Here is a 72089-nt window from a genome sequence, read left to right on the forward strand (position 1 = left end):
CAGGCTGATCAGCTGCAAGGACTGACTACGACCACTGACCACTGACCACCATGGAGGATCAGCTGTGCAGGAGCCCACCCAAGAGATCAGGACTTACTTCTGAAGCAGGGTTCTGGTGCTTGCTGAGTCTGCGTATTGAATGTGTTGCTTGTGGAGGTGGTTGGGTGATGATTCAACATGGTCTGAAGCTGTCCACTGGGTGCACTGGCTCTAGGGTCTCCTAGAAGGTGCAGACCAAGGTGAATCGCCACCTGTGTTCTTGCTGGGGCCACCCAGCATGAGCTATGAAGTGATCTGTAAATGGCAGCTACTTGTGCTGGGCTTGGAGGTGCCTAGGAGAGTCCAAGATTTGAACAGAGGCAGATGGTTGCTTGTGCAGGGCCTGGGGCCACTTAGCAAGAGGTGCAGAGCACTCTGAGGCCAGGTACTGCTTATTTGAGAGATTTTAGGAAAGTGTGAAGCATAAGCCAAGATGGATCATTCATATGGAAAAGCCACTGGAAACAGTTGGGCGGGCCTACAAGTTAGGTGGGGTAGGGTCTTGGAATCACCAGCATGGTGCAAACAGTACAAACCAGGTTCATGGAAACACAGATATGGTGCCTACCTGCCAGTTCTGTGAGGGAAGGGCTCATCAAAGGAACAATGGCCTCTGCTAGCACTTTTGTCTCTTCAGCTCTTGTCCTGATGGCAGACACTTCAGTTCCTCTCCATATGTCACTGGTGCCTTTCGAACTGCTGCGAACTCAGAGGGAGTGAGTCTGATTAAGTCTGCTTGTGGCCCCTTTAGGAGGAACTGCCTGGGACCCCAGCAGCCACAGTGCCCACTTCTGGGGAGTTCTCTACCTGGCACTGGAACCCTGGGCTGGGGAGCCTGGAGTAGGACTGAGGCCCCTCACTCCTCAGCTGAGATATCCTTCCTGATTTATATCCACCAAGCTTGAGTGTGGGACCAGCCCGTTCTGTGTCTCCATCCCTCCTACCAGTCTCAATGTGGCATCTTTTTTATTTTCTATTTATTTTTTACCCTCACATGAGGACATTTTTCCATTCATGTTCAGATAGAGCAAGAGGGAGAGAGGGAAGAAGAGAGAGAGAGAAACATCAATGTGAGACAGAGACACATTGACTGGCTGCCAGACGACCCCAACCAGGACCAGGGACAAACTGCAACCAAGGTACCGAGGTATGTGCCCGTAGTGGGAATCGAACCTGGTTCTCTCTGGACCGTGGGCCAACGATCTAACTGCTGAGCCAAACCAGCCAGAGCAATATGGCTTCTTTTTTAAATCCTTTGTTGTGGACTTCCATTCGGTTAGATTTCAGGCAGTTCTGCTGTAGTATAGTTACGATTTTGATGTGGTTGTGGGAGGATTTGATTACTGTATTTACCTATGCCACCATCTTGACAGGAATCTCATATTCAAGCTTTTAAGCGTCCTGACTCATACTTTCTGCTTACATTACCTGCTTCGTCCCATTACACTTTCAGAGTTTACAACTCTGGCTTCATCCAGTACCACAGCTTCTATCCGACAGTAAGGAAGAAAAAGAAATGATCAAAGAAGATAAATTTTAAGGAGAAAGAATAATAAAAATACTTACTGAGCTTTTGCCATGTGTATGGACTATGCTATTTTACATATCCTCTCTTTGTGCTGTATGGATCAGGAACTGGTCTTATGATCGTCTTATAGTTGAGGAAACTGTGGATGCTGGGTAATTTGTCCAAGACTGCAGTTCAAAGTATTTATAATCCAGATATTCTGCCTCCAAAGCCTATTATTGGAACGATTCCACTGCTTTTGTACTCTTTCTTAACATATAAATGATGAAATCAGCACTATAATGTACTTTTTTCATCTCTTAGAAAAAAGCAAATAAATATTGATTAACTGTACTCAAGCAATTTTAAATTAGGCAGTCAGTTTTGAAGTGCTCCAAATCTTGCTTATTTGTGTTCATGCAGTGGTGGGCTGGCATTAATAATATGCCTGGGTAAATTCCCTCAGCACTTGATAGTTTGAAACATCCAACATACAGGTGGGAAGATGTGTATAGCAAAGAAGTAACAGAAAATCTCTTTCTTTTCTTTTCAATTGAACTTATTGTGACATGCAGGGAATTTATTCTGAAAGATGATGGGTTTCTTAAATAGTGACTAATTCTGAGGCATCTGCAAACACTTGACTTGTTGGGTAGCTGAGCTCCTTCTGTACTTGTATGTGCAGAAGGAAACATTACCACTGGAGTAGAAGAATTAGAGGCATCCCAGACTCATTGTATCATATACTCCAGTCCACTTGCAGCACAGGAAATCTTCTTTGCACTCTCTTTCCAGTTAATAGCTCCTATGTCTCAATCAAATACATTTTCCTGGTTCAATTTTTCCCAAGTTAACTTCATTTTTTTTCTTTTTAATTGTGCCCTGTGCAATTTTTTTTTTTTTTTTGAGAAATTCTTATCGAAGCTAAATCTCCACCTCTACTCCCACTATTATTATGCAGCATTATAATAACAGATTTTATTGGCTATTTCACGTTGTGCTGAAGGCACACGGGCCTTGTCTAATTGTTCATATCAAGGGCTGAGGATGGAAAAAACCTAGCCTTGTGTGGTGAACCTACAGTGGGGTGGAAAGTTGCATCATTCAAGGGATAAGCATGGCTATCAGAAGGGTTGCTGCTTCGTTTTTATCTGAATGCTTTGCAAGAACATGTGCCCAAGGCTAAACCAAAATAACATTGGTTAAACCTATATATTACACAGTTCATTATCATAAACCTTCTAGGGAATCATAGCCTAGGCAGCAGGTTGGCAAATTGGGAACAATTTCTTAGATTGTTTTTTGTGTGGTTTGAGTCGGGGAAAGGGGTGAATATCTCAGAAGATATAATAAAGAATATGCCATTTGTATAAGTTCAGGATGCCTTTTTAATAGAAAGAGTTTTATAAAAAGTTACAAAGATGTATTTATGAGAAGTAAACTATAGCTTCCTTGGAGATAGATAGATCCTCCTTCCCAGAAGCCAAAGGAGGAGCCTTTCCCAAGTCAAAGGAGGAGTCCGCAAATCTGAAAAGGGCATTCTAGGTCTCTGTGGAGTCAACATCAGTTATGAGTGATGAGATTTCAAAGTGTCCATGTATGTTGGCAGGCTCAGTCTCAGTATCCCTGGGAAAAGGGCCCGAAAGAGATTCTGGCTGCAGTGAAGACTGATTCATCAGCACAACAAAGAACTAGGAACACAGGCCTCAGGACTGTTCAGCACACTGTAGACAGTGAAGTTGCTTGCTAACAACCAGCTCCTGATGCAGATGTGATATACAGCCTCTAATGTGACCAGGTTGGCCAGCATAACATGTGTGGACTCCTCCATGTCCACGTCTTCCACTTGCATGAATGTCAAGGCAACTAGAAAAGCATCCAGAGATAACTGGTGTGTTTTGAGTGACAAATACACTTTCTTAAAAAGACTCTTATAGGTGATGATCTTCAACTTCTCAAGGATAAGGAAGATAACACAGAGAATAAAAAAGTCTCGCACTTCGTCAGAGCCACGTTCAATGCAAGGAGACTGTCTTCTCGCACAGCTTTGGCTGCTTCAGCAAACTGCGTGAGATGATACTTTTTCCAAAGCTCAGTGGTTGGCATATGACAGAACAGCATTTTTACTGTCAGTAAATATATCAGAATCATCCGATTATTCTTCAGACTCAAACAGTGACAGTGATCAAGGACAAAAGACAGGTACCCCTCAACTTGCTTAAAGTCACCATCAAACATGGCCATTCATCCAACACAGTTCCTGGATGTCACCCTCTGCGCCATGCTATAAGCATCTTCCAGGTTGGAGCTGTCAACAGCTCTGATTAGGGGTTTATACAGATGGAGTCTGTTGATCTTAAAGTAAATCTTGAATAACTGATTCACCAGAAACAGCACCCCCACTTCTTAAAATCATCTATACCAGCACAAGCATTCCTGGCACAGATGCGGAAACAGCTCATCAACAATTCAGCTGCTTTTTCCAACCTGTCCCCAGTTCTGCTTTTTCCTCCTTTATCAACTACTGATCCGCATTATTGGCAAATACTCAATGGTCAAGTGTTACTGCATACAAGACAGGCAGAGCCCACGTTTCTTCTTTGAGGGCCTGCAATGCCCGTAGGAATGATTGGGCAACGACAGTCTGGCATTTGTATGCATCTGTGAAGTCATGGTTCCCCACCCCGTAAGTGTACCTTAACTGAGCTGCCGTAAAGGGATTCCAAAACTTGTTGACATCTCTGTCCCAGAGAGGCCAACTGAAGCTGTGGTTTGGCAGCATGAGGATGCTTGCAAGACACCAGCTCCACACAGGATGCCCGGTCTCATTTGACCTCCCATAGCTGACCTTGTTTGATTGTATATCTTACCTCCTTAGAAACCGTATTCTGTGGCCCCCAGAAGGAAGATTCCCTCTGTTTCTACATCTGACTCATTCACTGATTTTCAAGAGACTTGAAAAAGCAGTGACTCTTTCATGAGTAGCAATGAATAGCTTCATGGCCCTCCTTCCCCATTCGCCTGTTCTCCCTGGACACCTAAGTTTACTTTACATACATATGTTTTTAAACATACATTTAAAAAATAGTTTGCGTTCTAACCATTGCCCAAAGTTCATTTTCTGAAAATATATATGCCCTTTGATGAGACAGCTTACTTCTAGAAATCCTAAGATATTTTTGTGAATACATACAAAGATTATGCAACAAGGATGTTCACCACAGGGTGGTTTGTGTTAACAAAAATTTAAAAATAACCTAAATGTTCATAATGGTAGTGATTAAATACATAATAGTATGTTCAATCAGTGGCATGCTTTAGGTAAAATGATACTGAAAATGTTTGTGGAAACAGTTTCATGATATATTTTTAACTGAACAAAAGTGTATGAAAGAATAGAGAACCCAAAAATAGACCCAACAAATATGCCCAACTGATTTTTGACAAAGGTGCAGAAGCAATTCAATAGGGAAAGAATGGTCTTTTCAACAAATGGAACTGGGGCAATTGAGCATCCATAAATCAAAAGATAAAATAAAATAGATAAATCTAGGCATAAACCTCACACTTCATAAAAAATTATTTCATAATGAATCATAGATTTACATGGAAAACATAGGAGAAAATTGTTAGGACTGAGGAATAGGCAAAGAGTTCTTATATAGGCAACTGCACAGATGATCCACAAAAGAAAAAATTGATAGTTTGTACTTTTTTAAATTAAAGACTTTTACTCTATGGAAAACATTATTAAGAGAATTGAAAAGACAACTTACAGACTGGGAGAAAGTATTTGCAAACCACATATCTAACAAAGGACTTGAATCTATAATATATAAAGAATTCTCAAAACTCAGCAAGAAACAAAGAATAGAAAAAGCCAAAAATCAAATTAGAAAATAGACAAAAGACGTGAAGAAACATTTCATAAACAGGCGATATATCCCTGTATGGCTCGGTGGTTGAGCATCGGCCCATACACCAAGAGGTCACCAGTTCAATTCCTGGTCAGGGCACATGCCCAGGTTGTGGGCCTGATCCCCAGTGAGGGGTATGTAGGAAGCGGCCAATTGATGTTCTCGCTCATCAATGTTTCTATCTCTCTCTCCCTCTCCTTCCCTCTCTCTAAAGTCTATAAAGAAAAATTATTTTTTAAAGAGGAGATATAGATGGCAAATATGAATTTGAAAAATTGTTCAACATCATTAGCCATTAAGGAAATGCAAATTGAACCCACAATGAGATACTACTTCATACGGAGCAGAATGGATAAATAAAAATTGATAATACCACTTGAACATCACTAGCTAGAATGTAAAATGGTACCGTCATTTTGAAAACTAGTTTTGCAGTTTCTTTAAAAAAAAACTTAAACATGCACTTAATGTACAAACCAGCAATTACATGTCTGGTCATTTATCCCAGAAAAATGAAAACTTATGTCCATACAAAAACCTGTATGTTATTGTTTATTGGTAATAGTCACAAACTGGGGGAAAAAACAAGTTTGCTTCAACGAATAAATTATTAAACAAATTGTGGTATATCTATACTGGAATATTACTCAGCAATATAAAGAAATGAAATATTGATGAATGCAACAATTTGGATAAATTTCAAGGGAATTATGCTGAATGATAGAAGCTAATCTCAAGAGGTTATGCGTGCTTGATTCCATTAATATACATTTGCAAAATGACAACGTTATAAAAATGAAGAATAGATTAATGGTTGCCAGGGGTTAGAAATAGGGTGGAAGAGGAAGGGGGAGGGGTGTGACTGAAAGAGGTAACACAAGGATCCTTGTGTTGGAATAGTTTTGAATCTTGATTGTGGTGTTGATCACATGAATCTATATGTGGTATAATTACCTAGAACTATTCACAGATACAAGCACATAAATGCGAATGAGTACGTGTAAAACTGGTGAAATCTGACTAAGGGCTGAGGATGGTACCAATATCAATGTACTGGTTTTGATATTATAATATAGTTATCTAAGATCTTACCATTGGGGAAAACTGGGTGAAAAGAATATGGTATCTCTGTGTACTATTTTGTAACATTCTGTGAATCTAATTATTTTTAAATAAAAATGTTTTTATAAAGAACTATTTTGTTGCATGTGATAACATGGATGGATTTCAAGGACATTATACTGAGTGAAAAGATTCTATCTCAAACAGTTACCTACTGTATGATTACATTTCTAGGAAGCTGTGTATTGATTAGTTGATGAAAATGTTACCAGAGACTTACAGAAACTTAACTCTGAATTTCCCCTAGCAGAAATTATTCTGTATTGGCTAATTCAGTGTTTTCAGTGACTTTGTGGAATATAACTACTATGAATAATAACAAGAGTCAACTATATATATTCCCACAAGGACAGACTTACAGAGATAGAGAACAAAGTAATAGCTGCCAAGAGAAAAGGCCGAAACGGATAGTGATGAAGGGGTAGACTATAAAGGATTTCCATAGGGAGCTTTTGTGCAATGGGATAGTTTTGTATATACATTGTGGTAGTGGTTACACAAATCTATACATGGGATCAAATTGCATGAAAGCTCACACACATACGAATGTATGTATGTGTGTGTGTACAGGTAAAACCCTGTGAATTATGAACAAGGCAGAATATAGTTAGCAGTATTGCACAAATGTTAATTTCCTGCTTTAGATACTGTACTATATTTATGTAAAACTGGGGGAAGGAGGGGAAAGGAAAATGTTGGGGTGGAAGGTACTGAATAAGTACTATTTTTGCAGCTTCCTATAGTTTATAATTATTTCCAAATTTTAAAAGTCTACATGACAATATGTATAATACAACCACATATGTATTATTTTAAATTAATATCTACAACTTAAAATTTCAAGCGTTAATTGTTGAACAGTATAAGAGTTTAGGAAGAACTACCATAATCATCTGGGATGATATCATTGTGTGGGATGATAGGGGCAAAGTATCTTAATTTAGATTTAGACTTGACTAAATTTAGCCTGAATTTAGATTGAAATTTGATTAATATAGACATCATTTTTAATGTACATAAATTTAACTCATAGTGTTAGTGTTTTTCTATAAATCTGAGAATCAACTGTAAATATTTGATAGTTTACCTTCATATAATATTTAGTTAATTTGAAATATTAAAAGTTTATATATCCAGCAGATTATCTTATGTTTCTAATTAAAAATATTATAGATTATAAATGATTTAAAATTTTAATTTTGAGTTGAAAGTAAAATAATTTTATTAAGATTATAAATGTTATTGGAATGTTTAAAAAAAAGTAAGATTCATCATGTTTAAAAGTTTAATATAATAGCCCAGCCGGTGTGGCTCAGTGGATTGAGTGTCATCCTGTGGACTGAGAGGTCACTGGTTCGATTCCTAATCAGGTATGAGATTCATGACATCCTGAGTGTAAGGGGGGAAATAAGGTGGTCTTGCTATTTTTCAATTTTATTTTCCTGTGCCTTACCTTCCTCTGATAAATGTAGCTCTCACATTATATTTATGTTTGGAGCCACCTTAAATCCTTTGTGAAAAGTGTTCCTTTCCCCTCCACCATGACTAGACACCAAAGGAGAGAGCCCCTCCCTCCCTCGCTTGGCAGTGGACAGATCTTCTGAGGTTTCTGAGAGCCCATACTACCAGAAGAAGACCCATAGAATTCTGTTTAGAGGGAAATCCAGTAAAGAAGTGGCAGCTGGAATCTTCTAATGTGTTCAGCACTTGATTCAAGTGACTATTAGCTGCTCCGTGTAAAGCTCACAGTAAATTCTTAATCCTCAACCTGATTTCACCTGTCATCCGGCTGTTTTCTGCTTAGGGAATTAAACCTGATGTTTGTGACTAACTAAGCAAAATACAATTAGGAAGAAAATTTGTATTTTCAAGGAGGTGTGTGATACATTTCAAAAATAAGTGAGTGGCCTGGCTGGTGTAGCTCAGTGGTTGAGTGTTGACCCATGCACCAAGAGGTCGCCGGTTCAATTCTCAGTCAGGACACATGCCAGGCTGTGGGCCTCATCCCCAGTGGAGGGCACGCAGGAGGCGGCCAATCAATGTTCTCTCATCAATGTTTCTATCTTTCTCCCTCTTCTTTCCTCTCTCTCTCTCTCTAAAAATAATAATAAAAAAAAGGTAAGATTATACCCTGATATTTTTGGTTCAATTCTAGCAGTTAACTATAACATATTGCTAGGTTATTGTTCAGATCTTTTTTCCCATTGCAAATTGCTATCATTAAGAGATAAAACTCATATTTCCTAAACTTTAAGAACAACAAAAAAAAACATATGCAAATAAGTATAAAAATATTGTCTGTGATTTTGAGTGGGATTAGAATATGTGTGTACTGTGTATGGTTTTAAAATCCTTCTATGTGGTCAAAATGCTTTCAAAAGAAAAAGAATAACTGGTGCCTCTTGTTCAGGCTGGAAAGTATTGCGATCGCACTGAAAAGCGTGGCCACTCTTGAAGTTTAGTTTTTTACTTCCTTTATTTGAGTATAAAGCAAAAAAAGAGGTTTCACAAAGATATCCTAATAGAAGCTTTTGAATGATGTGCAGAGATAGCATTGAGGTGAATGGAGTCCATCAAGATTTGTCAGAAGTATGAAATAATTATCGAAAGAATTCCATTAGAGACGAAAGCTACCTAGACTAATAGAGACAGAAAAGGCTGACCCCTTCTGGTTCTTAACTTTCTCTAATGGATGGCCTTAAGTTGAAATCAAGACTCTACTGGATCATTGATTCTTAAAAGAAAAATATTGAGTATAGTGGTAGATAAGCAAAAGCTGATAGATTCATCTTTTAGTTAAAGCTTGGGATGAAAAGTATTTTTATTACATGCTGGGATTTTTTGAGCTTATAGGAATAGAAGCTAAATAGTTGGATATATTCTCCTAAAGTAAATATTAGTTTTAACAAAGAAAACAAAGGCCACCCTTAGCAAGTACAACATCAACTCAACGAAAAGAAATCTGCAGATTTTTGAAAGCTAGCTGCCATTGTACTTTACTTGTTAGGTAAAGCAGAGTGTTCTTTGGCTAGTAGTAACTGACAGGTGTCAAATTCTGCACTTTGCTCTAGAGGGGTCATGAAAGTGCTTCTCCCACACAAAGTCTTGGCGGTATATTTTGCAATGTACACTTCAGTAGCCAAGATATATGCACATACACACATGCACACAAACCTAGCTTGAATAAAATGGGTCAAATATCTGAAATTATCTAAAATTCCCTGTTTGCTGAAAGCAGCAACTAATGGCTTTGCCTCTAGCTGCAGAGCTCTTCGCCGCAGCTGGCTAGAGGTGCTCTGAGTATCAGATCGGTAATTAACTGGTCTGTTGTGGGGCGAGTTCTAATAATAAATAAAGGTACAGCCATTGTCTGAGCGTAGGATCGGCTGAAGTCAAAGATGTCAAGGAGAGATGTGAAACTGTGGATGAGGCATTTTGGTTGTCATTTTGGTTAATATTAGGCTACTCCTGATAAGCAAGATGGGCTGGAGTGACCAGTAATATGAAAGTGGAAATAAAGAAGTGATTTTAAAATTTCAAACATGGCACTAGGATGAATTTTAAAATGCTGTATCATATAAGCACAAATTTCAGTATACTCAATATACTGGTTAAAAACTAAACCATTAATAAATTGTATCAGTACTCAAATTAATATTCTGAGATAATATAGGGAAGCCAAGAATATAGTTAATGAATCTCCTTTCTTGAGAATCATATACAATTGATGTAATTTTACAATGAAGATAATAATTTTATAATAATGACTCAGCAGGTTCCTCTACATTTCTATTAAGATTTTCTCATTTATCTCACTGAAAACTAAAAATATTTTAAAATTATCAAATTAAGTTATTTAATCAGTCTATAAATATTGAATAAATCAGTATACATACAAACATATATAAGATGGAGTGTGATCATGTATGATCAAAGTTTTTTTACTAAAATAAAATGTTTTATGAAATGTAAAATAATTTCTTTTAAATAAAATATGGTCCTAAATGTTACTCTGAGTTCTTCAGCTTCATAGTAACTTTTGCCTCATCATGTGCCTGTATGATAATATTTGTATAATTATACTTTCAAAACAAGCATTCATAGTATACATTTTCTCAACTTCCTCCACAATTCTATGAAGAAGGTGGGGCAAATATCATTTGCTCCGTTCTACAGAAGAGAATACTGAGACATAGAAGGTTTAAGGAAGTGATTTACCCAAAGCCACACAACAACAAAGTGGCAGAATCTGGAATCGAATCTGTCCTCTGATGACTTCAACATGTGGGGCGTGGGTAAGGGTGTCGGTGCAGGTAGGGCATGTGGTTATTGTCATTACTCCTCATAGTTGAAGGTGCTCATGTGGCTTTGTGATAGAGTGATCTGCTCAGTGATGGGAGAGGGGAGAAGGAAGAAGAGAGAAAAGAAAAGAAATATATATATGTATCTATCTCCAGTTCCCACAGTTCCTGTTTGGTAAATGCTTGACTGTTTGCTGTTAAGATGTTCTTGTGTTTTGTGTCTCACTTGTATGCCTTCCAGACTACATGACACATTTATTCAAAAAGAGAAACTGTATCACAAAAAAATGGAAATTGTTATCCAAGTCAGTGGCAGCTAATGGAAACTAAGCTATTTGCAAGAGAGCATCACCACAATTATGGCCTTTGGAGCATGCCATGGGTTGAAATCAAACTAGAATGGAGGATACCAGGACTTGACAGTATTAAGAAGTTTATTTATCAAAGCTATTGGAATAATACATTATAATTTATTTTCTTAAAAATATCTTTTATATCTGACTCATGAATAGGAAATATCTTCTATACTGTGCTCTACTATCTAGGAATGTCTGCATAGACGTTTAAGTGTGGAGAGTATGAATATTTCCTGATTCCATATAGTAGAATTTTATATTTACAGATTTACTGTGTCTTAATAGGCTAGAGTACTTTGTAATTACCTCTGAGGAATGTCTTGAGAGGTAAATAAATCAATGATTATGAAGTGTCTTCTATATATTTGACCCTTGCCATGAGGGCATGAACCGAACTAAGTGCCCAGTAACTTATCTCTGTCATTGGACAGAGTTCATACGTTGAGGCTTTATCAAAGATCTTAGGATATGGATAAGAAAAATATTGAAATGCCTACTCAGTTCCCTGTTTTATAATGAAAAAATTTTTTGAAAGAATTGTTTAGTGCTCAATAGTTATAAATAAGGTCCTTTCCTCCCCCTCTCCCCTTGACCACCAAATAATTTTACAGCTATAATTTGCTTGCAAGGCAAACTCTAATCGAGTCAGAATATTTAAATATTACATGCTTCATTTGTTGACAGAACTGATCAAGTCCAAATGTTATTTCTGGTTTTGCAGACATCACTGATGAATAATTTGGTAAGAAGAACATTTGAGTATGAATGTCCTGGAAATGCTGAAATGTTTTAATATGTATCAAAATATAAATACCAGTTATTAAGCATTTAAATTACACTCTGGGGTAAAAACAAAAAAACAAAAAACAAAAAAACCCAACTTAGTTCTTCTCTAATATGTGTTTCAGGTTTCCAAGTAACTGTAATATGCTGAATGGATAGCCCAGCTGGAGTAAGTAGGTCCAAAGTGATTAAAATATGCAGAGCAATAGACCTACCAATAAGAAGCTCTTTATTTTTTAATATGAAGGGGGTTGGGATTTCCCAGAACTGTAAGGGGTGATGATACAGATTATAGATTCTGATAGTCCAAATGTCATTTCAATCAATAAATAACAATATTAATGTAGTAAATTAAACCAGCTAACCTTATGGGTTAACTTTAGGATACAGAGTTATATATATGCTACATAGTAAGAAAGAAGACAAACCATTTGGCTTTTTGATGAACTTAACACTATCAGAATATTTTTATGGCCAAGTGTTTAAAAATACTGACATGTGCCCTGCCGGTGTGGCTTCGTGGTTGAGCATTAACCCATGCACCAAGAGGTCTCCAGTTTGATTCCTGGTCAGGGCACATGCCCATGTTATGGACCCAATCCCCAGTGGAGGGCATGCAGGAGGCGGCCAATCGATGTTCTCTCTCATCAATGTTTCTATCTCTCTCTCCCTCTCCCTTTCTCTCTCTCTAAAAATCAATAATAAAAAAAATATATACTGACATGTTATTGGATTCCATTGCCATTAAATATAACCAGGCCTATTGAGAATATTTTAAAAATGTCCAATTGAAAAACTCTTAGAGAAAATTCTCCTACTTCGTCAACTCCTCTTGATATATGGTTCAAGGGGCAAGCAGAGAAAGAAAAGAAGGAAAGTTTATTTAAGTTCAGATTAATAATAAAAATTTTTGAATTGAGTTTGCATCCCTTTCAAATAGAAAAAAAAGTTCCTGTTTTTTATATTTTACATGACGAGAAAGAAAAAAATGTCTTAATATTATCAAAGATTTAGCTGGTTCAGAGGTCTAAAGAAAGAGCTCATCCTCAAGTTAATAGCTTTACTGGAAATATCTTTAACTGAAAAAGTTTTAAATGCGATTTACATGGAACAAATCAGTTTTAGGTTTCAACATACATTTCAATCTGAAGCAGTTTGCAAAATCCAGCTACACATATCAGCAAAACACTTCATTTGCTTTAGATAAGCATGTGCTTTTGCAAATGAATGTTGCTTCAGAGTGGGAAAAGAGCATCAATTTTCACTTAGAAGTTTGCTTTCTTGTCATTGCACAGTCCTTTTTTATTTATTGTTGTTTTCACCTTGATTAAATAATTAACTTTCTTTAGATTCTGTATGTTAGTGATCAGTTCCTGCCTCTCTCCAAAATCTACCTCTTGTCTGTTAAGGGTCTGCTTGGTTGAAGTTATGTAAACTCAACAGACAGTTAACTAAATATATTTTTCATTCCTCAGCTTTTCTTTTGAGCAAATAGATAAACAGTTAACATTTGTTTTTCTTTATATTTGTCTTTTGAGAGAATCAGTCAAATAATGTGTGTTTAACAGGAGATTGGAGGAAAATGCCTTATTTATAACTATTGTGGACTAAAATATTTTTGTTTTGTGTGAACAAAGATATAGGTTACATAAATATCAACATGAAAATAATTTGAAGTTTTATTTCAAAATGTAGCTATATGGAGATTGAGACTGTCATTATGCTGATAAGAAAATAAATGAAGTATTTCCCATGATAGATGAAAATCTTGAGCAAGATGTTAAATTTCTGACTTTTTTTCAATTATAAACATTAGCATTTGGTACATAGATGTTGGCCAGGCTACTCTAAAACAAAACAAAACAAAACAAAAACAATGGATACTTTCCTCCTAATTTTCCAATGAGATGTCCAATGGAGGATTATATTCTGCATCTCAGGAGGACTCAAACACCGGAAATCCATTTGGTTTGGTGCAAATTGAAGCCAATAAACTAAAAAAAAAATGTTCCCCACTTGCTTTCAAACTCGTAAGTCTCTAGTGTTTCACCATTGTTTGATACATTTAAACATTTTGTTACATATTTAAATTGCTGATGGCCCATTGAGTCATTTTCTTTATAGGACATCACCCACTGTTTGAAAATTATCCATGATCCACATGAACTTGGGACAAACAGCTATATGTGTGGGAGATTTAGAGTAAGGAAATTCTCATCTTTTGTTGCAGAAGCTACTGCTTCTGTCTTACTTCATTCACTTGATTTAATACCAAAAAACTGACCCCCCACCCCCGTGCATGGTTTTCATGCCTGTTTTGTACATCTAGCAAGTCACAGGTAATGTCTTAAATTAATATTTAATATCAGATCTGGTCATAGCTCCCCATCAAAAATAAAATCATTATATTTTAAAAGTCATTCTTGAAAAATAGCCAGAATAATAAAAACAAATTTTTAGACTGATAAACATTTTTAGGATGAACATTTGCTAAGCCAGCAGAATAACAAGACTAATTTGTTTACTTACTGACATATAGCAGTAAGGAATATTATAGAATTTCAAAATTTAATCCTAAAGATGATTTATTTTAACACCTCTATTTATACATGGAAAACAACCAAAAACTCCTAGAATTCAGTGCCTTGCCTAAAATTATAAAAGTGACCGAGAAAGTTATCTATTCACTATTCAACAAATAATGTTGGATAATCTAATATATATTGAATATGATGAAAGATCCCAGATGAAAAAGATCCAGACCATATTTGATACTCATAAGAAATTTATAGAACAGTAGAGGAGAAAGATACCTGGAAATAACTACACTAAAAAGAGAATATGATTTTTATCATAAGAGTGATAAAAGTAATAGGAATTACGGGATTTGGGAGAAAAGTAAGGTTTAGAACTCAAATGTTTGTTCGTTTTTTCCCTTGGTTTGTCTCTATTCCCACTAGAGTGTAAACTCCATGAAAGCAAGGATTTCCCATGCCTGATAAAGTGTTTGAAATACAGTAAATGCTCAGTGAATGAACAAATGAATGTTCTTTCCATACTATGATGCTGCCTCTTAAAAGTAGCACATGTGTATGTTTCTCCTAGAAAGCATTTATCTTCTTCACAATGATTAGGTCTGCTCTCTCACTGACAATCTTGTGTTTAATACTATTCTGCCAGAGTATATTTCTATTTTACTCTATTTAAGTAATAAAGTAAAAAACTCTCATATTTGTCTTTCAACTTCAAGTATGCAGTTTGCAAATCATGAATTTTAAATTACAGAATTAGAAACATGGACAAAGCGCATGTCATTGTTTTTAACGTATTCTGAGCACGTATAGCACATGTCTTGCAACTAGGAAGATGGCTTTTTTCATATAATAACACTTGAAAAAAATTTTGGCCACTTTCCATTATGAAACTTTGGCTTCTAGGATACAGATTACTATTTAAACCCTCACATACACATAATCACAATTAAAGAACTTGGGAACATTTCTAATAAAAACAAAAGGTGGACATTTTTGTATGACCATACAAAAAAAGAAAAATCCTGATGCTTTAAACTACAGTCCTTCTGGCTTAGAGTGAGGAGAAAGAGCAAAATGGAATGTTACCTCTAGGTCATGCATTTCAAGTCCTTTTAAAAAAGGACTGGAATGACTTAAAAGTGTGACAACCTGTTTGGGTCTCCATATGTAAAACAAAATGAAGAGAAAAAAAATCATGTCTATTTCAGGCACAGGTGCTTGTTCTAGCCAGAATTCTTCAGATAGTTTTCTTTGATTTTTTTTATTTACTCTTGTGTGAATATAATTTGATTTTTAAATTTGTTTAGAAATTTTTATGAAAACCATTCATTTTACATATCATATTCTTATTGAAGAATATAAAAAGTATTTCTTGCAAAAAAAAATATGTCAAATGGGGCAATACTAAGTCAGTATTTTGGATAGTTTCATATAATATGTTATTTACACTAAATAAAAATATATAGATAATACCTTCTTTTTACTTTTCTTGGATAATAGTCGATTATAAGAATATGTTAAAAGTTGGGGGCCATTAGCTAGATTTTATCTCTAAATTATAAAATGCAATAACATGTATAATATATTATAATCAAATTGGAATTCCAGACATATCTGATCATTTGATAGAAAATAATTTTTCTTGTCTTTACCCAGAAAGGGGAGAAAGCATTAATTTAAATATAGGGAAGAGTTAATTTGGATAATTATAGATCTCTTTGGTGTTCATATGTTGTAGTTTACTTGAATAACATGAGTATTTGGATTTAAATGTAAGAAATGTCATATACAAACATCTATAGAAAAACTGACTAAAAATAAAGAAATTAAATTGAGGAAATAATAGAGATGATGTTTTATTTTGAGAAATGCACATTTTAAAATTATTCAGAGAAATCTATGTTTTGAAAAGTACTCCAGCACTTTTTCACAATTTTACTGTTTAAGTAAACAGATTAAAATTTTAAAATATTAAGTATATGTGGCCATCAGAGTCGTCCTATGTCATAAAATATAAAAGTAATTTGATTCATTATGTACTTTAAAATATCCTAATCATAATTATAAGATTTTTTAAAATCATAGATTTAGTTAATTATAAATTATTATTACAACATGGAAAGAAGTGATAAAGTCTCCTAGTGCCAGCAAAACTGTTTAAAAAAACAAAAAACAAAAAACCACTACCAGTGTAATGCCAAAGTAAGTGTTCTTAGCAGTGGAGTTAAATATTTTAAATTACGCTGGTTTGTGACTCAGTATTTAGCCTATGCAGTCTAGGAATTGTGCAATAAGTAAAAATTGTATGACAAAAAACAATTTCTAACTAATATCATGGAAATAAGTGTTTAACATTTTATAATTTTGCAAAGAATAGGCCACAAAATATATCTTCTGGTTACAAAACAAAAGTCTAATAAATGTACCTCTGCCTGGCTGACTTTGAAGTCCTTATACATGAGCAACGCATTTTGCATTTTTTGGTCATTTCCCCAAGTGCCTTTCAGTTGTAACAATCTGAGTTCAGTTTCCTAAGAAGCCCCTCTTTCTCATTTGTCACATCTAAGAGGTTAGAGAGTATGTTTAAACAGATATATTTTCTTTTCGTCTAACCTTGTCTGGAAGATATAGGAAAACTAATTTGCCTTATTTACATATGGCACAATCTATCCAGTATTCAAGGGTTTGTCAGAGACAGGAACCTTGTGCATTTCCATGGTAACCGATGGCATGCTGACAGTATCTGGCTTGTTGCAGCTTCGTCTAGGCAGGCCGGCAATTAATCAGCCATCTACATGCACAAAATTCTTTGTGAGTGAACGGCAGCGCGCCTTCGTAGTGCTGTCTGTGCTTTTACAGTTTTGTATTCCTGCCGGGCAAAGTACTTTTTTGTCTCTTCTATTCATTTTCCATAGCTCCCCAAAACGTGCTAGAAAAGAGTATGAGGGGGTGGGGAAAAGAGAAATACATCTACCTGTAATTTCAAAATGACATTATTTCTTCCTAGCATCAAATATGCCAGGTTGTGTTTCTTCCTTTTATTCCATGCCTCATAGTGGGTTTGCCTTTTATTTTATTTTTTTCTGAGTTCTCTTGGATTTGTGTTACAGAGTCCCTTAGTCTGTGTCTCAAGGTCCTTTATTGTTGGTGCAAGTAGGACATACCTACTGAAGCAGGTCTGTGCATAAATCATGGCTGGACCTGTGTCGGGCGGCGTGGAGCCTACAAGTCCTGTCGCATTCTTTGTCTAGTTCCATCCTCTCAGCTACGTGGAATGGAGGTTATTCCCATTTTGCAGACTGACATGCAAGCAATTCAATGATTCGGCCTGCTTTCCATGACAAGTTTGGGAAAGAATGTGTCAGGGTTCTTGCCACTGTGCCAATGCCGACGCGAGACAGCAGAGTTCCCCTTCACGTATAGGCAGGTTTTAGGTACAGGAGTCACTATTATTTTACTTCACTATCCTGGAGTTTCCTTCCTCAATAAATAGTACCATTTAATTTATTCATTTGGAACCTTACATTGCCTAGGATCTGTATAAGAGCTTAAGGAAGGTAAAAGTTTGGGCCTCGCCTTAGGTGGTTTTTAGAAAGCTGTGTTTGGATTTTGCCTACAACCCTAACTAATGTCATGTCTGGGGAAGTTGCTTACCTTCTTTCTCTGTAAAATGAAGAGAATGGATTCAGTTCTCTTGAAGGGTCCACTCAGCACTGAAATTCTATGGTTGTTCAAATTCTCTAAAACATTATTTTAGAGAGTTGTAGGTGAAAATTAAGATCCATAATTCATTCAGTCTTTTGTCCTTCAAAGATGACAGAATGATTTGCATGGAATTGAATTGAATAGAATTATTTTTCAAAAAGGAAAAAGAAAGATTTGACAGCTGGATAGCTGACAAATCTCAGACGGTCAGAGTTCACTAGAATCAGATTTGGACATTAGCTTTTCCACAAAATCCACGCAGCAAAAATTTGGTTGCTTTGAAAAATCAGGTTTAAGCAAAATATCTAAAGAAAATGACTTGTTTATAGGGACCCAGAAGTATTAAATTTCTAAAAATGTTCATGCATTAAAAGACAAGTTTTTGTTGGGAGAGTTAGAATAAACAAACAAACCCCCTAAAACTGGCAACAAAAGTGTTTATTCAGAGACTGGAGGAAATTCAAGTAAAATACATGTAATTTTTAATATTTTCTATAAATCTAACACCATTTTATTAGTTTAGGAATAGATAATTATATAAATGCACATTATGTATGACTATCTTTTTAATAAGTTCATTACTTTTATTAAATGTATTCCTTCAAGGAAAAATTACTTATACAATTTTTCTTTAAAATTAAAAACTTTTGCCGGGCCGGCAAATGGGATTTACTTTCAAACCGAGGTCACATTTTTATTTTTAAAAGTTTTTAATTTTATTTTTAATTTTTTTAGATAATATAAAATAAGGATGCTCTTTTGTGCAAAAACTTTCCCACTGTCTCTTTCAATTCTATTTTATTTGTTTTGTGAATGACAAAATCTCCAGTATAAATGTTTTCTCTAATTTTGTCTTTCTGTGAAAAAAAAGTTGAAGTGTTCGCACAAAGCTTCTGTTTTATGTGAACTAATGATTGTCCATCCTTTGTAGGTGCTACAAACAGAAGAGTTTCATTTATTCTTCCATACTCAGTTTCTCTTGCTCTTTTTTGTGCCAACTCCAAATAGTACACTCAATAGTATACCCTCTAACAGTTTAATTCATCCTGTTTCCATCAGAGTTCAATGAATTACAGTGGTATTCATTTGTCAGAATAGAATGTTGTTGTTCTTATAATTAAGACCTATGTTTATATAGGAAGTATATCTATTTTTTAGTATAGTATAGCTCATAATCTGTGGTCTCTGTCATTTTTATGCTATTTTAGAAAAATCAGTCAAAAACCTTCTCCACGTGTATGTTATCGTAAACTTTTTCTTATTTGTTTTTGTTCATCTTTACCCAAGGTTATTTTTTCCATTGGTTTTTAGAGAGATTGGGTGGGGAGGAATGGGAGGAGAGAGAGAGAGAAACATCAATGTGAGAGAGGCACATCCATTGGTTGTCTCCCACATGTGCCCTGACTGGGGCCAGGGATAGAACCTGTAACCCAGGTACATGACCTTGACCAGAAATCAAAACCGAGATCTTGGTATACAGGCCATCACACCAGCCACTGAGTCACACTGGCAGGGCCTGTGAGCTTTTGTATGTTCTCCCTCAAAGTTCTATTTCATATTGTCTTTTATTAAGGAGAGATTCAATCACATTATTCCTTTAGTCATTTATCGTGCATTTATTTAGTTCCATTACTTGGGTTTTTGGAAATACACCAACACCACTAACACTACCCCGCCCAATAATAAAAAGTAAGGAAAATCTTCTCCATGGTGGAAATTATTTTCATCGGTAACTAATTTGGATTTAACAAATTTGAACTCATATAGAAATAGATTAGTTTTATATATAACTTTATATATAGCTTTTCTTTTTACTTCCTAGGCTAAAAATGAGGATAATATTACTTAATTCAGAATTTTGTTAGGATTAAATGAAGCATGTAAACCATTTTGCTGATTTCATACACTAAAAAATGGTGGAAATATGAGGTATCTAAAACAGTCAAATTCATAGAAACAGAAAGTAACATGGTGATTACTAGGGGCTGGGGGAATAGGGAATGCCTGCTTCATGGGTACAAAGTCTCCTTTGGGGGTGATGAAAATGGTTTTGAACTAGACAGAGGCGATGGATGTACAACATTGTGTGTGTACTGAAAACCATATTCTATACTTTAAATAAGTAAATTTATGTTACTTAAATGTCTCAATGCAGTTATTTTTTTTAAAGTTAACATTAAAACTTGGAAAATTTTGCAAAAAATTTCAGATTGACTTCTTTTGGAAAAGTCCTTTGATTTGACACCATCAACCGTGGGGTAGATTTTAAGTTTTATAAGATGAGAAAGTGCTAGAGATGTTTCACAACCTTGTGAATATACTTAACACTAGTGAACTGTACACTTAAAAATAGTTAAGATGGTAAATATCATGTTATATATATTTTAGTATAATGAAATTATATAGTAGAAGTAGTTTTTTTAATGATGGAAATATTTGATAATGTTGTTATTAGTATTTTTCTTATGATTATCACTGTCACTGTTCTTATTAGCTTGGTAGTCCTTAACTTATTGCCATATAGAAAACCTTGTCAAGTAGAAATTGACAAGTATTAGATCAAACCGTATACAATCACAATAATCAACCACTTTTGATCAACAAAAATGGCAAATGATTCAACCTATCAGCTTCTAAAAATATCCTAATACAATTAGGGTATGGCTTATTGATCTGCCATATGTATTTAAATTTGATACAAAAGTAGACTTTTATTTATTTATTTAGTTAGTTAGTTTTTTGGGCTAATACCAATTATTCTGTTGTATTTGATGCCTGGCTCTTCAAATTTCTGGCTGTGTGATCTTCAGCCTCAGTTTCCTGATCTGTGAAATGAAGAAGATAAGTAAGATTGAGGTCAGCACTGTATGAAATAAGTTATGAAAAACACTAAGCCCAGGGCCTGGCACATAGTAGGAGCTCAACAAATGTACTTCCTTTCCCCTGGATAGCCAAATATGTGGCAGTACTGCATAGTTAATGGCCATAGACAGATGTGAATTCTTGCTACTTATCTTAGGCACACTACTTCTCACTTGCCCATAGTCTCATCATCATCGGAGAAGAGCTGCCTCAAACAATGATAAGGATTAAATGTCATCTCGGACATAAAGCACTTTACCCAGTTCTCACAACATATTAGATGCTCAACAAATTACCCTAACAATAGACTTACTGTTTGCATAATCCCTTTTCCTCCTCCAAGTTATTGATCTAGAGAAGAGTGCAGTCAGAGGAGAATGTTCTTTGGAACTAAAAATATACTAATCTCCTTTTCTCCGAATGTTTTCCCCACTTTTATTCTTTTCTTTCTACCTATCTCTCTGAGGGCAGGATTCACCTCACTTTATACCCAAGGCCTTTTGTCATGCTCCCAAATCCAAGCAGAGGCTGATTAGAAGAAACACTAAAATGGGCCCCAGAGACCTGGGTACTGGTTCTAGCTCCAATAGTCACTAATTTGTAGCCTCAGTCATTTCTTGTCCCTCTGAAGAGTTCAGAAGAGATCAGAGTTTTCTAAACTCCAGTTTTGACCGGTCTAATATGAAATGAGAAAATAAGGACAATATATTATATAGCTATAACAATTTTACATGTATTTATATTTGTATCCATATCTATATTGCTAGAAAGTTACACCTGTCCTTGCTTTCGAGAGGCTGTCCTTTATAATGAGATGATGTTCTTCTTCCTTTTGTTTGTTTGTTTCCAAATACCTATTCATTTATGGAATCACAGATGACTAGATAGTAGGTTTCATGTGACATTCTGACTTGGCAAAATTAAAAGCTGGTAACCCTCTCTCTTTCCCCATAAAAACTGTAAAATCCAAAAATCTGGTCCTTTTGGATTAGTTAATTCTAAGGACTTTCTCAGTCTGACATTCAATTATTCTAATTAGAATTGATCAAAATTGTGGATCCTTAAGTAGATCCTTGGCTTCAGGATTAGAGAGGCAGCCCTCTCAGGCTCAGTGAAATCTGCAATTAATTGTCCAGGTTTTGTGCCCACTTCGGCAGCACATATACTAAAATCGGAACGATACAGAGAAGATTAGCATGGCCCCTGCGCAAGGAAGACATGCAAATTTGTGAAGCGTTCCATATTTAAAAAAAAAAAATTATTCAGGCTTTGCCCCAAACATCTTTGCTTCACCAATACAGAGCATGGACCGCTTTTGTTTTGAAGACTTTATCTTTTTAGAGCAGTTTTAGGTTTACAGCAAAATTGAGAGGAAGTATAGAGATGTCCCGTATTCCCTCTGCACCCACACATGCATAGCCTCCTCCATTCTCAATGTCACTCACCAGCAGGGGGCATTTTTTGCCAAGGGTGAATTTATATGGACACATCACAATTACCCAAAGTCCAGAGTTGGTTTACTCTTCCTCTGGGTAATGTATATTCTATGAGTTTGGACAAATGTAGAAGGACATATATACATCACTAAAATATCAAACGAGTATTTTTACTGACTAAAAATGTTTTGCGTTCTGCCTGTTCATCTCCCCACCTTCTACCTCTGGCAACCACTGATCATTGTACTGTCTCCGTAGCTTTGCCTTTTCCAGAACATTATATAGTTGGAATTATACAGTATGTAGCTTTTTCAGATTGGCTTGTTTCATTTAGTAATATGCATTTAAGTTTCCTCCCTGTCTTTTCGTGACTTGATAACTGATTTCTTTTTTATTTAATTTTTTTAAAGCCATTTTTTATTAAAAATTTTTATCTTGACATTATTGCAGGTAACCCCTTTCCCCCCAACTATTCCCCCTTCACCCACCCCTGCCTCTTCCTTCCTTGGCGTTCACCAAACTATTGTCTGTGTCCGTGGGGTATGCACGTATGTTCTTTCAATCATCCCCTATACCTCCTTTACCTAGTCACCCCCAGCTCCATAATATTCCATTGTCCACAGGTACCATAGTTTATTTATCCGTTCACCTACCGGAGGACACAATTGTTTCCAAGTTTTGGCAATTATGAATAAATCTGCTATAAATATCCATGTACAGGTTTTTTTTGTGGACATAAGTTTTCAACTTCTTAGAGTGGTCAAACTGCCTTCCACAGTGCCTGTACCATTTCACTATCCCATCATCAGTGAATGAGAGTTCTTATTGCTCCACATCCTCACCAGCATTTGGTGCTATCATGTCTGGATTTTGGCCATTCTAAGGAGTGTATACATATCTTGTTTTAATTTGCATTTTTCTGATGACATATGATGTGGAGCATCCTTTCATATGCTTATTTGCCATCTGTACATCTTATTTGGTGAGTGTCTGTCAGGGTCTTTGGCCTATTTTTAATTGGATTGTTTTTTATTGATGAGTTTTAAGAGATTGGTTTGTTATGTTTTGGGGTTTTTTTTGCATACTTTGGGTAACAGTTCTTTATCAGATGAGTCTTTTGCAAATATTTTCTTCTAGTCTGTGATTTGTCTTCTAATTCTCTGATGTTGTCTTTCACAAAGCAGCAGTTTTTAATTTTAATAAAGCCCAGATTATTATTTCTTTTATGGATTGTGCCTTTGGTGTTGTATCTAAAAGACTTTTCCATACCCAAGGTCATCTAGGTTTTCTCCTATGTTATCTTCTAGGAGTTTTAGTTTTGCATTTTACATTTAGGTCTGTGAGCAATTTTGAGTTAATTTTTGTGAATGGTATAAAGTCTGTGTCTATATGCATTTTCCTTCTTTCTTTTTTTTTTTTTTTTTGCATATGGGTATTCAGTTGTACCAGTACTGAATGTCGCTTTATAGTAAGTCCTGAAGTTGGGGAGTATCAGTCCTTCAACCTTTGCTCCTTCAGTATTGTGTTAGCTATTCTGGATTTTTGCCTCTCCATATAAACTTTAGAATTACTTTGTCAGTATCAATAAAATAACTTGGTGGGAGTTTGACTGGGATTGCATTGCATCTATAGATTAGTTTGGGAAGAACTGACATCCTGACAGTATTGAGTCTTCATGTTCATGAACATGGAATATGTATCTCTCCATTTATTTAGTTCTCTTTTGATTTCATGAATCAGAATTCTGTAGTTTTCCTATATAGAACTTGTACATATTTTGTTCAGGGCAAACTTTTGAAAAAAGGTAAATATTTTTTATGAGTTGGGTTCTTTCAACATCCTATTAAGTATGAGAAATATGATAGTTTAGAGACAGGAATTCATTACCTAGAATTGTGTAAACAGGAAAAAACGTATGCATCATTACTTATTACATTTTTATTTTTATTCACACACTGCATAATAGCAGGAAGTTTTATATAGCACTTATGATAAATGAAATTATACCTTCCAAGTGGTGGAGTTATGGGGTTACCCTGGTGGATTTTAAGTTCCATGAGAGCAAGGATGTTGTTGGTACATTCACTGTGGTGCAGATGGCATACACTGCACGCTCTGCAGCTATAAATAAAAATGATAAGTGCTATAAGAAAGGGAACAATCTCAAGTTCTATAGCAAGATCAAGGAATACATTTTAGAAGAAATAGCAGGTAAACTAACCTTAAATGATGGCCAATATTTTGGCTTACAGATATGAAAAATTATAAGGTGCTCAGTATAATTATAGAATTGAGTACATTTTAATGTATACCTTTGAAAATTGGTAATCTATATAAGGCAGATTCTAAATAATCTTTAAAAAATAGAATTAATTAGGTCTGCTTACCCTAAAGCCAGTATAGGAAAAGAGGAGTTTTCTCTACATAAAAGGTAATAGAAAGGACTTAGAAATCTTAGCTACTAAAGGATGTAAAGAGTTGAGATTTTCCCAAGGATGTTAGCTTAAGAGACCAACAAAACAACCTCATTGTGATAAAGAAAATGAGCATGAGGAGAGTTTACATAAGAGATAAGAGCTCTGTTTCCATCTACCTGCAAAGTAATTGATGAAGTATCAAACTTAGAGACAAATTATAGACATGAGGCAGAGACTCACGTGGAAAGAACTTTGCTATTAAATAGATTTGGGCTTTACCTTCAGCTCTATCATGTACTAGCTGGTAACTTGGGACATATTGGTTAAAGTAACTAAAACTTCATTTAGTAAAATGAAGATAATACTCTTCATTTCACAGATTTTAAAACATAGGAGGTATTTTGGAAACACTTTTCCCTCTGCCCTTTCTTTGTCTACTTTGTCTACTTTAGGTCTTGAGTTTTACTCCTCTGAGGAAGATACCTACTCATTGGCACCACGTAGGCTCTTTGTTTATCCCAAAATCTGGAAGCAAATATTTAAATGAGATAACAACCCAATGAGTGGAATAGTAATACCAAATTAGTTTTTTTTTGTTTTTTTTATCCTCACCCAAGGACATTTTTCCATTTTTTGTACAGATAGAGTGGGAGGGAGGGAGAGGAAGAGAGAGAGAGAGAGAGAGAAACATCGACGTGAAAGGGATACATTGAGTGGCTGCCACCCGCACGACCAACCAGGGCCGGGGACAAACTGCAACCGAGGTTCCCCCCCCTTGCGGGAACCGAACCCAGGTCTCTCTGGACCGCAGGCCAACGTTCTAACCGCTGAGCCAAACCAGCCAGGGCACCAAATTAGTTTAATCTGCAGAATCAAGCCTTGAAAATTAAAGCTTGGAAGCTTCACTTCCGTAAAATGCTTAAGACAATTTATGCATTTATTCTGCCCTCTCTATTCTGTTCTCAAATCGAAAAAGAATTAAAGGTCAAGTTTACAGCTCAGATGCAGATTCCTTTATATCAAATTCTCCATTTGAGTTGATAAATTTGGCCAGGTCCCGGAGTGATGGAACTGACTTTGCTGTGGGAGGAGGCAGCTGGAAGGGCTATAGAAGTTAAATGGAGCAGTGGCCCAACCATGTGTCACTGGTGCAGAGAAGCAGTATGTTACGCTGTTTAAACTTCTGGTTTTATAGTCAGAAGACATCCGCTTGAGCCCCTGGTCTCCTGTTTATCAGCTTGGTGAGCATGAACAGGACTTATTAACTCTCTGAGTCCCCCGAAGAAAGATTTGGCATTTCAATAGTGCTAACCCAGTGTAAGTGCTTAGTAAATTTTTACTGAAGGAATAAAAAGTACAGAAAGTGACATCAATATGTAGTTTCCGTGTTTTTGTTCTGTGATCTCATAACTTTCCTTAAGCTCACAGACTATGTAAAACCAAATTTAGTTATCCCCCACCATTTAGCCAGAAATATGTGTGTGCCTATTGTACAAGGAAAGTAGCCTGGAACGCTGACACGTCACTTGTCATCATTAATGTTCCTTCATCATACAGTCCCTCCATGGATTCATATATCACCTGTCAGGTAATCTTCTAGAGAAGCTTGACTATAAACATTTGTTCAGTGGTTTGGATGATGAATGAGATGGGTAGGTCATTTCATTCACTATATGGCACCCAAATGTTAAAGCCGAAGGAAAAGAATGTCTGACAAATTGTTTGTTGTCATTAAGGTTTATTTCTCATTTGCCTTAGATGGTTTCCCCCACCTCATTCATTGTCCAATACACAAAACCAACTATTATAAGGAAGACAATAGTTAATGGATGCTAGACAAATGATAGCTGAAGCTGTCTGGTGCATTACCCGATATGTGAGAGCCAAATTATAATGTCATTAGATGGGATGCCTCAAGTTATAAAGTTGTGCTTTCCACAGTGTTCTTCCTTTACGGTTCTTCCAGGCATCTGTTTTCACTCAGAAGCTTCTTTTTAAAAAATTTTTATAACAGTTGTCATCAAGTTTTGAATCTTCTATTATTAAATATCTAACTGATACCCAAAATATACATCATGCAAACATAAACTTTAAAAACTAGAGTCACAGGGATGTTGGATGTATAAGTCCACACTTACCCTATCTCCAGGGCCTGTTTTCTACAGGCACAAAGTCTCTTCCTGGACTGTGTTCTTGTATGCATTTCATAGCTAGTTCTTGGAACATTGGCACTCAGTTAATAACTAAAGGATGAATGAGTGAATGTATGATGAACATTCAAAGGTACAGATAGAAGCATACTAAATGCATGTTAGTTTAAAATATTTTGCTGCCCTGGCTTGGCTCAGCGGTTAGAGCGTCGGCCTGCGGTCCAGAGAGACCCGGTTCGGTTCCCACTAAGGGCATGTACCTTGGTTGCAGTTTGTCCCCGGCCCTGGTTGGGTCGTGCTGAAGGCAGCCACTCGATGTGTCCTTTTCACATCGATGTTTCTCTCTCTCTCCCCCTCCCCACTCTATCTGAACAATAAATGGAAAAATGTCCTCGCTTGAGGATAAAAAAAATATTTTTTGCTAATGAACTGACTATAGAGAAAATGAATTCTACTTCTACCACAGGGAAGTTAGGATTCCTTAGTACTTTTGTTTGCATCAAACCAATTATCTTGGTTATTTTTTTTTTAAGTCACACACTCCCCACCCCACCCCCAATTTGTTGCCTCTTGAATGTGCTCCAGCCAGGGACCAAACTCACAACCTAGGTATGTGCTCTGACTGGGAATTGAACTCTCAACCTTTTGGTGTACAGGGCGATGATCCAACCAACTGAGCCACACTGGCCAGGACCTTGGTTATTCTTTTAAAATAGCTTCATGAGTTCACTTTCCTTTCTCAGACTTAAATGATACCTGGCAAACAGAGCTGTGAATTTATTTGTGTGTATGAACTGCAGAAGAGCTAGCTTCATTCTGTTTTGGTGTTAAGTAGAAACCCCAGCTGACTTAATCATTCAATGACAACATATGCTATGTAATGTATTAATGACTGGTATACTCGTACTCCTTAAAGAGAGCTCAGAAAAGTACCATCCCAAATCTCTTGTCATTTGAGTCATCTGAATGTCATCTAAGTTTATTCAACCAAAAATTGAGAGAGAAGGAAAATAGTAAAACAAAAAAGCAAGTCTTAACCACTAGTGGTAAATAAATGTGTGCAACATTGCAGTCTATATAATATGTTAAAATAAACCTACATCTTTTCTTATTTTGGTGCTTTGAATTATACGTACAAGCAACAATTACAGGGACTTGGTCACACAGCATGTAGGCCTGGGGAAAGGCTAACTGAAACCCTCGATACCTGGGATCAAATCCTGGCTCTGCCATTTACTGACTGAGAGACAAGCTACATCAGCTGTATGCCTCAGTCTCTTTATTTGACAAATGAGAAGAAAAATAGTGACATCAAAGAGTTGTTACGAGAACTGTTTACCTATAAAGAATTTAGTATAGTGCACTTGGTCAGTTTTTTTTTTTATTATTATTATTATTTTTATCCTCACCCGAGGACATTTTTTAATTTTTTGTTCAGATAGAGTGAGAGGGAGAGAGAGGAAGAGAGAGAGAGAGAAACATCGACGTGAAAGGGACACATCAAGTGGCTGCCACCCGCATGACCAACCAGGGCCGGGGACAAACTGCAACCAAGGTACATGCCCTTAGCGGGAACTGAACCCAGGTCTCTCTGGACCGCAGGTCGACGCTATAACCACTAAGCCAAACCAACCAGGGCCCACTTAGTTTTAAACAGTTGCTAGCTATTATTGTAGGGTGGGCCCTAATCTTAGTCTTGCTATTTCTGTAAATGAGGAAGCAGAAAAAGGATTGAAGGCTGCCAATCTCACATGCACAGTGGTCTTTGACCAGCCTGAACAAGAGAAATGCAATGAAAGCCACATACGTAACTTTAAAAAGAAACAGGTGAAATTAATTTTTAAAATATACTATCTGTAACCATGTGTATTTAAAATATTATCCTTGTAATATGTGATTAATATAAAAAATTCAGTTAGTTCATGTTCTTTTTTTCTTACTAAAGCTTCAAACATCTGATGTGTATTTTCATTTACAACATTTCAATATGGGAGCTAAATTTTGATTAGAAAGACTTGATTTAGATTACATAAACTTACAGTTGGAAAAGCAAACTCACCTATATCCAACTTGTTCCAAACATATTTAGCAGTTTTCTATTAAATGTAGTGTTTAGATTTAAATTTAATTAAATTTAAAGCTCAGTTTTTCTGTCCCACTAGCCACAGAAGAAATGTCAGGAAAAAGAAATAGAATGTGGTAAGGTCTGGGGAAAAAAGTCAAAGAGAGGACTGTGCAAGGACAATTTGACGAGGCTGAACTACCAGAATCGGGGCTGAGTCAGAGTGATTAGTCTGAGAAGTAGTCGGATTACCCAGGGCCTTGTGAGCACAATGGAGAGCCAATGAAGAGCTGGAGAATGGTATGATCGAATGTATATGTAAGTAGCATCACCCTGGCTAAGATGTGAAGGATGGAGGTGAACAGGACAAGAACCAAATAGGCTTGGTAAAAGACTAGTAATCTAGGCAAGAGGTGAGGCTGTCTGGACCAGAGCTTTCGCACTGGGGATAGAGAGAAGTGGATGGGCTGGAGAGAAATTTAGGAGGTATAATTTATAGGATTTAGTAATAGATGAGGGGAGGCACAATAGAGTCAAGAATTATGCCCAAATTTCTAACTTGGTGATGTTTTTATTCACTGGGTCGGGGTAGGGTGGGGAGGAGATTGAATAGTTTAGGAATAAGAGTTCTAATTTAGGCACGTTTTGCTGAGATATCTTTGGGATGAACTAGTAGTAATTTCCAATTGGTGGGTATAGCTTCAGGTTTAAAGCTCAGGTGAAAAATCAAACCGAGATGGGATCCTTGGAATTAGCATGTACAGAGAAACTGAAACTGGTGCTATGTGAGGACCTCCAAGGGGACTTCATAGAAGAGGAAGAGATCGAAGGCCAGGATAAATTCCAACTGAATGCCAATCTCTTTATTATTTTTTAAATTTTTATGGTTTATATTACTACAGATGTTCCCATTCCCCACCCCCATTTGCACACCTCTCCCCTACCCTCGTCCCCCCTTCTCTCCAGCCATCACCGTACTGCTGTCTGTGTCATGGGTTATGTATGTATGTTCTCTGACTAATCCCTTCACTGTCTTTCATCTAATCCCCCAACACACCTCCCTCTGACAGCTGTCAATCTGTTCCTTGTATCCATGCCTCTATTTCGTTCCTCAGTTTACAAATACACTGTAGGACAAAATAAACTGGAATGTCATCTTAATGGGACAGACAGAAGAGTAAAGTATGCAAGGAAGGTGGGTAGCCAGATAGGCAGGAGGAAAATCCATAACACAGAGTGTTAGGAAAGTAGGAGGACAAAGGTATTTCAGAAACAACGGGGTGGTTAATGGTATCAGAAGTAACAAGATTGCTGATGACTTTGTTTTGACCTTATGAGGCCAATTTTATTGGTGTGGTGGGGACAGAAAGCAAAATGAAGTGGGCTGATGAGGAAGTAGGAGATGCAGACAGTTGTATTCTTTGGCTTCTTGCCTAAATTTCTCATCTTCATTTTCAACCAAAATGCAGTGTAGGAAAGAAGAATATTTTTTCTTATGCACATGGCCCGGACAACTCATAGTATCACATTTCTGACCTCAATGTCTGAACTCCAGTATTACAGTCTGGAGCAGTCATTAGCAGTCAGTCTATGAAAGGGTGCCGAGCCTTTGTTCAGTCACTCTCTTCTGAACAGACCGGAAGTGGAGAGATGCACAGATGGGTGGTAATCTAGGTTCCTGGGAACCCCAGGCCGGGAGTGCAGAGTAGACGTGCACAGTAGAAACATCCCCAGTACTTTTCCATCTCCTTGTACTTCCTCCTTCCCTCTTTGGTCTTCTTTTATTTTTCTTTTATAAAATTCTCTGTTAAAATGCAAGGTTTTTGAAAGTCCTTAGCATCTCAATTAAAGGTCAAGTTTTATTAGAGTGACTGGGAGGTAGACTACAGACTGAGTGAGGAAAGGGGCAAAGGCAGGAGCAAATGGCTACAAAACATGACTTTTGTTTAGGTCACAATTTTTACTTCAAGTCAGTTGCCAATCAGTCTCACTGTTGTACCCGTCTTAGTCATTGAGTATTACATGAGAGCCATTTCTGTTACTCAATTACCCCTATTGCTATCATCTGAAATGCTTAAAGTATCAGTCTGATGAATGGACACATTCCAGGGGTCATTTCTAAGAAACACTGTAATAATGGCAGCTCTTGATAAAACTTTGAGTGCACTGATCATTTTTTAAAACTAGAATTCACCCTGAAGTTTATGTGATGGATGGATGGATGGATGGATGGATGGATGGATGGATGGATGGTGAGAAGGAAGGAAGGAAGGAAAGCAGGAAAGGAGGAAGGGAGGGAGGGCCTCAGAAGAGTCCTGTGGTATTGTTGTTGACCTTGTTTTAACATTAGAACATATGACATACCATTCACTACATTTATGGTACCAAAAACACAGGTTTTGGAATAAGATGACTATTACCTTCTGACTTGTTTTCTTAGGGAATCCACTTTCCTTTCCTGAGCCTCATTATCTCATCCATTGAGCGGTATGATACTGTACACATTACAGGGACATTATAAGCATAATAAATCTTTTCTGTAAAAGACTGTGTATGTAAATTATGATGAACTCTATATACATTAGTTAATATTTTACATCTGAGTACAATTTGTCTTCCTGGAAGGAGGATTGATTGCCTGGATGTAACCTATTGTGAACAAGTATGAGAACTTTGAATACACTAATAGCCTTAGGCCTCAATCCTGGACAGCTTATTAGTGCTCATTAGTGCCCATGTAGTAGGTCCTCACAGGCTCCTTTGAGCAGTTTGTGCTCTATAATGCTCTTTTCATACTGTTTTCGGTTCCTTTCCCCATACACTTCCCCCCAAATGTGCCCACATTTTCTCTTGCAAGCTTTCTCCTTGCTTAGCTCTTCATTTTATAAAGTAAATACTCTTACTCCCCCCCACTGGCATACTTTTGATCGCTGCTAATACTTGAGCATAGTTTCATGCTTCTACTCACTCTCCGGAACACGACGACAAACCTACATCGAGTGCTAATTAGGACCAACTTGAACATATGTCAGCAGCCCTTTAACTGTTCTCTTTGAAACGCTTCCAGTTAGTCCTTTTTAAATGAACTTCACAAAAGAACTCAAATTAATTTACTTCTCAATGTCCTATGGTTCAGACATTGGATTTTTCCCCCCATAGTGACTTCTGGTTAGCAATCAAAGAGCTGCTTTCCTACTCTATGATTTTAACTCTGTGTCCTGGGAATGGAAAGATCCAGTCATTTCTTCAAAATTCATCATTATTTTTGTCTTTACATTTTCAATTTCCCCCCAGTGTCTCCCATTTTCATTGAGGCCACCTCCGGTTCTGTTAAGTTGTCCTTTGAGGGTCCGTTTCTTATGACGAGCCTTCCCAGGAAGTCTAAGGCAGAAACACTTCTGTGGAGGTTGAACTGCCCGTACAGTCAGGACCGACTATGTTATTTGTGCAAAAGAAAAATGCAGGAATCTTTGTTTATTAAAAATTATTAAGAATTTCAAAGTAGACACAGCAGAACATGAAACCAAAGGCAGAGCCCTTCTGCACAGAGCCCTAGGCAAGCGCACCGGTCACACACTCATGAAGTCTGTATACAGTCATTGTGTGGTGATGCAAACCGTCAGGCGTGTTCCCTTTGAATCTTAACCATGGACTTCACATTTTAAAATACATGTCTTTGATCATCTCTGTTGTAGGTTCCTATTAGATATGAAGCTCTTAATCTAGTTGGCAATTTTTGATAACTCAGTTATTTACTTTGATGTGAATATTCCGATAACCTCTATTGTAGACAATGCTTACCTTAGCTTTGTTTTGATTTTTTTTCAATAATCCTTTTTATTGGATTTATAATCCTACCCTAGCTTTATAGGGCATGAAGATTAATTGGGCCATTTAAGGGAAGTTGAATTCTCAAAAAGTCATACTTTAATGATGGCATTAAACCAGAAATGGCATTTATTGCAGTTTCATTTGTTAACACAAGTATATTTATAATGTTGAGAGCTTTGAAAGTCCAAAAACACTAGAAAGGTATAAACATGGAAAGAGTGTACAGTCTGGTAAAACCCTGGAAGTATTTCATGCATGTTTGGGGGCAACCTACGGTATCGCAATTGATTGTAAAATATATTTAATGCTAAATTTGATGGCATCATTACAGTGCCTTGTGTTCTTGCATGCATATTTTCAGACCTTCTCCTCCTCCATCTGGGCTAGCCACCACTTAGCCCTGCAGGAAGCTGAGTTTCTGCGCTTATCTGCTAGGCTAGGGGAGAGCAAGTGGTGTTGATTTTGCCGTATGTGGCCAATTATGTTGACCTTTATGATAGATCAAGCCGTGGCAGGACCAGGAAGCCGAGTCTCCCTCCCATTTACATCTCCTTCGAGGGAGCGCTGAGCATTGCCATCCTGTCAGTTTGTGGTCATATATTTCACTCCCCGGCAATGCACATCTTGAAATACTGTGATTAGCATCCCTAATTCCTAAAAATTGACTTGCCTTATTATAACTAGAGAACTGTCGCCTAAAATACTTCACCTACTGTTCGAAAGGGTATTATTTTAGTGCCCTGGGGATAGGAAAAGTTTTCAACCCACCAGTGCAGGGATTAGTTTTATTTTAAAGTATTTGAAGTGTTTTAGATAACTTAGCTAAGAACGATCCAAGTTCAGTGGCCTCCCAAGAGTTTTTAAAAATGTGCTCTGAGCCCTTATCTGACAACAATGTGTAAAAATGCCTACATTCTGTATATATTTGGACATTAAGATCTATCTTCTTTATATGTCAGAGAAATTAAAGCACCTTCTGCATTAACTAGAAAGAAGGTGCTTTCACTTGGGTAAATAGCTTTCCCTTTAAATAGGATTTCTGACTGAGTTATCGAGAATTAATCACGTCTATTGAATAGCAAGTGCTCTTTTCCTTGTTTTTCATCTCTGTCCACTAAGCAAATAAAGGCATTTCTCCTTTTATTAATGGAGGTAATTCATAATTGCTTGTATAATTTTAGAGAGATACATAATTTTGTGATTCACTTAGAGTCAGATTAAGGTTATATCTCCATGAGATTAAAAGAGCATCATCTCTTCAAATTATCTCTATTTACCAGCTTCTTGAACTGCTGACTGACTTAACCAGTCAGATTCATTTATAGGTTTAGACTCAGTCTGGGTCAAATGGCTAGTGTGAATAGATTGTATGTTTTATTTTTTAATCATTGAATTAACTATTCCATTCTTTTACCAGAGCTGACTAAAATAACCAGACCCTTCCATAGTAATTCGCAGATGGTGTGGTTTCTGTTTCGCTTCCATACCTATGCAATGAAGCGACATGTCCAGAACACATGAAGAAACATGTATTTTTACTTTTCTTCCTGGTTCTTCGCCTGGACAGGAAAGAGTGACAGACTGTCCCCTTAATAGAAACAGCATTGATGAGAGCTAGTATCAGACAGCTTCCATCCTCATTCACAATTCTGACTCCCCATCCTAAGTCTTATTTTTCAGGGGAGAAACTGAGTCATAGAGAAAGCAAACCTATATTAAGAAGTTAAACAGCTTAGTCAAGTAGCTGTTTTGCTTCTGTGAGTTTCTGAGGTATTCTCTGATGCACCTATTAACGGTTGCTCACAGAGCAGCTTCGTGGGTACTCGACCTAATCCCACAGTCATTCTGCCAGTTATTGCCTGAATGCCAAGCTCCTGTGTTCCTGTTTATACCTGCAGCTCTTCGCCGTTTCGTGTGAAGTAGAGCTCTTAGATGATGTACTTAAAGGAGTCCGGTGTCACAATTTTAGCACATTCAACTCATAAGTTATTAGTCAATTTTTTAAGAACAGATTATTGATCTTTAGAGAGAGAGGAAGGGAGAGGGAGAGAAACACTGATGCAAGAGCACAATATTGGTTGGCTGCCTACTGAAAGCCCCTGACCAGGGATGGAGCCCGAAACCCAGGCAACTACCCTGATTGCAAATTAAATTGGCAACCTCCTGGGGCATGGGATGATGCTCAGCCAACTGAGCCACACCTGCCAGGGCAGGTTACTAGTCTTTACAGACATGTGATTGGTGCATGTTGGTTAGAGAAGAGTGATAAACTAGACAAAGCTGTGTACATTGAGAATCAGTTTTTGTGGCTGCATCACGTGGGGTTTGATTGAAGGAGAAGGCTCTTAGTAAGACCCTGAGTTATCAACAAAGAACAGAGTGAGGTCAAAGGTTCTAGTAGCTCACTGCATAAAAGTAAGCAATCATTATTTTTGTAAAAAGTATGGAGCAGGTTTCTCAGCCTCAGGACTATTGACTTTTTAGACTGAATGATTCTTTGTTGTGAGGAACTGGTCTGTATATTATGAGTTTGCAGCATCCTGGTCTCTCTCCAATAGAAGCCAGTAGTCTACCCTCTCTAGTTATGACAACTAAAAATTTTTCCAGACATTGCCAAATGCCTTCTGAGAGGCAAAACTGTCTTCATTTGATAACCACTAGTGTAGAACTTTCTAATATTAAAAACATTTGTATCTCCTCAACAATTCTGTTAGGGATTTTTAAATACTTTTTGTGCAAAAAGAAAACTGAGACTCAGGAAAGTAGAATGAGAATGGTCTCACAAGTAGTATATGATGGAGATGGAATTCAAACTCAGATGGGTCTTTTAAAGTCATATAAGGTGTTCCTTTGATTATAGCAGTAAAGAAAGATATTGTGCCATTCTGAATCTGACTACCTTCACTTGACATTTCTCTTCTTTTTTTAAAAAAATTATTTTTTCTGTATTGATTTTTATAGAGAGAGTGGGAGGGAGGGAGAGATAGAAACATCGATGAGAGAGAACATCGATTGACCACCTACTGCATGCCCCCCCACTGGGGATCATGCCCACAACCTGGGCATGTGTCCTGACCAGGAATCGAACCAGCGACCTCTTGGTGCATGGATTGACGCTCAACCACTGAGCCACACCAGCCAGGCTCTTCTTCTGTTATTTGTGTTTCCTGGGCTTTACATTAATAAAATTGAATGAAAATAATTCTCAGTGTCCCAAGAGCCACTTAGTATTGTCTTTTTAGTAAGACATTCATTTCTCATTTGGTCTTTAGTCCCAACAGCTCCAACATTTGATATGTTTACAAGTTTAAATCAGGTCACTGTTGGGAGCTGAATAATTTTTCTAGGAAACCATCTTAGATTCCAGTAAGATGAAAAAATATTTTTATTTCAGTAAGGTTATAGATCAAAATTTCTCTTCCACTTAAAATTTCTTGATGCTTCAAGTCCACATTGGTAATTTACACTCAAAGTTGAGTTGTTAAAAAATAGATTCAGTTTTTTAAAAAAATTTCTGGGCAGTCAAGAAGAGAACATTTTATCCTGGCTGGTTTGGCTCAGTTGGTTGAGAGTTGACCCATGCACCAAGAGGTTGCTGGTTTGATTCCCAGACAGGGCACATGCCTCGGTTGCAGGCTTGATCCTCAGTAGGAGGTATGCAGGAGGAAGCTGCTCCATGTTTCTCTCTCTCTCATTGAAGTTTCTCTGTCTCTCTCCCTCTTCCTTCCTCTCACTATAAAATCAATAAAGACATATTTTTAAAAAAAAAGAAGAGAAAGATTTAAAAAGTATCTTCCAATGCAAATAAAGAAATGTCTTTAAGAACTAACCTCAAATTAGTCTTTATTGGCACATTAACACATGTTCAGTGACCACTGAGTACCAAGGCTAGCATTTAAATATTTATGCCTCACCAAAATGAAACCTTTGTTACAGTACCAGAAGTAAAATGGAGCATTTCTTTGTCATGAGACAAAATTTGGTCAAATAAATGAGTAGTAGGCTCTAAGGCTTGTTTTCGTCCCAAGGCTCATTCATGAGAGAACCTATATTAGGTCTACAAGTAGCAGCAAGTCACTCTGTTAACAACTCTGTAAAACTGATTTACTCAGCAAATGTTTCAGTAAAGAGACTGAGATTGTTCTGATTTACACTTAAGATGTTTCTGTTTTACAAAGAAAGATGGACAATATGACACCACCAGTCATGCTACGGAAGTGTGTAGCTTCTACTTTTAGATGATGGTGGCATTTACAAGGCTCAAAGAGTAACAGCAGTTGAATGGTTGCTCAGAAAATTGCATATGACCCAGCTATTCCACTCCTAGGTGTATAGCCAAAAGAATTGAAAACAAGGACTCAAACAGATACCTGTATGCAAAAGTTCTTGGCAGCATTAGTCACAATAGACATAGGTGGGGGAAAATATACAAGTATCCACCAACAGATGAATGAATAAACAAAATGTGGCATATATAAACAGTGGAATACTATTTAGCCATAAAAAAGAATGATGTTCTGAAACATACTACAACATGGGTGAATCTTGAAAACATGCTGAGACAATCCATAAACAAAAAGGCAAATATATGATTCAACATATATAAAATATCTAGAATAGGCAAATTTATAAAAACAGAAAGTAGATTAAAGACTATCAGAGACTGAGGAAAAGAGAATAAGGCCTTATATTTTCATAGATAAAGAGTTTCTGTTTGGGATGATGGAAACATTTTGGAAATAGTGGTGATGGTTGTACGATGTTGTGAATGAATTAGTACCAATGAATTACACATTTTAAAATGATAAATATGACAAATTTTGTCATATTTATTTACCATAAAAAAAACTAGGAAGGAAAAAAATTTAACATGTAATGGATAAAAAGCTAAAATCCCTATTGCACAAACCAATTTCAAAACCATAAGGAAAACATCAATATCTGAACAACAAAAAAAAATTGACAAAGAAACAAATAGGCAATTTATAGAAGAAATGTTAATGATCAATACATATATAAAATTATAATAATATGATCATCTTTTCTTGTAAAAAAATAAACATGAAGACAAATAACAGGTACCCTGCAAAAGGGCAGACCAAGGGTTTGCTCTTTGTAAAACAGTGCAAATGTTAATAATATCCTCCAAAATTTTATTAATATTTCTTCCCTTCAGCCCAGCAATATGACTACTAGCAATTAACCTGAGGGTCATTAGCTCATGTAGAAGAAACATATGTGCCAGATGTTCTTTGTATAGCTTCTTCTAGATGTTCAACAATAAGCAGGAAGTTGTGTCAGCCATGGGGCATCTATGAGATAGAATGAGTACTGTGCCATCATTATCATTTTTATCAAGGAGAATATGTAATAGCAAAATGCTTAATGGGCAAAGGTTCATAATATGCTATTAAGTGACAAAAGGAAAATACTAAATAGTTAATGATTCTTTCAGAGTATTGAGATAATGAATGATTTTCTTGTCTTTTATATCTTGCATATATCCTAATTTCCTGCAGTGAAAATATATGATCCACAAAAATGCTATATCAAAATAAATATTAATAAAACAAACACTAATGTGTTAAGAGGCATCTGAGGCTGTATTTAGTCAGAAAGAGTGTTGAGCATGAATTAGAGAAAGCAAGACTCAGAGAAGTCCCTCTACCCCCTGGGACTTAGTGGTCTGAGGGCTGGGAGGAAAGCCGGCAGATTACAAGGAGTCTGGGAAGCCCAGAACATACCACCAAGGATCACATCAGCCTTAGATGGACATCTGGACTCCAATGAAAAGAAAATATCTCTGCTGATTCTACTGGTCACCCTTATAAAGGTCCTTTACCTGTAATTGCCCATTAGCCAGATGAGATGAAAGTGTTTGTCCTGAGAAACTTATATACCTTCCTGAGCTGTGCTTAAATCATATACAAGTTAACTACATAGGTTTCTGTATAGTTGTAATCATTATATTTTGAATGAAAAGTATATAATAAAGGATCTTCTTCAAAAACATGAGAACTTATTAAAGTGGAAAGCCCTATAGCCCTGGCCGGTTTGGCTCAGTGGTTAGAGCGTCCGCCTGCGGACCGCAGAGACCAGGGTTCGGTTCCCGCTAAGGGCATGTACCTCGGTTGCAGTTTGTCCCCAGCCCTGGTTGGTCGTGTGGGTGGCAGCCACTCGATGTGTCCCTTTCACATCGATGTTTCCCTTTCTCTCTCTTCCTCCCACTCTGTCTGTACAAAAAATGGAAAAATGTCCTCGGATGAGGATAAAAAAAAAAGTGGAAAGCCCTATAAATATGCAAAGATTAAATCACATTTAGGTCTACATTTAATGAATACCTTTAAATAAAATTTATGGCTTTCATCAAAATCCTACCAGGTTTATGATCATCAAAAATATATATATATAGCCCTGGCCGGTTTGGCTCAGCGGTTGGAGCGTCGGCCTGCGGTACAGAGAGACCCGGGTTCGGTTCCTGCTAAGGGCACGTACCTCGGTTGCAGTTTGTCCCCGGCCCTGGTTGGTCGTGCGGGTGGCAGCCACTCGATGTGTCCCTTCACATCGATGTTTCTCTCTCTCTCTCTTCCTCTCTCTCCCTCCCGCTCTATCTGAACAAAAAATGCAATAATGTCCTCGGGTGAGGATAAAAAAAAAAAAAAATATATATATATATATATATATATATATATATATATATATATATAGTACTATTATATGCTATGGAATTGTAAACTCCTTGAGATCAGGGTATATTTCTTTCCTTTATAAATCTTATTCTTATAATTATAAAGAGTAGTATCTCTTTAAGCACTTTAGGAAATATAGTTAAAAATAAGTTAAAAATAAAAATTATTAACATTTCCTCCACCTAGATATACTACTGTAAATGTTGTAGGATATGTTCTTTCAGACTTTTTTTATACACAGTTATTCTACACTTCAAAAAAAGTGTCATGTTATAGCTAATTGTTTGTAACCTGCATTTTTTTTTTTTTTAATCCTCACCTGAGGACATTTTTCCATCTTTTGTTCAGATAGAGTGGGAGGGAGAGAGAGGAAGAGAGAGAGAGAGAGAGAGAGAGAGAGAGAGAGAGAAACATCGATTTGAAGGGACACATCGGGTGGCTGCCTCCCGCACAACCAGGGCCGGGGACAAACTGCAACCAAGGTACGTGCCCTTAGCGGGAACCGAACCCGGGTCTCTTGGGACCACAGGCCAACGCTCTAACCTCTGAGCCAAACTGGCCAGGGCATAATCTGCATTTTTAAAACTTAAAAACACTTTTAGAAAATATTTCTATGTCATTAAATATTTTTTACAACAAGATTTTTAAGAGAATAGGGCTCTCTTCATTTGGGTATTTTATACTCTATTCGTCCAGTCCCCTTATTTTCAGACATTGAGGTTGTTTCCAGTCTATCATGGTGAACAAGGTTGTCATAAACATTTCTGTATTTCTACACATCCATGGTTATTTCCTTAGGGTAACTTTCTGGGAGTAGAATTACTATGTCAAATGTATAAGTGGTAATGCTTTTAATTCATATTGTAGAATTGCTCTCAGGAAAGGTAGTATCAATTTGCACTCGCACCAAAAGTATAGAGAACGGATTTCCCAGCACCCTCACCATCACTACTATCTTTAAAAGAAAGAAAAAAAAAAGCCAGATTGATAGAAGAAAACTAATATTTCATCATTGTTTGATATACATTTCATTGACTACTGAAGAACTTTTATTTAGGTGAACTTTTTTATATAATAATTGAGCACTCACTTATAATTATTCTTTTAGAAATTTTCTCTTCTAGCCCTTTGTTCATTTTTTTCTCACGTTAAGCTGTTTCTCATTTATGTATAAGAGCTCTTTTTATATTAAGAATATTACACAAAGGCTCATTTCTTGTACTTTGTGTCTTCTGCAATATCTAATAAAGAAATAGGCAAATGGTGATATTTCTTTACAGGAGAATTTGACACCATGTTTGTGATTAAATCGATCATATGTATTCTTTTGGTTAAAATGATGTGGAAATAGCATTATTTCAGATACTTTCACATCAAGCACTGAATGTGATAATTTCAATGTTTCAGAGAATAAAAATAGCCCAAGACTCATAGAAGAAATTTAAAGGAATGAGAGCTACTTAACAACAGCAAAGAAGTGAGGTTGGGAGTTAGTGACAATGCACTTTCAAAATTCTATGAGATGAAATCACTAATCTTCGATGAGGTCAGGTTGAGGAGAAAACTTAAGTTGTAACCCTCAAAAGGTATGGTTTAGAATAGAACACTTTTGAAGAGGAGTGATTTAAGCATTGAGTTGGGTTCTTCTAGGTAATTTGGATGCACCCTTTCTTAGATGTTTTTAACAAGAGCAGCGAGAGGAAGGTGGAGACAGGGTATTTTATTTTTGTGCCCCCGGTGTCTGGATACCCTTGAGTCCACTAGGGATGAGGGAGGACATTGGACACCCCGCTCAGGCCTTGTGCTCACCAAAGGCCTCCAGTGAACTAACGCGTTCAGTCACAGAGATATTCTGATAGGTCAGAGAGAAGGGAACTATAGTGTCCTGGAACCAGGTCATGCCATCTGTAGTGCACTGCAGATGACAGCTTTATAAATATGTTTTTATATAGACAATCATATAGCATTGTATATCATGTGTGTGTTTATTAGCACTAATATGTTTGGCATTAGTGCTATAAATATAGCATTTTCAATTCTATATTTTAAACATAAAACAATTTTGATAAGTCTTCTTTAAAGCATTTTAACAAATCAGGGGCATCAAAATATGAAAGGGCCTGGGCTTTGTGCAGCCTCTGACAGGCGTTTATTGTGGATTAACAAATTGGAAATGCTGAAAATCCCCTGTTAGGTTTTTTCAATTTTCAGATTATTTACCTGGATATGTAATTGAGCAATACTGTGACTGGCCTGCTAGTTGTGATTGTGGGGGCTTCCCAGGGGATCATATTAATACCAAAATTACTCAGCTTTTATTAATCAATTATGGACTGCTTTATTTAGGGGATGTAGAAAGTTTGCAGCAATGGAAAATTCACTGGGGCTTCAACATTTCTTATTCCATCTTCTGAAAGTTTTTCCCCAAATGTGATTAATAACACAGTTCTATGACATGATAAGAAAGCAAAGAATACCATTTGTAATTCCAAAAGAAAATTACAGATAACTTAACTCCAAAAGCAGTAATAATTAGACTAGCAAGAGGTACCAAGATAAAACTAATTAAATACTTTTGGCATCTTGTGGTTATTTTGGAGAAATCATTACCTGCTTTAATCATTTGGATTATGTGTGCTGGGATTGCACTGCTGATTAGGGGTTTGATAGATGTATAATTTGACTCTGGATGTCAACAGGATCACAACTCCAGATAGTAAATATTGCCAGTTACTGATGATGCCTGCATAACTAGGTGGAAACATCTTACAAGTTGTGACTTGGACCTCATCGATATATTTATGCTAATTAACTCCTTTTATGGGTGAGAACATCATTGATTTCTCTTTGGGAGTTTATTTAATTATCTCTTTATTATTTTTTTAATGTTAATTCTTCCCAGCGCAAATGGACTGAGATATAGAATATTCAAACTCATATTTTTGTTTGCCTGCTTGTTTGCTTTGAACAGACTAATCTTTCCTGTTGGTTAATCACAATGTAATAGGAAAACAGTGTATTGGGATAGTGGTTAACACAATCTTATTAAGTTAACAGTATAAATGCATACTGATTAGGCCACCCAAGATACATACAATATAAAACCTAGTACTGAAGCCCTGGCAGGGTGGCTCAGTTGGTTGGAGCATTGTCCCTTGTACCAAAAAAAGGGTTGTGGGTTCAATTCCCAGTCAGGACACATACCCAGGTTTCGGGTTCAATCCCCAGTCAGGGCATATATGGCAGGCAACCCACTGATGTTTCTCTCTCACACCAATGTTTGTTTGCTTTTCTCTCTCTCCCTTCTCTCTCTAAAAATAATAATAATAATAATAATGAGAACATGTGAGGATAAATAAACAAACAAACAAATAAAGCCTAGTACTGAAGAGAAAGGCAGAAGGACTCACTTACATAATAGATATGCTTTGAATCTAATATGTTCCAGACATGGTACCAGATGCCCTGGGTGTGTACTCTTACCTGTTATATGCCAAACACCAAAAGTTGCTGAACTCAAGTTTAGGAATGCCTTTGTTGGATTTGAAGTTAACTAAGATTAAGTGGATGACCAAGACATTTTTTCTCACAAGAATCTCCCAAACCTTAAACCCTATCAGAAAACAATGTTAACCTAGTGGAGAATGAAACTACCTTAAAATAAATTAGTATTTTAAAAGCTTTGCTATTCATAATACAGATATTATAGTTTTATAGTAGAAAAGTGACTTGCTCTTTGCCTCCTAGAACAATGACCAAACTAGAAAACTGTGATGATACATCTTTTAATGGAAATCATTTGAACTTCAGATTTATCAGAAATTTGGAGAAATGAAGATGAGGAATGGAGTGACTGGACTCAGTTATCTATTCCAGTGGTGAGAAAACTAGATACAAATGCAGCAACAATATAAAAATAAAATAAAATAGAAGAAACAGACAGGATCCGACCTATCACTTGCATGACTCAGCCTCACTCACCTCACCCTAATCCAGGCCTGAACAACACATTTCCAGCCCATAACCTCTAGCAACAGTTCTGTCCCCCTCCTCTGAGAAATGTGTCGGTGGGGTCCCAGGAGCCTGCACTGGATGGGAACTTATTGTTTAGAGATACAACGTGTTCCAACCCAGGGGAATACTGAAAGCAGGGCCCTAGAGAATGGTAGGTCAGAATCAGCACAACAGTCCATGCTGGGTCATTTTTCCAAATGGAACTAAAGATGGAAAGGCAGCCAAAGCATGAAGTTAAAGAGACAGAGGCAAAGGTTGCTGCTGAGTGTGGATGTGGGGGAGATGAGCCTGCAATAATTCTTGAGTCATCTGTGGACATCTCCATGTTCTTTTCTGTCCACTTTCCATAGCTGCTGTGAGGGCTCCAGGAGCTTTGAAAGTGATGGCCAGAAGCAAACCACATCTGTCTGTTGCTTTTCTAATCATCTGACAGCACACACGGCCAAACCTGCATACTTTCTCCAATACCATCGACCTGATACTACCTTTAATTCAATCTTGAGGCAAGTTAGCTCAAGATACTGGCCATATGCTTTCCTTTCTGGAAGACCCATAATGTGAGGCACCCAGCAGGGAGGACAATGACAGTTGGGTTAAGAATGGCCTAAGTCATGTCCTGTACTGCACCAGGCAGTACCAGACCCGAGGGTCAAAAAGGTTGAATGAACTAACCAAGAAACTGGTAAAACTGTGGAAGGCTGTTAAGGGGCAGTTGGGAAACTTGAAGAATCAGTAGGATTAGCAGCCTCCTGAACTACCAGAAACTATTTCTCCTATGCACCTCCAAACCCACCTGACTCCAAAGCGGAGGCTTTTTCTATCACGCAGGAATACTCAAGTGAGAACGCAATCAGGCAATTCTGCCCGAGAGTCTCTGCATACATAATGCTACTTCCACCACCACCGTCACCACCAAGTTCATAGGGGCACGTTTCACAAGGATAGTTTGTCCAGTGAGCTAATCAATCTGAAAACAAAAGGTCCTTCTGGAAGTTTCCATTGCTGGGAAGTTTTCTATTCTTCGTGATGAAAACCAAGGATATTGATGCTCCAGAATCCAAATCCTCATTCCATTACGACATAAGAGGCTGGGTACAAGCTATAAATGAGAGAGAAAGAAAAGAAAAAGGAATATTTTTTTATGCTGGCATTTGTTTAATTTCTCAGTATTAATAGACTGACTATATTTTTAGGAGAAGTAAAGTAACTATATGACGTTTTAAGGAATATTGTATATGTTGGATCAAATGAGGGGAAAGGATAGTTTTGCCAAAGGCAACTGTTATCAAGGTTCTGAAATTAATTGGATGCTTTAATTGAGGTAGATTATTAGCTAAAGCTTGCTTGAATACAGTAATTCTCCTATTAAATTATCTTTGAATAATTACCTGAAATTTCTCAGCTGCAGGGACTGATGGCTATTTAATTGCACAGTGATGTTGCTATATAATTACTTAACAAGGTGTCCTGTAATAGTTTAATTCCCCTTTTACTGAAAAAAGTAGATGATAAAGTAACTACAAATACCTCTTTCATAAAAAATAAATCACTGTAGATTTTTTCCTTCAGATTATTTAATATTTGAAAGTAAAATTATTTCTAAATTTATTATTTATAATTTAAGTATTGATGGTTTTTATAAATAGAGTAGAGCCTCTCTGACACATAATACATTAGATAACATTCAAAGAATTGGAATTGTCAATTTTAATTTTTCCTTATCGGGAGCATTTCATGTTTCGTTATTAAATACCCAAGAAACTATACCTTTCTGCTCAGTTTTATTGCATACTTTATCTAAGGTTTTCAAATTAGGTATATAGTCATTAAATTAATAATGATATATTATTGAAATACAACCCTATATCATAATGAATTGCCTGAAATTATTTGGCAAACAATCTGCAAAGTAGGTAGTTTCCACCAAGATGTCAATTTATTAACACAAACATTATTGGAGTATTAACAACAAATATTTTCTGACTCTTATCAGGTTTATCTCATTTACCTCTATAGTAATCTAATCTGATACTAAAGTCAAAAGCAGGCCCTGGCCAGTTTGGCTCAGTGGTTGAGCATTGGCCTGCGGGCCAGAGAGGAGTCCTGGGTTTGGTTCCTGCTAGAGGCATGTACCACCAAAAAAAAAAAAGAAAAAGAAAAAGCAGAAGACACAATATGTTTTGACAATTTTGGCCAAGTAAAAAGTAGCAAAATCTTGGGAAGGAATAGCCAATTGGGATGTTGCCTGAAACAACAAATTAACATTAGTGCATTGCCAACCTTAGCACATTAAATATATGTATCTCCAAGATTTGTCCTAATGATTTATCATTGTAAATGTGACCTTAATGCCAGAACAACATGTGTATTAAGCTGAACAATACTGACAATTTGTTCGCAAAAACTAGAATTGAAAATTGTTTTGATAAATTAAGGCAATGGGTTGCATTAACCAGATGAGGTTTGACAGATTCAAGGCAATTCTATTCATATACAGAGAATAGACCAGAATGGTCTATTTCCAGTATGGCAGGAACAGTGCTGAGTCATTGTGGAAAATTAGCTAATATGAGCTTCATATTAGACTTTTTTTTTTCTAAGCAAACCTAATACTGAAATACATGGAAATCTCACCACCCTGTGTATTGGTTTGGTACCAAACTGGTGATAGATACCAAAGTCGGTTTCTAATTTTGTTTCAAAAATCATAGTTCATAGAGTATAATATATGCATTACCTGGGGTAAAAAACAATAAATCCCTCAGTATCTGCAAGTTACTTGCCCTGGCTCTAATATGAACAGTTTTATCCTACGTATGATAAAATCCTGGGTCAGGTGAAACTATGCCCCGGTATACCCCTAGTGATTACTGTGCAAAGAATATAAGAAATGCAGATGATCCATGCTTTGATGAAATTATCCTCACATGTGAAAGCTATAAGTGGATTCATTGCTTGGGAAGTACACCACACAGGCATTGAAATGAACACTTTGACTTGAGAAGATTTTTCTTTCTGCAAGGAAATCTAACCTAACAACCTTGTCCTATGGAAGTAGGTGTAATGAATTTAGCAATCTGGTGAAAAGGGTGCAACCGCTGTATCTTTGAGCTCTCTAAGATTAAAATGGAGTTATGAAATTCTGCTGAATGAGGAAACAGGGCCAAGGTGTTTGGTCATTTCAGGCTTTTTGGCCCTTTAACAACGTTTCAAAGCCAAAGCCAAACAGAAACCGGTTGCTACAGAGCCTGTCAGGAAGAGGAATGAGGTGGTGCAGGGTGGGGAGGGAGTGGTGATGGGCAGGGTGGTGGAGGTGGAAGCGAGGGAGATGCAGAACGTGAATATTCTGGGTGATCCCCAAAAGGTTGTGTACCCCAAGACACAAGCGTTCGGTCACTTATGAATATTGCAATTTAGCCACTGCTTTGTGATCCACATCTCTCTTATGTACTTCTGGTTTTGAGGAGAGGGTGCAACATCATTTTGCGTTGACCCTGTGAGTAAAAGGGAAAGTGGTCGATTTCCCTGTTCTAGGAAATTCTCTCTGTAATACAGACAGACAGTTAGCCAAGCGTGTGGTGTGCATGTGTGTGTGGCATAGCCTCTGGAAACTGTCCCACTGGTGTGCAGGGACAAGATGATCATGGTACAAGATAACCCTCCTGAGACAGTAGACACATTAGCACTGTGTACACTCTAGTAATCTGTTTTTCTCTTAAATGATAGTACTATGGCAACAATAATAAATAGTCAGCCTCAGAGGTTTCCTGCAGATACTACAATTCCTTATTTCTCCAAGCAGCAATTATGGATAAACATCTTTTTTTATTATTATTGAGAAAATATATCATGTGCTTCACCAGGAAATGCAGTACCGTTATCTTTTTTAAAAGGTCTTAATTTTGTTTATTTAAAATTGGGGCTACTGATCACATGATTTAGTCAGTGGGCGTGGTAGTCTAATACAACTGTTGTATTTGACTTCAGAATCAACTGTGTTCATTTTTATAAATAGAAGCTGTCCTTGAATAAAATGAATAGTCTGATTTATTAAGAACGGACTTCATTTTCTTGTATGGCTTTTCCTCAAATGGAAATATGTATCTCAGAAGTAATTATACAGGAAATCTTTCCTCAACTCACATATCCGCTCACCCCTAAAATAAAATGAAATTTCTTCATGTGGTTCCAAAAGGAAGGAGACATCATCTCTATTCCCTGTCTTAATAACGCATCTTCTGCCAAAAGACAAATGTCAAATTAAATAGACGAGACGGAATAGAAATGTCTTTATTGGTAGCAAGCTGCTTTGTCCTGCAGGGTGTAGATGTGTGTTTACAGTAGTGTCACTCACTGTTCAGTGACTGAGATCAATTCTTCATTGGGATTCACATTTTCACCATAAATGAGAGACCACAATTAGGTCGAACTTTGATCAATCTTCCTGCCAACAGATCTGGAATCAAATTTTAAGCCTGATCTGAGCTCACGGTCTTCCTTTATTCCAGCACAAAGGCTCGGAGCTACGGCATCACTGGAGCATCCTTGCAGTCGTTTGTGTTTCACTGGTGATGTGAGATATGGCACTTCTCTCATCCCGTAAACTAGATGGGCTCTTTTTTCGCTTGCATCTAAGGAGAATTACTTAACCTTTTATGGCCTCTTTCTCTCTCTCTCGTTGGCAGACCTCGGGTTTTAGACTATAAAGAGCAGTTCCCAAACTTTATCATGCTGAATAGTACCTGGGAACTTGATGAAAATGCATTTTCCTAGGCTCCACCACCAGAGACTCCGGTTCAGTAAGTCTGGGGCGGCTCCCCAGCATCTGCAAACTCCCCAGGAGATTCATTACATTTTGATGAGCGTGGTGTTTGGAGGATCTCTGAAGTCCCTTCCCAATTCTAACCTCAGAGTCAATTCATGAAATCCTGGAGCTTGAGGGTCTCCTAAAGATCAAATGGAATTATATGTAAACTGGTTGCACAATACAGAGGAGGTAGGATGTCAGATAACAATAATATTAAGCAGCTAACATTTGTGGAGGCCTTTCCTAAATTTAGGCTAACCCTATTTAATACTTTATAAGTATTAATTCCTTGATCCTCAAACAATATTAGGAGGAAAACAACATTATTATGTCCATTTCACAGGTAGAAGCTGAAGCTCAGATAGGTTAAGTCATTTACTCAAGATGGGACAGAACTTGGGGGATGGGCAGGCACTTGCTAGGCTGAAAAGGACATTGTAGGTGGAGAGAGCAGCAGGAGCAAAGGCCCGGATTTGTAAAAGCTCATGAATTATTCAGTCATGGTAAGTGCTCCGGTGCCTGGGGCCCAAGTGGCTTTGGGGAGTGTGTGGAGGGAGGTGGGAAGGAAGGAGAGCGGGTAGGGAGAGAATTTAGAAAAAGATGAAAAGGTAGCTCTGAATCTCGTCTATAGTGATGATTAGATGTCAGGGAATCTGTTATACTTTTTTAGTTTTTTTTTTCAGTTGGTTTTTTTTTTTTAGTTATACTTTTTTAGTTTTTCCTTTTCATTATATAGTCAAACTACGGCAAAAGAAAGGTCACTATATTTATAAGGTACATATCCTTTGTAACCCAATAATACCACTCCTCGAATTATAAATTCATAAATAGAAATGCATGTTAGAAGTTAAGTACAAGGCCATTATTCATCAGTTACTTATAATATTAAAATTTTGGTAACAGCATAAATGTTGAACAATAGGATTTTCTTGCAGTAAATCTTTGTATATACATATAATGGCAAACATTGTATCAGCCATTACAATGTTTTAGAAAAATATTTAATGACAGGAAAATGTTCATGATATGATGTTACATTTTAAGAGAAGAGTTATTGAGCACTAACTGTAATTCTAATTTTGTGAAACAAGTAAAGGCATATGGTTATATATGTGTATTAAAGAGACAAACTCACACCTGGCGGTGTGGCTCTGTGGCAAGAGGTCACCGGTTCGATTCCCGGTCAGGGCACATGCCCAGGTTGTGGGCCAGGTCCCCAGTGGGGGCATGCAGGAGGCGGCCAATTGATGTTCTCTCTCATCCATGTTTCTCTCTCCCTCTCCCTCTCCCTTCCTCTCTCTAAAATCAATAAAGGAAAAAAATAATAATGAAGACAAACTCAGGGTTCTCGCAGCAAGTTGGGATAATGCTTGGTTTTTATTTTCTTTATATTTGTCCATTTTTATCATTTTTTCTCTATGAATCAATATTACATTTTATTTTATAAAGTGTCATAAAATATATTTTTAGATAGATATTCCATGTGAACTGAAGCAAAACACTATTTTCTAATAAATAACCAAAGCATTTAATCAGCAAACCCTATTTCTGTGTATTACAATTAAGTTTAAGTTTCTATTTTCCAGATGTAAATGCTTCAATATCATCCCAATGTTTTGTGGGAATTTTTCTGGGCACTCACCTTCATGGAAATTTAGGAATATATGTAACTTAATAGTGTTTCCTCACTGCTATGCAAATTAACGATGAGGTACGAAGCCATCCTGCGACAGTGTGTGTGCTGAGGGTTTAGGATTGTCTGTGGTGAGGGTAGAGATGTGGCAAAATCAGATGGTTTCTTCCTTGTCTTTGGCCAAACAATGTAGAAGTAGCAGTGGCAGTGGCTGCAGTCCACTTCTGTTACTCACAGGCCACCTATAGCCAAGCTGAATCAACACTCACTGAGAAGGGAGGTTAAGAATTGTTTACAAAAGTATCTTCCCTTAAAGTCTAAGGAGCTCTGTTCAAGAGTGACTGGCACCTGAAGTCTAGTTAGATTTCTGAAGCGTATGACAGTTGGTTGGATGAAGGCATGATGGTCTACTTTCAACGGGACCGTCGGTGTTGGAGAACTTGATGCTTTTCACTGTGGTGGCAGCTTTCAGGGTGTGCTCTCTAGAGCTGCTCCATGGTGCTAGCCCCATGGAGGGAAATAATTATAACAGCCAACCCATACAGGGCTTTCTATGTGCTCTGCATGTTACCTGTCATATATAATGTTCACGGCCATCCCTACAATGTAGGGAACATTGTTATCCCCATTTCACCTGTGAAGAAGCTGAGACACAGAGAGGTTTAGAAACTTGCCCAAGGTTGTCAAATTCGCCATTTCGTAGGATCTTATACATGCCAGGCACTAGCCTCGAGATCATCAAGCTGGAGCTCTGTGCAGTAAGCACTTCACACATTTTACCTTCAAGCCTTACAACAATCCTGAGAGGCGTCCCTATGTCCATTTTTCAGATGAGGAAGCTGAGGTCCATTTTAAGAGAACATAAAATACTGAAAGGGAGAGTGGCCAGGTGGGAAGGAGCAGCCATGCAAGCGCCCCTGTTTTTCCTTCCCCTGATGCTTCCTCCTTGCAGGCTCCAAGATGCTACTGTTCCATTCCTTAAGGGCCAAATTCGAACACTGTCCAGGAAGACTGACAGATGTCCCCGAGAAGAGGAAGCCAGGCCTCCAGACCCGAACAGAAAAGCTGAATCCTGACTCTGCCACTTAATGGTGGTTTGACTTTGGGGAAGTTTTTTAATTTCTCAAGGCCTCATTTTCCTCATCTGTCAAGTGAAGATTATTTATGATGGTGTTTACATCATATAGTCATGCTGAGGATTAAATGAGATCATTCTCATAAAGCACTTAAAGTATACCCAGTAAATAATAATGTTAGCAATAATAATAATAGGATGTTGGTTTTTAAGGAAATTCGTCACTAGATCAGTATCAAATTACCCTTTATGAATCACTATTTCCTTGAAATGGTAATGGGACTCTATAAAAAGGAAGAGGAGGGCCCTGGCCAGTTTGGCTCAGTGGTTAGAGCATCGGCCTGCGGTCCAGAGAGACCCGGGTTCGGTTCCCACTAAGGGCATGTACTTCAGTTGCAGTTTGTCCCCGGCCCTGGTTGGTCGTGCGGGTGGCAGCCACTCGATGTGTCCCTTCACGTCGATGTTTCTCTCTCTCTCTCTCTCTCTCTCTCTCTCTCCCTTCCTCTCTCTCCCTCCCACTCTGTCTGTACAAAAAATGGAAAAATATCCTCGGGGGAGGATAAAAAAAAAAAAAAAAAAAGGAAGAGGAGGGTAAAAAAGCAAAATAGATGTAGAAAACTCTGTTTTAAATAAAATTAAACCATGTTTTTATTACAGAGCTCTTCCAACCCCTTAATAGCCAGTGTTGTTGGTGAAGCTGTAAGAGGGCAACACAGAAGACAAATTTTCCTAACCCATGTGAACATCTGTATTTTTCTGGAACCCATTAATCCTGGAGGCTCTGGGAAACCCTCTGCTAGACTAAATCCTGATTATACCTTAAATTATTCAGAAACATAGAAAATTCTTCTATTAGCAAATGGTGTACTCCCATGTAAGAGACTTGGTAATAAGGGTAGAAATGGTAACAATTGATATCACATCCCATATGGTAGAAAAACTTGCAGCTTTAGGAGAAGTGGGATATGAATCGAATAATATTTAATATTCATTAATTAGTTAGAATAGAGTCGAATATCAGCACAGAGGTCAAAGGTAGGCCTAGGAAAGGGCAGAGAGGGAGGGGGAAGAAAGCCCCACCTGGGAGCAGAGGCCTGCTGGACAAATGCATGCAGGATGGGCTCCAGGTTACAGAAGAAGCCAGTAAAGTCTCGAAATGTCCTTGCAACCCTGAGGAATCGAGGAGGGAAGATCCTGAGGATGCCAGACAGAGCATCCATTTTGCCAAACACCACCTGTTTGCCCTCAGCTGTTTCTGTGTAACCAGAGGCAGCGTGTGCAGGAATTTTTGTACTACACTCGTGCACTTATTTGCAAGTCAATAGAAACAATACTAGTGAGAGTCAACACTGCTTTGAATGATTTGTAAGTTCCTTTAGTAAACATGGTTGACTGTATCCTAAGGGTAGCTCCCAGGTGAGCCCACAGTAGAAGTAGCCCTGGAATTGTTCTTAGCCCTGGAATTGGTATACTGTGGTTAGTGATGCCTAGAGAGATTTCTTAGGGATCCCTAAGACCAACTCACTGCATGAACCCTGAGGAACATTTAATAGTGAAATCTACTGCCTATCTTCTTCTCATCGGCCTCCTCAGTTTAACTCCTCTTAACAACATCTACTTAGTTTTCCAAGTTGGAAATCTCAGAACTATGATTTCTCCCTTTCCCAAACCAGACATGCAAAGAGTCACCAAGTACAATCGATATGTCCAATGTAGAATTTTGTTTTGTTGTTAAAGTATTATATAAGTACATCCTCGTAGCAAAATTGACAGGCAGATAAAAAGACGAGAAAAAAGGGGATCTCTCTTGATGCCACTGGTAATATTTTCTAGTATTTTTCATAAAATTTTCTATCAAGTTCTGAATACAATTTTGAATCTGGATTTGGTTTTTATTTTAGTTTTTTTTTTTTTCCCAAATCTATTCTTGACTTTCTTGCTCTCCCTCCTTCACCACAACTTTATTTCAGACCTTTCCACATCTGAAATAAAGTATTTTCTGTCTCTAAGGACACAGGGATAATCAAAACAAGCATGAACCGTGTTGTCATGGAGCTTACAAGCAATATGTGTCAGCCTTTCCCTTTCTGTAACACGAGGAGTCCCATCAGTTCATGTTCTTTTGTACCTTGCTTTTTTTCCTCTTGACATTATATCTTGGAGATCATTTTATATCAGTTGCTCATTCTTTTTTACATTGTCTATTATTTCCTTGTATCTTTGCATCATAGTATGATCAGCCCCTGTCAATGGACATTTAAGGTGTGTCCAATCTTTTACTATCGAAAACAGTGCTGCAGTAGACAACCTTACACATATGCCATTTCACACAGGTGGGAGCAGGGCCATAGGAGAGATTCCTGGGAGCAGGGCTTGGTAGAAATTGCCAAATTGCCTTCCACAGACGTTTGCCAAGTGACATTCCATCAGCAACCTGCAAGAGTGCCCGTGTCCCTACCACCTTGAATCCCTCTCTTCTCTGAAAACCACTTGGTGGCCTAGGGAAATCCCATAGCTGATGGGACTGAAGAAGAAGTAAAGGTAAAAAGAATTCTTTTCCTCTCTGGACCGCAAGGGATTTTCCTTCATGGAGGTCTGGGTTTATTTTTAAGGTCCCTTTCGTCCTTAAAGAAAGAGAGAGAAAACCCTACAATGCCACTGTGTAGGTGCCACAAAGAGGAACAGATTTCTTTCCTGTGCTTTCAACTAAACCAACCACTTAAAAAGATACAGGGCACCGTTCAGGGTTGTTGGAGCGGTAGGGGAACACACAGCTGATCCGCAATCAAGCGGCCACTCGGGAGAGCAATCTGTGCGCTCTTACCCACAGAGCCGCCGGTTTCAGCTGGAATATGCAGGGCCCATTTGCCGGCCTCTGTGCGGTGGTTGCACTCGCGTCTTAGCGGCTGGGGCAGGTTAGGCCCGAGCACCCATGTTGTACAACAGTCTATCTGAGCTCCCCTTTATGCCTACCTATTTCCTTCCCTGCTTTCACCCCTTTGTGTGTATTTAATGGGGATAAGTGTGAGATGTACTGGAGTGCAATCACATTGTGGTCTTAAAAGGATCTCTGATGATAGAAAATATGTCAATTTATTATTTCCCTCGGGACAGAGAAAAAAGTACAAAGGTTCAATGGATGATGAAGATAATACTTGTGCACTCTATAGCATTTTCCAACAAAAGATTTTAAGGTGATTTTCCTTTAAAAAATATATTTTAGTCCCATTTTGTAGGTGGGGAGACAAGAAGATTTCCTAGTGACTGAATTGTCCCAGTGGTGGGACCCTGCGTCGAGTCAGCATCTCTATGATCCTCTCCCGGCTCTTTTCACTCCCTCTAGTGGAATCTGGTTCTTCACATCAGACTTTTGTGTAGCAACAGCGAGCACTGTGCTATTGTGCGTGATCTTTTGGGTACCAGAGCCACAGTTTCATCAAATCTTCAACCCGGTGGCTCTGTCTGTGATCCGAGCTATCGCAGGTACCTGCAGCTCCGGTTTCCCGAAATAACAATTAGCCCAGCAGATCCTGGGCTGCTCTCAAATGCAGGAAGCATTCTGGTGAGGCTCGGCAAGGAGGTGGCCGCTTGTTATTTGTCACGCGGGGTCATTCATAATGAATCAACAAAGCATTGACAATAGTTTTCTTGTAAACTGAACAAACCTTATAAATGGTGTGTGGTCTCCCCTCCCCCATGAATTAGTTCCTTTGTCCTGAAATGTGTGGTTAGCACAGATACTCATTCTGCTCTGCTGGGAGAGTGGCAGAGTCTAGGAAAGCACCCGGAATGTGCAAGCCAAGTCCACGTTTCCCATGTGGGTCTTCGAATCAGAGCTGGGAATCTCTTATTGGTACCTTGAAAAGCCAGAGACAAAGCATAGGTGGGAAGCACCGCAAACTTTCTAGACTATTGGAGGGATCCATTTTAGAATATGAATGCGATAGCGACTTCCTCCCTTTTTTGTGTGCAAGGATGAAGGAAATTAAGACTGTAAAAACCGTTTTTAAAGTGCTTTGTATGACTGCTTGAAATTCATTGAATGGTTGCCTGTTTTTAAAAACCGAAATAAGGAGGGCTAAAGTACTTAGAAGGAAACTAATTGCTTTAAGCTTTTTCTCCTCCATGTATGCTATTCTCTGTTGTTATATAATCTTGGATATTGAGCAACTTAATGAAAGAAACAGTGTCTCACTTAAAGTAAATGGGCCAACATCATTTGCTCCTGGCATCTTCTTTGGCTCCTGTGGGGAGGGGTGGAGGAGGATATTTCATAGTTAAATTTACTATAACTTAAAGTTCATAAATAGCAACCTTATTATCAAAACACTGAAACAAAAATTCACAGAATTGAAAAGAACAAATCTAGGTAGAGGGAAATTTTTAAAATCTTGAAATGTTCATATTGCTGCTTGTCTTTATAAAAAGGCAGATTATGATGGCATAACGCCTGCCATGTTATTGCCAGGTAGACTGTGTGTCGCAATGTATATTAGGTCAAATGGATAGATTGCCACATGGAAAGAACTGCAATGTTCACACTTGACATTACGTACAAAATTAGTTACGGAACTAGACCACATTAATACCATCTATTTTATTTCAGAAATAATTTTACTTCGTGGTACATTTTTATTGACTGTGTTTTTCACTCTTAAAAAGTATTGCCAAGATCATTGCTAACACACGAAAACAAGTCAATGATTAAGATCACATGAACCCATGTAAGATGTATATTCAATCTAGAATTGTTTTAGGGTTATTGTAGCTATAGTGTTTTCAAATAAGTTATTTGAATATAAAAGTAGATTATGTATTTCCCCTGTGGCTGGCCAAATGTCTTTTCAACAAAGGGTAAAATAAGAAAGCTATTTTTTGTGTAAAAGAGTGATCTTCTTAGTCATGCTTGGCTGCCTTTTCAGGACTGTCTCCATTTATAATGAGATATTCTTGAACTCATTTGAACCAGAAAGTTTAGTAAATTTGTGGTACATTTTTACATGAGATATCATTTGTTTAAAATGATCAGGGCTAGAGCAAAGGGAGAGTAGATTAATGATTGTTTTTATTTCTAGATGATAATTTTAAGCTGACATTTAAATTGGACAAAATCTAGAATATTGAAAATGTATCTTTATTTACTTTATTATTTCATACTTCTTGGCAGTTGTAATTTCATCTTATTGTCTGCTTAAAAGTATACTTGCTATTCAAATCTCAGTTAAATCTCTGTTGAAGCTGTCAGAAAGACTATCATAACAATAGTTTTTATAGTCGTATTTTTCAGGGTTCCTGACATTGAAAGGTGGTGATGGCCCTTCCAGAATAATGAGGAAAAGTGTTTCCTATCAATTTTATGGCTCTGATTTGAAATAAATTTGACTTATATGCACATTTGTAAATATTAACTTTTTCCTTTTCTTTACAAACGTAGTTGAAAATTCCTGAGAATGGAAACACACACACAGTGGTAAAAGGGATCTTTCTGAACACTGAAAATAAATTTTGACGTGTTCATTAACATAGGTTATTCTCTAGTGTTTTAAGATTCTCTTTATTTATTTTTTCTAACATACCTGAAGGTCAGTTTTTTTAAAACCTCATAGTTATTTATTTTTTGTAATTACAAGTAGAAAAATCAGTTAAGAGATCTTAAGCTGATATCAAAAATCAACTTATATTGTACTCACTCCCAATCTTATTTCTCTAATTGTACTTTGAAATGATGCATTACTTGTTTCACATTTGTATTTTTCTCATACCTTCTATTTTCTCTTTAACTCCTCTGTAACAAATGCCATTTTTTTCCTATTCTTTCGCCTTTCCCTGATATTTACAGTAAATGATATGTCATATTGCTCCTGAAATTGACCATTCTTTTCAGAAAAGAATTTTTTCTTTTTTTTTGGCCTGTGGTGTTACACCAAAAAAAAAAGTCACCCAGCTAAAATGAGTTACTTCATTTCCAAATAAAAACAATAGTGTTTTTATGCCTGCACTTATTATTATTCTGAGAATGTACTAATTTGTTACATCCAAGATGACGGTTCGTTGGGTCTGTGAAAAGGGCAGGGTGCCAACTATAGCAGGGAAGTAAAAGGACTTCTTTCATGGGAAGTAGGGGACAGAAAGTAGCCCGCAGTTCAGTGGGTGTCAGGAGGCACGCTGCCAGTGGAGTCATCCCAGTATCAGGGTTTCCTGTGTTGGGTTCTGAAATAAAGCAAAAACTATGATTTCACTAAATGTCAGCCTAGGCAGCCAAATTTTCAAACCCGCTATTGCTCTAAGGAGCTACTGATAAATGTTTTATCCCTGCAGGCCCTGGCTGGTGTGGCACAAGGGTTTTGAATGTGTGCAGCGCATTATTACTTTTGGCATTAAGCTTAGATAATTGTCTACTTACCCTGAGTCGGTAATAGCAAAAAAACAAGTGGAGGATATTTTTATAAAGTAAAACTGCAAAATAGATTTATTTATACAACTATGGATTTTTATTTTTTTATTTTTTTTACTGCGTGCTCTTCTCCCCTATTAAATTTGAATGATAATGAAGTTTGGTTCTATACCTTTATTCGGCTCTAAAGCAGGGTGGTCTCATAATTTTGTTTTACATGCATGACATTGCTTAAGGTCATTAGTTGTAAATCGTAGTATAAAAAAGGCTGAAAATATATTCAGCACTTTGTAGTTTCCGAATACACATTTAAGAGCTGCTATGAAAAGTCGAGACCTACATGGCAGATTTTCTGGCACTGAATGGTCAATTTAGTGATGTAGATTAGTGAAACCAAACAGTAAGTGGAGAGAGACTATAATAATGCTTTGATATGTCCCTCTGTTGAAGCACATCCTGGTTGATCCATTTTCTGTTATTGTAATAGTTCTTTTGCCCTATAGCAAAGTGCTCTCCACTCTTATTTTTTAAGAGTATAACCCAGATACAATGATTAGTTTTTAAAAATAATTTCCATCTGCTTTTGTACCACTGAACTAATGAATGAAAAACAGATTTGGATTGATGAATTGAATTTTATTTTGTTGGAGTAAAAACTTTTCTTGGAAAATGTTTGCTTGTTGTTCAACGTGTATTTTGTCAAGTTTTCTTTTAATGTAAAGTTTAAATTCATGGTCCTTTTTATTTTAAAAGAGAGTATACTTTAAATAACCTTTAAACAACAACCATTTTAGTAATGACAATGTTACTTCATTTAAATCTTGAAACAGGTCTTACTTTAAATGTGACTGACTTTATCTTGGTGTTTTGAGTCCTATTTCATTTTTGTAACTTTTCATGTTCCCAGAAAATGAAAAGAAGTTCTGTGTTTTGTAATTTTTCACAATTTACAAATTTTATTTTCCTGACCACTGACTTCGAAATTAAAGGCTGTAAGTATTATTCTTTCATTCCAAATGGACAGTGGCTCAATTTACAATGAAGACAACTTAAAAATGGATTGTTCAAAAAAAATAAAAACAAAAATACACCATCGTAACAGATTTTAAATGAAGTAGACTATCAAGTGGATGGCTAATTTTGCCTTTCCAAAATGTTGGATATTTAACCCTCAGAATAATTAAATATTTGTAATAAAGCAGTTAATTCAAGCAGTTTATTGCTGTAATTTGCAAAAGTACATTGAGCTGCTTTCTTTTCAGCTCATTGATGGAGGAACAAACATTTCTTTAATAAGACTACAGCACATTCTAATTTTGTTGCAAAAGCTTAGATAAGGATCAGGCCCCCTCTGAATCACTGCACTGACCTATGACATTGGAATTGCTGAAGCTCTTTGGCAAAAGAAGAGTTAGACAGTCATTATTATGCACAGGACTTTCCCGTTCTAAAGGGGCTCTGTGCTTTCTCTCAGATACACTTTGTTTGTTGGAAATGAGAACTGTATTTTGGCAGCAAAGGACCAGAACTGAAGCTACTCTGCAGGCAGACTCATTATGACATAATCCTTCATTAATCCTCATTCTCTATTAATAGATCATGCAGAAGTTTTGCTTTAGTTGATCGTCTTCATCAAGGAGCTATGAAAAAGCATTACTGGTGAAATGCCCACCTCTGGTTTTAAGGCTACTGGTTTATATTCATCTTTAGTAGTTGCAAACATTAATGGTGAAAATAATCTCTTGGACTTTGCTTCGTAGACAAATGACATATGAGAGCACCTAAAAAAAACCTGATGTAACTAGAACTCGGTGTTTGAGGGGTAAAACTCACTGGAGAAGAAAATATATCATTTAACAATAAAAAGAAAAGTTTATCAAGATAAAATTTCCCCTGGTAAAATAAAGAGGTTCTAGCTGTAGAAGCGTGGGAATAATGGCTGGACAATTCGAGTTCCCATAGTGCTTCAGAAAACAAGTTATCACACAATATGCATTATGTCAGTGTTGCCAAACAGATTGGATTAATCTTGAGAAGCTGAACTTTTTGAGGTGGGATGGGAAGGGTGCACCTACTTTAGAAATATGTACATGTGTACATGTGCTTGTTTTTTCCTGTTATCTGCACAGATCAATGATTGGAGCTGTGGCATTCCATTGTTTGTTAGATGTTTATCTCACACTTTTACAGCATTTTGGAACTCATGGAAAAATATGTTTAGAGAGAATAAATAAAAGTGCTTTGCTTTTTTTGTTGTTGTTTGGTTTTTTGTCACTTGTTTGTTTTTGTTTAATTTTGTAACACCCTTGGGGTCACTGTGAACCAGTTCTCAGAGCAGGTCTAGCTCATCTGCTCAGCCTGACCACTGCCTACTTTCCCTGACTCTGTCACTGTGTACCAAGTCCTTGCTTACCTTTGTTGATAGACCCCAAACCTCACTGGAAGGTTTAGTTTAGGAACATTAGGAGGTGACTCTAATGATATTTCTTTCATTATTAGTTCATAAAGATTGAATATTACAAAATAAGATACTATCAATGGGGCAACTGTTTGGTTAAGCAGTATGCATGTTTTTCTAGAAGAATAGGCTGGACACCCTTTTTCTGTGGTTGGTAAGCGTTGTTCTGGTAGGAGTTGTTCATAGCGTTGCATCATTAATGGAGATTGTACCTCTATCGGAACTGGCTGACAGCCCCAGATTGATCCCTGATAATAATGCCTGGATGCTTGTAATATCAGAAAATACGCATGCTACAAAAATCCTGTAGGGATATATTTTTATATCATTTACACTTATTTATGAATTTTTAAAAAACTCAAAGAAGTTGAAGAAGCTGTCCACAAACGCACAAATTGTAATAATTTAATTTGGCTGCTAATCTAAGTCTTCTCATCTCTTAATGTTTCTTTTATTTATATTCTACAGTAAAGAGAACTAAGATTTATTAAATTAATTATTATAAATGGGCCACCTCTCTAGGTACTTTACATAAAGTGATCTAAATTAAGTGTAGGGTTAAGTCTAAGCTAATTGAAAGAGAATCACCATAGAACTCTTAAGTCAAAAGCTGCATTTTTTTTTTAAGCTCTCAATATTCACACTGTGTTGGAATCTGGGTTTAACACCAGAGGTGGTCATAGGACAGTCCAATCAAAGCCTGAGATATGAAACTATGACTGGGGGGTGCTTGTGATCTGGTGGCTCTCCTTCTGGTCATCAGAAGTAGCTAAGACAACACAGCCTACACATAGATAATATTCAGCCCCCAAAAGACTGTCTTCATAACAGCAACTGTTCATACTTTTCAAATCTACCAACTCTGAAGTTACCATGACCAAGCCAGAACCTGCAAACCTGAAAAATTTATCAATCTCCCCACAGTGGGCAGTTTTTCAGAACTGTCTGGCCAGAATTTTATTTATTTGCTTTAATCTGAGGTTTTGCTTTCCAATCATAACATAAAGTCTAGTTAGTTTATATTTAGGGAGATTCTACACAACATAAGTATCATTGCATACAAAGAAAATAAGGATTAAGAAGCTTTTGAGAAATGTATTTAAAACTTCATAAAAATGTAGATCATGCCAATTTGGTCTTGGCGTTTCTTGCTGATTTTTCTGGTATTTGCATACTTCAGGGCCACAGAGTTTCCCACCAGACCATTTCAAATTGCCCTTGGACAGAATTCATCCTCCCCTACATTACTTTCCTATTGCTGTGGGAATGAATTGTCACAACCTTTGTGGCTTAAAACAACACACATTTACTAACTTCCAGCATGGGAGTCAGGCTGCATTCCTTTTGGAGACTCCAGGGGAGAATCTTTCCTTGACCTTTCCAGCTTCCATCTTTTGGCTTGTGGCACCTTCCTTCACTTTCAAAGCCAACAAGAAGCATAGCATGTTCACATTTCTTTCTCTCTATCCCTTTGCTTCTTGTCACACCCCTTCTGTCTGACTCTGACTCCTCCTATATTATTCTCATAAAGACCCCTGTGATTGCATCAGGCTCACCCATATAACACAAGATAAACTCTTTATTGCAATGTCTTTAACTTGATCACCACTACAAAGTCCCTTTGCCATCGAAGGTAACAGGCACAGGTTCCTAAGATTAGGATGTAGACATCTCTAAGGACCATTGTTCAGTTTACCACATCCCCAACCCTCAGGGACAAATAAGGGACTGTTTTCCATTTCCTCAGGCATGAAACAGTGCCAAGATCAGTGGTTCTCCACCTTGGCTTGAGAGCTTTGTAAAATCCCAAAGCCTAGGGTGCACCCCAGACCAAGCATATCAAATATCTGGGAATGGCGCCTCGGCATCAGGTGCTGGTAAAGCACTCCAGATCATTTCAGTGTGCAAGGAAGGTTGAGACCTCTCATTTAGATGTCTCCTTTTCTTTTTGAAGGCCTGGATATATGAAGATGCCTCAGTTTCACCAACCTGACTTCAGAGTTTATTGAGGGGCAGATGAAAATGTCTAGGAGAATGCATATTTTGATGGCTCAGTATTTGTTACTTCAGATTAGCTTTAGAGGGCTATAATCAAGAGGACAGAATGAAGACATTTAGGTGTACCTCCCAGCTCTGCCACTTATTTCTTATATGATTTTGTATAATCATCAAGTTCAAGCACTAGTGATTTGAATTACATAAATCTATACATGAATCTTATATATGCTAGTTACATAAATTAAAAAGCACTTTCTTTTTTAAATTTTTTCTATAGTAGTGAAAATTCAGTACAATGTCTCACATGCTGTTTGAACTATAAATCACTAATACTGAATGTAATTCAATATTCTGGAATTGAAATTGGCTTAAGGGTGCATTACATGGATTTGAATCTGAAATAATTCCTGCCCCTCTATGATTGTACTCTTATGTCTTCACTTAAAGTTGACCTCTCTGCATGGCTACAAGAATCTGCTGATTTAGGAGGGCTTATATTGGTTGATATTTGTATATTCAATTAATATACAGTCACTGAATCAAGACCTTTAGCCATGACATGTTGATTCTCTTCTAAATATATATACACATATATATCTCCAGATGATTACTCCTCAAAAAAGAAGAAACAAAGGGGGTTGAGAGTATGTTTTTCTTCGTTGACTGAATATTTGGATTGTTCATGAGTTTTTACTGGTTATGTCTATTTCCTAAGATTGGAGATTATTTATATGCAGGATTCCAATGAAGAAAAGAATTTAGGAATAGTTAAATACCTTAACATAAAATGGTCAGTTGGTGTTTATGTTTTGATGCTACAAAGACAACAAGGAATATATAGTGGCTGCATTTTCCGTTAAGGACATAGAGTCAAACAACTTGTGCCCTACTTTCAAACAGAAGAAGTGTGGGAAATGTTGCATACATACCAAATTTGTGGATTGTACAGGCCATTTTCATAGGTCATGGGGGCAATGAATAAAACATTTAAAATCAAACTGTTCTCCAAGTTTATTCCAAAAGTAGGCTTGGTTCTAAGTCATTTGTTAGATTTTTGTTAATAATTTTAATAGTGGAAAATATTTATTAATAAAAATAATATAATACATACATAAATAAATAATATTGTGCTATATACCAAATTGCTCAGCTGTGTTGGACAAAGGAATGTGTTCATTAGCATTGCTGACAAACACTAAACCCAAAAAAATTCCCCGCAGAGCAAGCATTATATCAATGCATGTGTAGTAAAAAATAGCTACTTAATGCACTTTAAATAAATTACCTCATCTAATTTAATCCTCACAATAACTTTTTGATATAAATACAAATAATACTCCATTTTACAGGTGAGAAAACTGAGAACTAGAGGGGTTTACTAACTCAAAATCATGCAGATAGAAAGTGGCAGAGCCAAGAGGCACACCTCGATGTGATTCTTAACAACCCTGGACCACTTTCGTTGGGACAATTTAAGGTTTTAACAAACTTTCTAGTGCTATGGATTCACAGTTGTAAGAACCAAGGCCCCAAATCTATAGAAAAGAGAAAGCACAGGCTGAAGCTTTGTAGCCAGGTTGGTTTCTTAGGATGTAATGAGAGTAGAGTGAGAAATGTTACCACAAAGGAGAGGTCTTGAAGATGTGCTTTTCATTTGGAATGCTACCCTGTGCTTGCGTAAACCATTCTCAAGATGGATGATACTGATTCCCATTTGTGTGTTCCACTTTGAAAATCCTGATCTTTCGGAGGTAAATTAATTTGTTCCATTTCATTCTTATCCTATGTATAAATTATCTAAATTTTATTTTCACAACTCAGTGTTCCTCAACCTAATTCTTAAATCACAAGGCCTAGAATTACCTGCTTGTTAAAAATGTACTTCCTGGCTCCCACTTTAGATCATCTGAATCAAACTCTCTAAGGCCAGAGCCTGAGGAAGCTGTCTTTCTTGTCACAAACCCATCCAGTAATTTGTGCTGGAAACTAATTTCATTTGCTCAAAATGTAGATTCTGAAATCAGTGCTCATTATGATGATTAGACAGACAGTACGGAGCTTCAGGGAAGGAGGACAATGATAATGATATATTCTGTATTCTATTTTCCCCTATCTCCATTTCTTGAGTTAACTTCCTCCTGCCCTTTTCCTTATTTAAGAGACATTAACTGAAACTTCTACAATGCGTAGCCCCTAGGCTGGCCTGGCATTCAAGACTGTTGTTAAATAGTTTGGGAGACTCTGTATGCTTCATCCTCCCTGCTCTTGTGTAGTAGAAAAGTCTTGCTATGCAGAAACTTTTTGATATTGTTAAATAGAGCCTTTTCCAAAATAATTTACCCACCTATTTACCCATATTTACCCTCTCTTCAAAGAATATCTATACCTTTAGAAAAAGTGGATATGACAATGACATTTTTTTTTACGTAATTAAAAATACAATCAGTAGTTAGTGGGTTTTGCTGGTGGTGCATTCATTGCCTTTTTGAACAACCATTGCTGAAAAGGTAAAGGGTAGAGGACTGCTGGTAGACCTTCCATGCCCTGGAATCTTCTCTTAGAAGCCCTGACCTGCACTAAAGGAAATAGAGGCAATCTGAGTCTATATGATTATTCCATATCTTATGTAAGGATCCTAACTTAAACATTACTAATAGAAAAGCACACACTCAGCCAATTCAACTACTTTTGTCATAAATTTGGGTGAATGACTCAATAAGAGTCATGACTCAGCTTGGTCTCTGTTTCATTGTTATTTTTCAGTTTATCTTTATTTGCTTTTAAATTATTAAAGCAACATGTATACTTTAAAAACTCAAGTCAAACAGAACCATATAAAGTAAAATTTAAAAAATAAAAAATGACTCCTTATTCCTACCATGTCAGTCTTATTTCTTGTTATATTTTTTCTTTATTGTGTTTGTGCATGTACACACACACACACACACACACACACACACACACACAGAATGTGTGGGGGAATAAATACATCAGGTTTCTGAAGTTCCCTGGAAATAAAGCTCTTAGGTTCCTAGTGACCTTTCACAATTTTTTAAGTGCATTGCCATGAGCTATGTGAAAAATAACACCTTGACCCAGTCTTAAGAATTCAAGTGAGTTTGCTGCTTGCCCAAACATCTGGGCATCACTTGGTTACTTGAAAATGTCTCAGCACATTGTTATGAGATGTATTCTCATGCATTAGTTATAAGTGCGCCACACAGTTTTCACAACTGATTCTACATAAATGCATTTTGCAAATCAAACACTTTTTAAATAGATTAGGAAAAAATCACTATTCAAAGGAAATCTTGAATGAATTCTATTTTACACCTAAGAATCTTATTAAACAGTAAATAATTGCTCCCTAATTCATGAGTCTGAGTAATGGAGATTTTTCTAAATCAAACATGTAGGGCCCGGCCAGTGTGGCTCAGTGGTTGAGCATCGACCCATGCACCAAGAGGTGGCCGATTCTATTCTGGGTCAGGACATATGCCCAGGTGGGCCAAATCCCCAGTGAAGGGCATACAGGAGGTGGCCAATTGATGTTCTCTCTCATCAATGTTTCTATCTCTCCTTTCCTCTCTCTCTAAAAAAAAGAAAAAAAATCAATAAAGAAAAAAATTAATAAATCAAACATGTAGGTTTTGGGAAGACTTTACAATACCCCCAAACAACAAGTTAACATGATCTTACTCTTACAAGGTCTATGTTCTTTTTATTTACACAATTATGATCAATAAGAAAGGTAAAGCTAAGTCTTTTGTATTTTTTAAAAGTATTTTTCAATTACATTGACATGCAATATTACATTAGTTTCAGGTGTACCGCATAGTGATCAGACATTTATATACCTTACAAAGTGATAACCCCAATAAGTCCAGTACCCATCTGACTTTGCCAATTTATACTTCTTAATCTCTTTCACCTTTTTACCCACCCCCTAAACTCTCCTCCCATGTAAAAATTCTTAGTTTGTTTTCTGTATCTACAAGTTTGTTTGCTTATTTTGTTTTTTAGATTCCACATATAAGTGAAATCATACAGTATTTGTCTTTCTCTGTCTGACATTTCATTTAGCATAATACTCTCTAGGTCCATCCATGTTGCTGCAAATGGCGAGATTTCATTCCTTTTTATGGCTGAGTATCATTCCATTATGTATAGGTACCACATCTTTTTACCCATTCACCTAAGTTGCTTTTATATCTTGGGTATTATAAATAACAGTGCAATGAGCAAAGAGTGTGTATATCTTTTTGAAATCGAGTTTTGGATTTATTCGGATAAATACCCAAAATGTAATTGCTAGGTAACATAGTAGTTCTATTTTTAATATTTTGAGGAACCTCCATACTGTTTACATAATGGCTACACCGATTTATCATCCCACCAACAGTACATGAGGGTTCCCTTTTCTCCACATCCTTGCCAACACTTGTTATTTGTTGATTTATTGATTATAGTCATTCTAGCAGGTGTGAGGTGATATCTCATTGTGGTTTTAATTTGCATTTCCCTGATGATCAGTGATGTTGAGCATCTTTTCATATGCCTATTGGCCATCTGTATGTCCTCTTTGGAGAAATGTCTATTCAAATTATCTGCATATTCTCTGCTTCTCAAATGTTAATGTTCATACAAATCATGGAGTGATCTTGTTAAAATGTAGATTACACTTCTGTAGGTCTGGGCGGGGCCTGAGATTCTGCATTTCTAACAAGCTTCCAGATTATGCAATGTTGCTAGTCCTCACACCATACTTTGTGTTGCAAAGGTCTACAGTATCCTATCTAATTCCACATTGCTCAGGTCACTTTGCTCCATGACACTTTGCCAATCAGTTTTTCCTTTTGGGACAGAGTAAAGTCCAGAATGATATTATTTCCTGAGCTTTTGCAAGTGATACAATAGTAATTAATTCAAATGAACAGTTTATCAAATGCTCTGCTCTTAGTGAAATATATGTCCAGATAACTAAAGTTGCCTATTGTAAGTATATCTTGTCATTGTGCCTATTTTGTACTCTTTAAGATACTGAGAAAAATATTAGAGTCACATATAGCAGTGGTATGAATCAGGTATAATTACCTTCATTCTATATGTGAAGAAAAGCAGGTTCAAAGAGAACAGGAAAGTTGTCCCAAGTCAGTGGGTGAGTGAGTAGTAAGTGCTGCCTCTCTAACCTGGATCGATCCTCAGACTCGGAGCTTGACAAAATTAAAAGGACAAACAAGTCTGGTGAGGGTGTCCAAGACAAGCACTGCTTATCTACTAATTACATAAGCCAATATTCCAAACACAGAGCACCCTTAAAGTCTGGAATAAAACTTAAGCGAAATTTCTGGGTATTTGGAAAAATAAAACTATGTATTTGGATATGACAAAGATCATTCTTGATCCATTTTCTGTGACTAGCCACAGATAAAGAAATATTCTCACCACCCCCAGTTCTCCAAACACTATAATGACAGGAGCAACTTCAAGTCTCCCCCTCCTTAGTCCCCCAGGAACAGGCTTAGGTGTAGTGATGGCATTGTCATGTTGAAGTTGTATTGAGAGCTTTTTTTCTTTGTTGAACATCAAGAATCAGGTCTGGGGAAAAATCTGTAAGTACTATAATTAACTTCAATTTTAATTTCTGGGTGTCTTTTTTTCTAGCTGCTGCCAAGGTTCTCCTTCAGTCCCATCAGTAGTGCAGCGTTCATGAAGCTCAGGCCAGGCTCCCTTTGGCAATTTTTATGAGGTTTCACAACGGTGATGTGCTCGAGCCCTCCTGGGAAACTTGGAGCCAAACTAAAATAAGGATTGACTCTTAGAAAGCAAACAAAAAAAACACCAGTTTCAGGAAGCCAATTTATATTTCTTAGTTTGGAGGAAATTTTTTGGAGTTGGATTTGTTGTTGTTGTTAGTATTGCAAATGTCCCCCCTCCACCTAAGCCCTGTCCCTTCAGGCCTTCACCGAACTATTGTCTGGGTCCATGGGTTATGCATATATGCATATATGTTCTTTGATTAATCTCTTCCCATCCCCCCCATGCCCCTCCCCTTGAGATCTGTCAGTCTCTTCTAGGTATCTATGCCTCTGGACCTGTTTTGTTTATCAGTTTATTTTGTTCATTAGATTCTACATATAAGAGAGATCATGTGACATTTGTTTTTCTCTAACTGGCTTGGGGTTGGATTTTTAATACTTCTTGCTTTTCAAATTGTTTTGGTATACATTTAATCTTTTGGTCACTTTCTTTGAATTTCTTTTTATTATTTCTTTCTTTCTTATTAATATTACTTTCCTTTTCCTTTATATGTGTTTATACATAGTTCCATGTGTATTTGTTCTGTCATGAATTGAGAGCACTGAAAGGCCCAGACAATTTATTCCTCTAACATACTCTAATGCTATTTAAATTAAGGTCCTCATTTCTTTTAAAATCTAATTTATATTACTTGAAAGCCACATTCCACATTATCCATTATAATGCCTGTTTACCCACAAATTAGTAGTGGATCAGATAGAACCAATGGGATATTTGAGGAGTTAGGCTTAGGGATCAAAAAGGGCCTACTGTGTAATTCATTGTAGGGAGACGACAGGATGCAGGCACCGCTGACGGACCCAGGGGCTCAAAGGCTTCCAGCTCTATTCAGACACTTACAGGAGTGAGGATGTGCATGGTGTACTAGGAGTTCTGGGTTTTAAGAACATACAAGACATGAATGATTTCAGTCCTCAACATGCTCACAGTCTAGACAGGGAAATAGATAAGAATATAAAAAGAAAATCGTAATGCTATGGGAATAACACAGGAAAGAGATTTCTTTCAATGGAGGTCAAGAAGTTTGGGGTAAATTCATGGAGATCATTGCATTTGTGTCAAAACCTAAAGGATGGATAGGAATTCAATAAACATGAATGGGTGGTAAGGATAGTTAGAGTAAAAAAATATATATATCTTATGCTGTTAGCATCCACAGAGGTGGGAAAGTGATAGACATTTACAGAGAATGTGTGATTAACTGAAAAATGTGCATTAAGGATGTAGAATTGGAGCTTGAAAAGCAACCCTCCTCCCCTTTAATCATTTTACTGTTGTCATATATCCTCTAAGACCAATGCTTCTCACTTTTTCTTTTTTTTGTAAGCTCACCCCCTTTCCATAAGGCCTCTTGACTGAGAATCCAAATTGAGAATTTTGTATTTGTTGAAAGATATAAGGAAGAAGAATTTTTGTTCCCCTTGGGCTTTGTAGCAAGGTGTTTCCTGTATATAGTCCCCGATCACTTTTCAGCCACGTCCATATCCTTTCAAAGTATAGACATCTAAGCCACTTAAAGATAAATTTATAATATGAGATTAATAACATGATTATTTAGTTCAGGTTTCGTGATAGCAGAATATAAGTCATCGACATGTCCTTTTTTTGTTCAGTTTACTTTTAATTTTATTTTTGTAGTTTATATAGGATGTCTCCACTTCTATCATGGGAACTATTAGAAGATACTAATTGAAAGAATTCTCTTTGAATTAATTTGACTTGAACTGAAATTGCCATATTCTTACTTATCTCCAGGCTCAAGTGTGAATGTCTCTTTTGGTGCTATAAACATTGTCAGGTTCAAATTCAGAATTAGTACTCTATCAATAATTCTGACTGGCTTGCATCATCTGATCTAAGTGTATCCGTTCCCTGGGCTTTGGTTACTTCAAAGGTAATGTGAACATCCAGGATTTTTAGGAATGCCAGACATTCTAAATGTATGTGAAGTGCCTTACTCTTTAAATGTGTCCCCTTATAGGGTATTACTTAATTAGTTAACCCAGTAGAAGGTTTTTAAGGAAATTTTAGACAGGAGAGGAATTGAGGGTCATCCTCTGGCATCTGGAAGCTCCTTCTTCACACCGCAACTTCAATATCCTACTTTTGATGGCAAGAAAATGTTGCATTGCTGTAATATATACATTTGGAATACATTTACCCTTTAGTTCATTTTCTTTGTAGTTTATTTTTTATTATTCATTCCTTTCCTATTAGTATTACTTCTCTTTATATGTGTTTATACACAGCTCCGTGTGTATTTGTTCTGTTATGAATTGAGAGCATTGAAAGGCCCAGAAAATTTATCTTAAGAGTCAGAGATCTCATTTTTTAAAAATAAAAAAAGTATTATTTTGTTGGACTCATAAAGCCATAATATTTTAAAATACTGTATTATTTAAAGTGACCCTGTGCATACTGGACATATCATAGGTCACAGATAACTCTTCATCCACACATTTACTGATAAGAGTGGCCAGATTTGTTTTCACTTTCCTTTATACTCTTTTTCAAGATGTGAAGGCAATACATTTTGCTCTCGCCTCCATCTGCTTCCCGCACCCCCTCTTCTTTTGCTCACAGCATGGCAACAAGAGTTACAGCTCAGCCTGTTTTGCTTATGGAACTGTGCCAGAAGCAGTTTTGAAGGTGTTTTAAAAATGAAGACATCTGGCAGCTGGCATACTTACAATTCATTTGCCAAAGACAAGTTGCACGCTGCTGGAATTTCCAACGGAAGGTCATGCCCCAGGTAAGAAGCAGTCAGGTGGAGCTGGTGCAGAGGAAGCCACACACTGAAAGATTGTGAGCTCTGTGAAGTGGGGTGGGCTCCACTGAGCAGCACGTGTCTCCTTGATTACCCCTCACCCCCTTGTCACCAGGCCCCTTTAAGGGAGGTAAGAAGAAAAAAATCCAAGCCAATAAAATTGACAGTGGATCAATCACAAGACAGGTCAGCAGGAGCCCTGGAAAATGAGCAAGAGGAAAGGGGGCTAAGTAAAAAAAGATGATGAAAAGAGAATTTAACACAGTGCTGGACAAACATGTTCCTATCAAGTGAGTGGTCCAGTTTTTGAGAAAGAAATAGACTAAGAGATTCTGGGTTTATAGGTCATCCCATTAATGAATTACTAACAGGACACCAGTGAATACTCTATGACTAAAGATTTGCTTGATGTTTGATGGTATTAGTATAGCATTTGGGGTTTTCAGTTTTAAAATCTTTTCTTATAGCTGGGAGTCATTAAATACTAGTGTCAAATCAATTGGTTTAGTGATTTTACACTTGTGTTAAATGAAACTATATATTACGGTTTGGTTTTGTCTTTATTTTCCTCGAACAGGAATTTATCACATAAAAATAGGCATTTCTTTTTAAAATTATTTTAAAATATGCTTTTAATGATTTTAGAGATAGGGCGAAAGAGAAAAATAGGCATTTCATTCTGACATCAACACTCGACCAAACAGAGCAAAGGCAGGAACTTGTCTCACCTACACTGACCATCTCTTTCCCTCTGACAAATTTCAGCACTGTGAAAGGAGTGTGGGCCGTATTTGACATGTAAGCATTGAGCTACACATGTATAAAACACTAATTGGAGATTGTTTATATTAGACCTTGGTACAGTTCCATGCAGTGAGTCTGAGGTTTTTTTTCCTTCTGTCCTTCTAAGTTCAGACCTGTTATATTAAGTGCGTGCTCATGTCTTCTGTTTAAATCACTGTGTGGAGGCATTGGTTAGTGGAGAAGGGAAGAGATAGTGTTGCAGTGACAATTTTCTTGTTGAGGACGGTTGACCCCACCTGGTCCCTCATGGAAACGGAATAACCATCCCTCAGAGGCTGCAAACCTAGTGCAGGATCGGGTCCAAAATGTGTGCATTGGATGCGCTCACTATTGACCTGCAGAGTTTACATTAAAAAAAAAAAAAAATCTTGGTAGGAGAGTTGACATTTTTTAAAATCTAGATTTCCAGTTTCTTTTCTAAAGCTGGAAAGTCAGTCATCACTACCCACATCCTTCATGAGAATGGTCTGCTGCTCCTGGCCCTCTGCAGGTGCTGGGGTTCTCCAGTCACCAGGGGCCTGCCACCCCCAGTTCTCCCCAAGGCCGAATGCAAATTGCTGCTTGGTTGCGTTCTGTTGTTATTTTTCCGAAATCAGAGTGAAGAGGAA

At 37.1% G+C, this 72089-nt stretch overlaps 1 non-coding gene and 1 pseudogene across 1 annotated transcript; one reads left to right on the plus strand and one right to left on the minus strand.

Annotated features, from left to right (window-relative positions):
• Nucleotides 1-3252: 3252 nt before the first annotated feature.
• LOC118616930 lies at nt 3253-48321 on the minus strand (annotated as a pseudogene).
• On the plus strand, nt 22268-22374 carry LOC118617906. Its single transcript, XR_004956868.1, has one exon. It is a non-coding gene; the product is annotated as a U6 spliceosomal RNA (small nuclear RNA).
• Nucleotides 48322-72089: the final 23768 nt, after the last annotated feature.

This window comes from Molossus molossus, unplaced genomic scaffold (genome assembly GCF_014108415.1).
Source record: "Molossus molossus isolate mMolMol1 unplaced genomic scaffold, mMolMol1.p scaffold_m16_p_5, whole genome shotgun sequence".
Taxonomy (NCBI): Eukaryota; Metazoa; Chordata; class Mammalia; order Chiroptera; family Molossidae; genus Molossus; species Molossus molossus.